The 71,644-nt window shown below is 36.8% G+C and overlaps 1 protein-coding gene across 1 annotated transcript; it reads left to right on the forward strand.

Moving 5' to 3' along the window:
• The first annotated feature begins 6,062 nt into the window (after positions 1–6,062).
• Positions 6,063–59,342, forward strand: HEATR5A (HEAT repeat containing 5A). The gene is made up of 35 exons (XM_009072712.1): positions 6,063–6,188; positions 7,220–7,431; positions 10,881–10,989; positions 11,500–11,649; positions 11,906–12,077; positions 14,025–14,185; positions 16,587–16,842; positions 17,961–18,116; positions 18,800–19,050; positions 22,127–22,238; positions 23,106–23,258; positions 24,483–24,582; positions 25,291–25,400; positions 27,922–28,085; positions 28,197–28,372; positions 29,826–29,931; positions 32,757–32,947; positions 33,425–33,584; positions 34,676–34,865; positions 35,477–35,646; positions 40,695–40,833; positions 41,753–41,932; positions 42,755–42,994; positions 43,704–43,885; positions 45,565–45,633; positions 46,047–46,226; positions 48,712–48,946; positions 49,426–49,674; positions 51,275–51,402; positions 52,265–52,412; positions 53,104–53,376; positions 55,689–55,913; positions 56,796–56,950; positions 58,271–58,484; positions 58,754–59,342. Exons 1-35 carry the CDS (start codon positions 6,063–6,065, stop codon positions 59,053–59,055), a joined length of 6,144 nt encoding a protein of 2,047 aa, XP_009070960.1. The 3' UTR covers positions 59,056–59,342.
• Positions 59,343–71,644: the final 12,302 nt, after the last annotated feature.

Raw genomic sequence — 71,644 nt, forward strand, 5'->3', positions numbered from 1 at the left:
AGCTGCCCTGTCTTTCCAGTAATAATAAATACCTCGAATATTGAATATTCCCACTTCAGTATATTTCCAGTGTCTAAACTTCAAGCTCATCTAACCTGGAATTTTATTTCTTTTTTTATTCCTTAAGAAATTACTGAGATTCTATTGTTGTATATTTGAATTAGATGCTTTCTATATCTGCTATAAATTCCAGCTAGATTACAGCTGAAGATAACTAAATTCTTTATTTCCTGGACATCTAGGTCTCCTATTTGAAGTTGCTTGGAGCTCAATTTTGCACTTTTTGCTTTCTCCAGACCTCGGTGCCTCTTTGTTTGCCTACTAGCATAAGCAACACACTGTAACTATTGGATTTTGGTCTATGTTTCATTCTGAAAGCTGAATTTGGCTGGTGCTTTAAGGTGTTTTTTCCACCCAGCTGGCAAAGTCCGTCATACTCAGTTTCTCTTGTCAGAAGTAAGTCCAAGGGAGCTGGGCAGGGTTTTGTTTGTGTTTGGGAGACACTCTAAAGAGGTATGTGCTTAACATAGGCTTGAGCATCGATGTCTCTCCATGTAGTCTGCTCGGATGCAAGGGTAATGATCATCCCATTAAACTTTCAAAACAGTGCTGCAGGAGTAACATTGATCTGAACTGTTTGTTAATGGCTAGAACAAAGCGTGCCAGGCTGGAAAGCGTTCTCTTAAATGTATTGGTTCACTTGTTAGAGATATGATAATAAATCTTGCTTTCTGAGGGAAAAAACATGAATTTGAAGTCAGTTAAAATACCACTGTGATGCAGCAAAGGACAGCTTGAAGCTAATGAATGTGCTTCAGCTCTGTATTTCAGCAGTGTGATGGTTATGGCATTGGTTGTGTAGTCAGCCCAATGGCAGCAGTTATGAAAACACTGGTTATAACTGGTTGTTTTTGATCTTACTCATTGCTCTTATTCATTACTCTTTTTTTACCGTTACTCATTACTGGCAATATATCACAGTAATAATTTCTCAGAGGAATAATGTGCATTTACTTCTGCTAGACTAGTCTTAGTACAAAATTGAATCCATAGGTTTATTTTCTTTATGTTTTATACGAGTTTAATGCAGAGATTAAATTCTGAATTGCAATAAGTTATAAATTATTGGGACAATAGAAGAATATAAATAATTATTATTAAGCTAAGTTAAACGGCACTTTATTTTCTTCACTAGATGGTAGATGTATAGGATTTAGACCCTCATCTAGACTGTACATTAGATCCTCACCTGAGTGTCATGCTCAGAGAGCTGAGGTTGATAAGATTTCTGTTTGAGCAGCACTTGTTCCTGGCAAAGAGAGACAAACTGCTGGAACAATGAGAGCTCAAATGTGAAAAATCTTAAAAGAAAATAAATTTGTAATTACATACTTGTTCTGTGTAGTAGTTTCCATTACTTGTGTTGGTTTTCCTTGAAGTAATGAGTCATAATTTAAAGGTGGGGATTTTTTTTGAGTGTGAGATCAGTTAGGAGTCTGCTTTATTGCAGCTTGTTTTTTGTAAATTTTTTTATGCATAGGCAAAATATGCTGTGGAGTGGAAGGAAGAGGAAAACCAAAATCCATTAAGTTACTGCTATTGCTCAGCTTTTCACTGGTTGTGTACTAATTTTTGTCATAGACTTCCATATGAAAAACATACAGCGGTCTGTGGTCTGCTTCTCTCATCTGTTAAAGCCTGAGGAGATTGCCTAGCTCAGAAAGAACTCAGTACACATAACAGATCTATTTGGTGTTTTTGCTCTATTATAACTTTGTCATGGGTCATCTGTTGGTTCCCATATTTGAAAGCCAGTTGCTAAAGGCAGCTACTCAGATCAGTCTTACGCTGGATGAGTCACTTTTCGTTTAAAGACTACATGTCCCTTCTTTCTCATCAGGGTTTGTCAAGAACTTAAGAAACTCAATTGCTGTTGCCTTTTAATGCTTGATTCACCCTATATTCCTTTCAATTTACGGGGCAGCATTTCATCCAGTGCCTTTCTGAGCTCTTTTCTGACCAGTCTTGAACAATTCTGCTTGCCAAATTGGCAATTGATAAATGAAAAAATTTTCATCATAGTAAGTAGGAAGAACTTCTGCCTTGTCCAATGAATCTTTGTGACAGTTTTGTAGCATAGTATAAATGAAAAAAACCTTACCTCATAGGGAAAAAAGAGGGATTTTTGATTGATCTGTCCTGTAGCACTGATGGGAATGTAAATTTTGTAATTACTTCGTTTATCTAAAGACAAAACCAAAAGGATGGCATATCATGCTAGTTAGCAAATGAAGATTTTATCAGCTATGTATGCCTTTTCATTTTGCTTGATGGCATAGTATGTGTCTCATTCAATTAAATTTCACATTTTTTCCAGATTTCTTTTTCAGATAGTAAAGCATCAAAATTGTAACACCAGGGGAAAGGCACTGTCAAATAACTCAGCGTTTCTAAACGTGGGTTTCACGTGAATATAGATGCATCTTTACATGCTTAGGTTGTACTTGCGTCGGTTCAATAGTGCGTGATGATGTTCAAGAAGCCGCAGTGGCTGACATAACAGTCTCCTCGTGCGTGGCTGTGCCATGCCTCTAATTAGGGCAGAGTTGCACCCGTGTCTGGATCGTTTGTGTTCAGCTCTGACGTTTTCTCCTGCACTTAGAAATTGCCTGGTAACATCTTGTGTACGTAACAAGGACATATTTATTATTAATCAGATGCAGCTTGTCCCCACCTTCCATGCTTGTGTTCAATTTTGCAGAGCCTTGTGAACACTGTGCCTTTTGCCTTGTTCTCCGCTCTGACTGCAGAGCTGATACGCCGCAGTAAAATCTTGATGCCCTACATTCTTGCCTTTCTTCTCACAAGTTTGTATGCATGTGCCCTTTTTTATAATTTCTTTTGAAGCTTCATAAGTATCCCTGGTGTGCAGGCTTACTGCTTATTAAAGGGAGTCTCTGTAAGTTTTGAGGATAAGTCTTTTGCATAGGGTAGAGAGTACACTGCTTTGTGTATAGCTTCATGGAACCAAGATTTGCTTGACCCGCACTGGAAAGATCAGGTCTGGGATTTTTTAATTTACTTTTTTCCTCTGTGTGGGCCGTTCTGTTTCTACACAACTAAATCTTGCACAATAAACAGTCAGCCTTTGTGCTTTTGTAATTTAGTACTGACAGACTTTCCTTTGAGAAATGCTAGCATTTCTAGCCATGTTAGCAGACATTGATTATCAAGATCAGCAACTATACCATAACATTTTATCTGTAATTTAGACTAATTAAAAAAAAGAAAATATTATTTTAGCAAATGTGTGCTTATATAGTTGAAGTGTCTCATTTAGTAACAACCTAGAATAATAACTTCAGATGGTGTTGCTTAGGGCTTTGTCCAGTCAAGTGTTAGAAAACCCTGAGGGTGCAGGTTCTGCAGCCTCTCAGCTTCTGTCCCAGTGGCTGATAATCCTTACAGGGAAAACCTTTTATCTGCTATCAAGTTGGAAGCTTCCTTGTTTTAATTATGACCCTTTTGTATTATTCCCTCCCATACCACTCCTTAGTAAAGCACCTGTCTTCATCTTCTTGATAACCTTCCTTTGTGAAGGCTGCTGTTAGGTCCCCTTGAGGCTTGTCTTCAGCAGGCTGAAAGAAGTTTGGATTGCTCCAAAATCTACATGTACTTTTGATTTGTGTTCAACATCAGTCTTTTGAAGACTGATTGAAAAGGGAATACTTTTAAAATAGCATGCAACATGTATTTCATGTCCTGACTAAGTTCACGTTGGATGAGTTTTAAAAGGAAGTGTTTTTGCCCCTGGATTCTAAATCAAAACTCTGGGAGATAGGAGAATGGATTGACAATCCTTATGTCTTGTATCCATAGTGTTGTACATGAATTTTTCAGAACAGTTGAATCATCTTCGCCAGCTTCACTGCTTATTGGTTTTGACATGAATGTTGTCATGTTGTTTATGGCTTAATGGTCGTTTATTGTAGCATTCCAGATTAATATAATAAATATTTTGCACCTGTGCTTTTTTAGTTATATTGAAGTAATTTAGGTCTTATGAAGGCACTAAAATAATCTTTTTAGAAAAATAATTATGGTATTAGGCTGTTTGAACTGATTTTTTCTGGTTAAGAATTAAAGTGAGTTAAGGAAACCGAAATTTGAAAGGCGGTTTCAGAAGTTAAATGAACCCAATTTTACAGTGTATGTGGTGGGTCTGCCCAATTTAAATATAACACATTAAAAGCTATTAATGTTTATGGAGCTCCAGCCTTTTTTGGTGAGCTATTGTCAGTATTGCAAGACTTTGGAATTCTTGTTTTCTGTAGAAGTGACACTTGTATCTCCTGTGCTTTTCTAAAGTTGGTCTTTGTATTTATTGTTTTCCTAGGAAATTGAGTTCTTCACATCCTTTGTCCAAAAACCTGGAGCAGCAGAGAGACAGTTTTTACAATGAGGAGAAATCATCTGCTAGGTGAGTGCCAGTGTCTGGCAACAAACTATGATCTTTTCAGCTGCAGAAAACAACTACGAGTTGTAATCCAGAGCTGGGCATGTAAATTGGATCAGTTCCTGTGGTGGTGGGTGATTTAGAGATGTTAGACGTTGGGACTGGCCTCGGGTGAGGAGCAAAAGAAACATTTCCATGCTGACCAGTGGTGAAACTACTGAAACATTCAGTCAAATATGTAATTCTTAATTTTTTTGTATGTTGCAAAACTTGCAAGGATAGAGTTAAATTCTGAGAGTGTTCTAGGATTGAGATCATTGGTAAATTGTGAACATCTGTGTACCTAGGCAGACAAAATATGTATAGATATAATGTGCTATGTGTATGTATCTCTGCTTGTCATTTTGTAGTGTGATGCCTTGTCAAGCTGCTGGGTATTTCAGGTAGATTTGAAGTGACAGTTCATTATAGTAAATTAAATGTGACTAATTTTCTTTGTGAGTGAATTTCAGATAAAAATGTAGAAAGTAGTAAAGGTAACCTTCTGCTTCACATTTGATTGCAAACCGAGTACTGAATTATTTACCAGTGCTTTGTATTGCCCATTTACTGTTTGACAGATCATTTTACACTATAATATTGTTACTGCGTAGGAAAAAATGTGTTCCGCAGTCTCAGTGACCTCTGAAAAGGATAACTTGTTTGTGAGCTTGAAATATGGTTGATAGTTTACCAGAATCTTCTTGACTTTTTTTGTTAAATCTACAGTATATTCTGTTTTGAAGTTTGAAGTTATATGGCATGTAAATATTGCAGGGAGAAAGTTATCATTAAAAGTATTTTTCCTCTTGGTTTGTTTATCAACAATGTGGAAGTTCCCAAAATAGTCCAAGAGGCCTAAGTAAAATAACTTCTTTTGAACTTCGAGTTTTTTAAACAGTCTTTTTTCAGGTTTGTTTTTTGTGGGTGTTTGTTTATAAAGAATTAGAGGTTTGTTCAGCAATGAAATTTTGGGGGGTTTATGCCTTAGCATTAGGAATACCTGAAGTGTTTGAATAATGTGTTAGCATTTATACTTGTGAATATAATTAAAAGGAGTTTGTTAGGTGTAGGTTACTGCAATTGCTGTGCTTAGTTCTAGATAGCAAAGTCATTATGTCTGGAGCTAGTTGGTCATTACTTTCCAGTCTATGTGTGATCTAGGACTAGAAAACCTCACTTCATGAAAAACTAGGTGAAGGAAAGCCAGTAGTTCAGTGAGAACCTGATATTCTGAAGTATATTTAACTTTAATTGGCATATTGCATCAATACCGTTATCTAATTTCCAAAATCATTAGGTGTTACTAAAGACATCTAAATAAAACTGCTGTTACTTTGTATATGTTTTCCATTGAAAATTTAATTTCAATAAGCTAACCATGAATATAATATGATTGTTGACTTTCTATTAACTTTTTTTTCCTGTTCCTGTTTAGGTGTTCAAACTTCTGATTCATCAGATATTAATGAGGAAGAAAACCTGACTGATTAACACGGTTTCGGTAGTTTGTTGGGGTTCTTTTTCATTCCACAGTGTTTGAGAGATTAAAAGAAAATCTAAAGGAATGGAGTTAGCTCACAGTTTACTACTTAATGAAGAAGCTTATAACCAGCTTGGTGAATTTCAAAAAGCAGAATTCATTTTTGAATGGTTGCAATTTTTGGAAAAACTTTTACTGGTGACTAGCAGAGTAAGTATAATGAGACGTGAGAAGAAAAGCATATTATAGAGCTATTTCTCTTGGTCTTTTTGTTATTTTGCTTAAAACCAAAGAGCAATATTCAATTTAATTGTCCCCATGACTTTTATGTACATGCAATGAAAGCATGTTCAGTGTTAGCAGCAGCTTTTGAACTGTTACAGGTTTTTGGTTGCAGCCTTCAAGTGACAGAGCCAATGAAAGGAATTTTAATTATTTTTTAACTCAGACTGTTACTGCAAGATTTTGCAACCCTTTGCTAGAGACTGTTAGTCGTGCTTCCACCCAGCATTGCACCACTGCACCACAGACAGTTCCCTAGCAAGCAAGAATGTAACATCTTCCTCTTTGTTTTTTGTTTTAATTTTATTTTCCTAATCAAGTGATAAAAGATCTGTTTCCAGCCAACTCTCCAATTCTTTGGATCACTGTTTAGTGTATATTAAATAGGGTGTGTAGATATCCGAGAGTAAATTAACAAAAACAATGCTATGTAAGAGTTATTTGTGTGAAGATACGTAAATGAGACATGGTGCCAGGCTCCTTTTTTTCTATTTGTTTTCATAAGACTATTGAAAAATTGACACAAGACTAGGTGGTTGTTTGAAGAGAAGTTCTTTCCTTTCTAATGCTCAAGTTCTTGAAACTTGGCTGAAGTTCTTTGCTACTAAATGACTATATATCTATGAATTGTTTTATTTTAGAGCAGGCATAAAAGAAAGCAAGAAAATGTAACTTTGTTTTAGCAAGATAAAAGCATACACATGCCACAGGGAAAGTACACTTGAAATACTACATGAAGAATCATGATCTGAAAAACATGTTGCTTTTTCTAAGAAGAACAAAATAGTCACATACTTGAAATTTTTTTAAGTATAGAAGTGCAATAAAATGTTCATTTGTGCTTAAGAATGTCATTATCAGAATGGTAGTAATGCAAAGGAAAGATAATTTACGTTAATTATCTTTAATTAACTTTTAAGTTTAACTGAATTTTAACTAGTTTCTAATTTTATTTCCAGGCTGATATTAGGGAAAACCAGAAGAAACTGGTTGAACAATTGACTTCTCTATTAAACAATTCACCAGGACCTCCTACCAGACGGCTTCTTGCCAAGAATTTAGCTGTACTTTATAGCACTGGAGACACTTTCTCTGTTTACCAAACAATTGACAAATGCAATGAACTCATTCGGAGTAAAGATGATTCACCAAGTTACCTGCCTACAAAACTGTAAGTATTTTTTTAACCCCAAACTTCAAATCCAGTAATAACAGACATATTTACCTGGTGAGATGCACTTGAGTTCACTACCAAAAGATATGTAATAAAACAAAGATTGTGGTAGTGCTAGATATTGCATGTGTGCATCAGAAACCAAAAGAGTAGAAGACACTTGGTAGTCTCCAGGCAGACAATTAAAAATCAGGCAGTGGATAACAGAGTTATTAGGGGACAGATGTTTGAAAAACAAGGAGAGGTAATAATGCTGAGAAGAGCAGTAATACAACTACAACTTCAGGTACAAAAAATAGTGAGTACATTTCTTAATCCAACTGGGAAACTGGATATAGTTAGAAACATCTTAAATGTTTCTAATGCCTAAAGCCTAACCAATGGAATAGAGAAATGTGAACTGTTACTTCAGAATGTGAAACCAAAATTAAAGGCAGAGGTAGTGAAACATCATTGTGCGTTAGATATTAATGAACCGTGATGTTTTACTGGTATGGTATGGAAAGCAAAGCAGAATCTGTCTTCCTCCTTTACTTCACATACTAAACCTGTTTCTGACAACCCAAATAAAGATTTCTGAAAATAGATTTTGCAAGGAGTCAGTTGTGTTTTCCAATACTGTGTTTTTTGTTTCCCTCTAATTCCAGTTGACCTCTCGTGCAGTCTTTTGAGTTAAGAGTAAGTTTCCTATAAAGGGTCTTAGTTCTGCAAAGTAAACTACTGCTATCCTACATCCTCAGCAGTGCTATGTATTAACATTATAGCTGAGTTGTCACATGGGACAGAGCTCTGCGGATTTTCCTTGCTTCAGCTGCAATATGCCATACTGGAGGAAATGGGATGATGTCAGCATAGCAAGGAGGGATGTTGGAGTCCATGGGCAGTAAAGCACAAATGGCAGATACCCAGAGTCGGAATGCAGAGAAGTAGCTGAGGGAGAAAAAGAGGTGTCAGTGTTCAGAATGCTCCTGGGTATTTAAACAGTAGTGAGGAGGGGCAGTAAGGGATGAAGTGGAAAAAAAGGTAAGAGTAGAACATGGTTTGCTTCAAAAAAGTTTTGGAAAAGGGATTTCTGATAGTACTGACACTGAGATAACAGGTTACAGAAAAATAATTGGAACTGCAGAACTGTTTATTGAGTAAGATCTTTCATCCTGGGCTTCAAGTATATGAAATCCTTAGTGTTCAGTGAACAAAACTGCTTCTTTTTTCCTTTTTTTTTTTTAATTAAAGTGTTGTCTTTGTTTGCCATCCGTCCTTATTTAGCATGCATGACCATGCTGTCTCGTAGCAACACTTCACCATCAGTGTTCACAGTATGTTGATTCACCTGGGAGCTCCTTTAAATACTGCTTCCAGTGAACTGTTCTCTTAGCTCATAAATTGTCATTTCCCTTCTTTCTTATAGGTGGAAGATGGAAATATTTTAGGCAAACATTTTAAACAGAACCTTAGTTAGGTGCTCATCTCCTGCTAAAGTTCAGTGTGATGTGAATGCTGTACCAGATCAGATAAACAGGTCATGCAGTGTGAATACAGCTTATTATTTCACTTCAAATTACAAAGTTTTAAAATTATTCACAAGGGCTGCTTTTAAACTATAAGCATTTGCCTGGTCTGCAAACTTTCATAGCTGATCTCAGTGCTATTTTACCACACTTTTAAGTATCTCAGCTCTGGATTTTTGTTGGTATTTCTCCAAGTATGATTATTAAGGCAAAATTTGAGAGAAAGCAGCTTAGAGATATCTTTTGTAGAGAGTTGTATATCAAATTGGTGGTGTGCTGCTAGGGAGGTAGAAACAGGCAGAGAGGCTTTTCCCTGCAAAACCTGTATAAATTTACAGGCTTCCTTGGAAACTTCTGGCTGTTGCTTACACTTAGTACAGTTTGGACTTAGTGAAGAAACATCTGTGGAAAAAGAAAATAGACAACTAGAGCCATGATAAAGTCCTAGAAGGCAGGCACAAGAGCTTCTTCAGTCCTTTCATGAAAACTTGAATGTTGACGTGCAGAAGTAATTGGCTTCTCATTTTTAGATGATTGGATGTTTCTTCTCAACAAGTATCAACAAATTGTTGATAGAAATCACTGTTCAACACTGTCTGACTCTTTCATATAACACTTAAGCACATGACAGTGCAGCTAAACTTTGTGTTTGGAGGTTATACCGTGGTGTAATAGGATGGTTCTGGTTTGGGTTTTTTTTAAATATATGTTTGTTAAATATACTTTCTTCAGATTATGATACAGAATAGATACTATTTGGTCCTGAAGCTAATTAGAGCATCTGTGACCATCAGATACTCAATTTGGTAGTGAGATGGGACAATTTTATGCCCAGGCACACTATGAACAAAATAAAAATCCTAACTGTTGGTATTTACTAAGTTGGATGAATGCAATGATGAAAAATGGTTTTTTAATGACAAGAGTATTTAGGTATGATAAGAGATAATGAATATTAGTTTTGTTTTTCTTATTGTGCTATGTCACTTAGGGAATGACTGTAAATATTAAATGCATTTTTCTAATTAAAATATATTCAGTAGGAGATTTTAAAATCATTTATATGAAACTTGAATTCAGTTGGGAAATAAGTAAATAAATAATAAATAAAATGTTGTTTTGTTGAAGGGGATGCTGAGCAGTGTGTGTATATTTAAGTAGGTCTGCCCAAGGAGCTGAAAGCTGATTAAAGAAACAATTTTCTTTTTTCCTTGCATTCATAAAATTAATTGGCTTAATTATAGATCTGTCAATACAAAACCAGAGTGTTTTCCTTAAGTAATTATTCAAAGGAAAATGCTCTTTTATTAGGAAATTCTTTCTTTATTTCTTTACTTCCTCAACGTTTGCGAAAGGAGAGGCCAATGAACACTCCAGTTGTCAGGTAATTCACCTGGATACTAAATTCAGAACCTTGTCTACAGTGAAAAGGGCATTGGTTTATAGATTTATTTCCTTCAAGGTGGTTCTTTATTATGCATTGTTAAACATATATGACAGAATTGTTATTACTAGGCCATTTGCAGTCTGCTAGTGACCACTGAGTTGTAAGTAAACATGTCCCTGGCTATTTCTGGCAGTGTCTGCTCTAGCACAGTGCCATAGGCTTCATGATGCTGAGCATGCCTAGTAAGAAGTTAATGTTAAAGTTTAAAGGTGGATATAAAAATTATATTCCTATCATAACATTTATTGAAAGATTGTATTACCTGGATTCTTGTATTATCCAAGTTATTTTCTCAACTCTTGTGTCAGCATTTCTCTTAGAGGCTATGTGCCATGCACAGACCATTTTTTTTTCCCTCCTTTTTATAATCCACTTACATTTTTGGGACATTCTATTTAGTTATTTTGTTATTTGCCCATTGATTACGTTAGTCGTAATTCATCTCTTACTGCATCCATTTTCACGCGTCTTTGGATTTGCTTTTGTTTTAGTGCTGCGGTGGTATGCTTGGGCTATTTATACAAAAAATTGGGAAGAATTTTGGGAAACAGTTTTACTGACACCGTTGGGAATGTGCTTAAAGCAATGAAGAATGCAGAGGTATTGGAACAGCATGTTTAAAAAATGATTGGAAAAATACCAGGATGTTTACTGTTGGTAGCTGGATCAATGAATTGGAGAAAGTGCATGAGAGAAAAAATGTGGAAAGTCAAATAAAAATCACTGTCTAAATTAAAAAGAAGTACTAGAGTTAATGGCTTATGGCTATGGTTGGATTATTGCTTTTCTCCATCTGATTTCATGAAAGAACTTGACAAATAAGAAAATTTAATTGCATTAATCAATGTTGACATTTTTGCTATAGCTCATACTTCATGTTTTGAGTTTTATATTGCTACTTAGTACTTTTCAATACAACGTAGAATTACTGTTTTCATTAGCTTATGGAGTTATAGGGCAAGTTATCTGCTTTAACTCACTTGAGCATAAATAGATCTTCAAAAGTTGAAAAGGCCCAACCATTGTTTACATATTTCAGTAGTTGGTGTTTTGTATTTCCAAGGAGCTCAGGGTTACAAAACTTCAACATTTCTCTTTTTCATTTTTCAGTCTCAAGGTCGTTATGAGATCATGCTTAGTTTGCAAAATATATTAAATGGTTTAGGAGCTGCTGCTATCCCATGTCATAGAGATATTTACAAAGCTGCCCGCTCGTGTCTGACAGATCGATCCATGGCTGTCCGCTGTGCTGCTGCAAAGGTAAAGTGCTCTAACAGCTCTCTTTATTAATAGCTCCCTAAATAAAATTCTGGTTTAATGGATGATGAACACAAGAGTAAATAGTTTGCTTGTCTTTATTCTTTGATATTACCTTGGCAGCAAAAATGCAAGTCATTTTAGTATGAAGCAACATGCGTATTTGGTTAGGGAGAACTCTGTGTATTACGTAGCAAACTACAGTTTTTACTGAGTGCTTTTCTGTGTCAAAACACTTTGATTTCCCTTTTTTCTGTAGTGTCTTCTTGAACTTCAGAAGGAAGCAGTGTTTATGTGGACTACAGAACTGGATAGTGTTGTGACCTTATGTTTTAAATCCTTTGAAGGTTCCAATTACGATGTACGATTAGCGGTTTCAAAACTTTTAGGCACAGTATTGGCTAGAGCTCTGACATCTAAGCAGACAACAGGTAAAGTATGTACTTTGTTTGCTGATTCCTCATCTGTAAAAATTTGTCAGCTGGTAAGAAACTCTTAAGTTCTGTTGAAGCCTGACAATGTAAGTTTCATCTGGCTGTTCATATCTCTGGTTTGATCCTTTTTGTAACTTTTTTCTTGTGAAGTTCTGTGCTTTTTGGTTGTGTTAACCTAGATATATATATATATATAAAATAATGAAGAAAAGGATTTGGTAAAACTATTTTTCTCTATCAGAAGATTGTTATCATATGGAGATAAATTAGTAACGTCAGGAGTTGAAAGGCAAGATTAATGTAAGCAGTGGAGAAAGAACTAAGATTTGAGATAGTGTCTATGTCAAACTAAAAAGTTAAGGATACCTTCAAGCTATTTTTCCACACTAATCAATACCACATCTGGATTGTCTAGCAGTACAAATATGATTGGTAGCAGAAATTAGCATGCAGTTATGGTCACACAACAGCCACACAACAGTTTTTGCTGACAGATGGTACTTGAGCTAACTGAAGCATCCTGACACAAATGTATCATCTCCAGTATTTGGTGTTATTCAGACTGAGTGGTTTTAGTCCAATCTTAGAAGCCCGACACTAAATATCTAACTGTATAATCTTAGCAAAATATAACAGCATGAAGGGTGTGATTCAGACTGTTCTGCTTTAATGGCATCAGAAGTGCAGTAAGAGGCAGATGACAAAATGACATACCTTTAAGCCCAATTTAATGTCTTTGAAAATACTTGAGGCAGTGTATTTGCATTGGAGACTCTGAAATCTTGATTTTCAAAGTGTTTTACTTAGAATCTTTTGGAGATAATTACTGTCTTACCGAAAACAATTGGCACTTACCTTTCCCAGTAAAGTTAAAAAAAGAATATTCTGACCTCTTAAGAGACTCGGTAGTTTCCTTTAATCTTTGAAAGCAACATAGTTGTATTTATAAAGTGCTAAGATAAGGTTATATAAGAAGCTTATAAATTATTTGGTTGACTATTTTAAGGTTGTTTTTCCTTACTTTAGTAATTTTTAGTTAAAAATTCAGAGCTAAGTGAGGTGGAAGCTGGGTGGGGGCTAGAAGGGGCTGGGTGGAGGGAGCAGTACATGTAGACATTTATAGTCCTGGAGTTTGTGCATTGTATCTTATAACCTGCTGATATTGGGTTGGTTTGAGGGTTTTTTCTTTTCCGAACATGATTATCTCAAATCCTCTCATTCCTTTTCCCATTTCAGTCCTTTAAAAAAAAGAAAAATGCAGTGAAAATCTTAGGTCACTTAGTTTGTAGAGAATGCAGTCATCATACTAAGTTTGCAAACACATGTCCCAGCATGTATTTTAAATTAACTTTCTATCAAGAAATAAAGCAATGGAATAGAAATTGGGGATAAATAATTTTCCTAGGAAGATCATAAGAATATTCTATTCTCATTCTTTTAGAGAGATAACTTAATGCTAAGGTAAGTTGCCCTTGTTTCTAGGAGAACCTGTAGCTGTGCCCTTACCTGGTTAAGCATAGCAGAAAGGTAATCTGCCCTGTCTGAAGTTTGAAGTAGAGGTTGTCTTTGGTGGTAAACTGGAATATGTTAAGAGTCAGGGCTTTCATGAAGCTTCAGGTGGTAGGACAAGGCTGTAACAGACCTTTCTTCAGAGAGAGCATAGGTGGGAAGTACTGAGAGTGGGTAAGTGTACATATTAAGTGATAGCTTGAACTATTTAAAGATAGATGAAGCAGAAGAGATTGAGAAACACTGGTCTGCTGGAGCACCAGATCCTAAAATCTCTTAGTTCCTGCTGTGAAGTTATGCTCAAACAGTACTTGGATTTGATTGTGCTACTGAATTTGTGCAAATTAGTTTTGTAAAATGATGAGTTGAAACTCTTCTTCTAAAATGTAGCAAGATTTTAAAGCTGTTCCTCTAAAGATTTGCCTCTATTCTTAGCATCCACCAGACATAACTTCCGCAGAATCTCTTTGGAAGAAGTGCTGGAGCTATTGGGAACTGGATTTCTGCGTGGAAGTTGTGGTTTTCTACGAGCCAGTGGTGATATGTTGAAAGGAACGAGTTCAGTCAGCAGGGATGTTAGAGTTGGAGTCACCCAGGTTTGGATTACATTAGTTAAGATTTTCTAAGACTGTTAAAAATTTGTATAACTGTTTTGCTCTGCATATATCTCTTCTTTCGTTGTTCTTTTTATTTGTGATGAAATGTATGTATTTTAAAATAAGGATTTACATCTTGAGTGATGCTAGAAAGAAAAGAAAAAAGATTTCTGATGTTGCTTATTGTTTACCTGATAGTTTGAAATTTAAAAAATATGTGTTAAAAGCTTCACATGATATGAATTTCAAATGGGTAGTATAAATAAGTACTTTGCTCAAATTTTTGATTTAAAACTTAATACCTTGTGTCTGAAAATTAAAGAGAGAAGTTAAAAGAAATCTTTGAACTTGAAATAGTTTCCTTCAATGTAGGGACATGCTAAGTCCAGTTGTGAAAGAATGGTTGTGCTTTGAGTAAGTGCATGAATAATAAGAAAAATAGAATTTAGTGGAAAAAACCCATCTCTTTCGCTGTGTTCCAGAATGCTCAAAGGATAGAATCTTGTTAATTGAACAGGACTGAAGTCAGACCATATAGTGCATGCTGGTAAAAACAATAGAAATTTTTCAGATAATATCAGGTTGGCTTCCTCCTGTAAATACTGTCTTAAATGCAAACATGTTAAGATGTAGATACTCAAGCATGAAACCTGTGAATCAAGGCTAAAGGCCGTGATGAACATTTACATATCAAACAGCTGTGATTATTTCAGTATGGTAAAGCCTCTGAACTATATAATTTGCTTTGCCAGTAAGGCAGTTTATCTGTACATTTCAAGTAGTGCAAAAAAAATCTGTAAATTAGCTTGAATTACTCCTGCAAGCTGCTAGAGTTTGCACTGAAACAGCTCGAAGGTGCTCACAAATTGTCTTCTGTACTCAGGCCATGCTGAGTGGAAGCATTAACTTTTGGCAGAGAAGACAGAAAAGCTGGGGAACAATAATACCTTGACAGCTATTTGCCTAGAAAATGCATGCCAGACTCTAAGGGTGTTCCATGTACATGGTGGTTTTATTATTTTTCCAGGAATAGATATTTCAGTTCAATGTTTTGACTTTTTGTGCTGGTTTTTTGGAGGTTGTCTCCCTTCCATGCATTTCTGTGTTAATGCAAGTGTAACTGTGCTAGATGGTACATTCCAACTGTACCAGAACAATTAAAATAGTCCAATGTTCCTATAAGAAAAACTTGAGAAATGTATTAATTAGTACATGAGTTGCAGCTTATTATGAATTTAAAAATAAGAAAGTCATGGAAGATGAATTCTTACAAATAGAAGAAGATTTTATACTTGTTTAAGGCACAGCCAGGTTCAAGATGTAGTTAAAAACTTAGCCATGGCAGTATTACTTTTGGCAAGTCTCTTTATCCTGTTAAATTCCTGAGTTTTCAGATCTGTAAAACCAGGGTAATGTACTGGGGCATTATGAAGCCTAAGTAGTATTTGTCGAGAGCCATTAGCTGTCAAAGGCATCTAATAGTACAAATTCTCCATCTACAGTAGTTCAATTTCTTTTACATGAATAATTTTGTTATAATTATTAGAAACAAGACAAAGCATATATGAGGCAAATACAGGAATTGGTTGATATGAGTAGTAGTTGTGAACTTTCCTATGAGGAATTTTGCATGTTGATTTGCATATTCTCATTTTTTGTATTCCCTTTTCTTGATCTGTTTGTTAAAATGATCCAACACATGCACATGGAAGGCAATTGTAGGGGAGCTTATTATGTGGCAAAATAAATGGTCTTGTGGTGATTAGATTTGTAAAGTGACTCTGCATTCTCTCTCTTTGTTGTGACATAGTCTTTAGTCTATTTATGGTACCTCCATTGCAAAGCAAACAGTTAAAATTCATTGAGTTGAAGAACAGTGCTTGGGGATTGCAAATATTCCCTGATTCAAAGCCTTTAATAACAAAATTCTCTTCGGGTTATGGGTTATAGTTTTGTAACATAGTAGTTCTTAAAATGCATTCATACATTAAATTTGGGTTCCATGTGCAGAATGTTAAATAGCTGGAAGCTGTTGTTCAGTGAGACCAAACACAATGCTTTACATAACAAGTGCCTGTGCAGGGTAGACTGCCATTTCTCACACTCTGGAAGGAAATGACATGGGCAAGCAGCTTGAATTAACTTACAGTCAAAGCAGGCTGTAGTATTACCAGTATAGTTTTGATAGTCATTTTAATGATATAAATATATTTTTTAATTGCCTATCTAAAAGTGAGAGCGTATGTGATTATGGATGCATAAATGTGTAAGTCATCTCAGTTTAGTGTTGTTGTGGTTGTATCAATGTGCACATTTTGAAAAAAATTGTGTGTGGGATAGTTAGCAGTAGTTTGCCAGATGATTTTGCTCTAAAATATGCTTATTTTCAAATCTCTTTCAGGCGTATGTGGTAGTTGTCTCTACATTAGGAGCACAATGGCTTGAAAGGAACTTCTCTGCCTTCCTTTCCCACATTCTAGATCTTGTGTCTCAGTCTCACCCTAAGGCTATTCAGAGTCCTGTGGATGCCATCGGCTGTCGCCGCTGTGTTTCATTCATCCTTCGAGCTACAGTAGGAGGCCTGCTTGGGGAAAAGGCTCAAATTGCAGCTGCCAAGGAGATTTGTCAGGCCATCTGGAAACTGAAGAAAGTTGTGGGTATGGGTCTAACAAGATTATCCATTTGGGCCACTGTTTTACCTTTTTTAAGTGATTGTCCAACTACCTAATCCAGAGACTGCAAAAATAGAATATATAGTGCTGATTTATTACCATGATAATGTAGAGGTCTTTGGATGGACTGCTTTGTTTTTAGCTTGGGTTGGTTTTTTGTTTGTGTTCATCTGTGTTTCTGCATGTGTGTACTCACACAAGTATGAACGTATTGTTAAACACTTCTTCCCTGGCAAATACAATTTTAACCAATTACAAATAAAATAAAATAGTAAATATATGCAGTAATAAGATACAGACAGTATGGTAAACTGAGTTAAATTAGCAGTTAATGTATGTCTAGCCAGATCCTGCCTTCTTCTTCAGAGCAGTTGACACTACTGAAGGTTCAGAAAAGAAGCATTTGTTCCTAAGTGAAAAATGAGCATCTCTCCTGGAGAAAACAGATGTCTTGCATGATAAAGTCTTGTACACGGCCTCCAGGAAAAGCCTCTGATCTCCCACTGTTGTCCTTGTAGGGTACAAAAAGAATACTGGGCATAACCAGTTGTCCCCTGGTGTACAGCTGCATATTGTATCTGAGTTAAATGTCTAAATGTTCTATGTGTAAACTGGCATAATCATGTGTGTCTCAAAAGATGAACTTCAAAAAAAAACCAGTTTTTTTCCCTCTTTATTCCTTGTTCCCACCTTCTCACTTGCATGCACTTGCAGGATTTCATTCTTTCCTTCCCTTTCTTTCTTCCTACTATGTAGTAAAATCTGGAAAATTATATCAAAATATGACCTCTTCCAGCCACTTTTGGTGGGGTAGAGAATAGCATGGTTTTTAGTAGCCACTGTTCTCCATCATGTAAAGACAAGCAGCTTGGTAGTTTCCATTTTATCTACCCTCCTGCCTTCAAAAATGTTATTACAGTCTCCATTTCAGTAATAGCGATGCACTGTCTCAGTGAAAAAACAGCTTGTTCAGTAATAAAAATGGTAGTGAGAAAAGCTCATTTAGTATTATAAACCACTTCTCTTAGCAAAAGCCTTTTTCCGATCTGTTTATTTCATTTTGGTAATGATCTCATGGGGATTTGCTTGTATTGTGTTATCAGATGCTGCAATGAGTGACAGTAACTTAGAAACGAGGATTAATACAACAGATGTAACAGCAAGTCAGCATGTGCTTGTGTGTGCACTTCAGGAGCTTGGAAGTCTCATCCATGGCTTAGGAACTACAGCAGCACCATTACTACAAGACTCCAGTACAGGTACAAGCCTCGAATTCTTTTGTGAAATACTGTGTTTGTACAAAATGCATTTATGTTCCTTTGTTCACTGTGATCTTCTCTGATTTCTTATGGCTATTCTTCTGGTGCTCAGTCGTCTTATCAGGAGAAATTTAGTCCTTTTAGTCTTTTCTGTTTTCTTCCAATAAACTTTCAAAGAAACAGAAAACGGGGAGGAGAGTTCTGTATCTTCTCCAACCTGCGCAAGTATGTTAATTAAAAAAATAAATCATCTGTATCAAATTTGACTCCATTAACGATTATATTTGAGGTCCAATACTTCCTACTGTTTATAATAAATCAGTTTGATTGAGCTGGGTATCTTCATCTACCTTTATTGTTTTCGTTTAGTTGCATTTTTTTCTGGGATTTCTGCTTCCTTGAGAATGCTTACAGCTATTTTCTGTATGTGTTGGGACATAATTGTGTAATATGTTAGGTTTTCTCCGTAATGTTATTTTTCATTCAGGGTAAAATTTTTTGAACAGTATTTTAAATTATTTAAATTTGTTAAGAAGTACTTTGCAATAAAAACCCATAGTACTTTTCCAAGAGGAATATAGAAATTGAACAGTGTTATATTCACCCGTGCTCTGTATACATCTCGCTTGTTTGACAATCTGCTTGCCTATTTCCTAAGTGTGTTTATACATTTTATTTTTCAGGAGTTCTGGAAGCAGTAATTTCTGTCATTCTTCATCCCAGCATTTCAGTTAGGCTAACTGCAGCTTGGTGTTTACGCTGTATTGCAGTAGCATTGCCCTCCTATGTGTCCCCTCTGTTGGATCGTTGCATTGAACGTCTTAGTGCATTGAAATCCTCCCCAGAAGCACTAACTGGCTATAGTTTTGCTGTTGCTGCTTTGCTGGGTGCAGTAAAACACTGTCCTTTGGGAATTCCACATGGAAAAGGGAAGGTATGGTCTGAATACTTTACATATAGGCAGTTCTTAGGTGTTTTTAAAGTAGTATTTGCATGTGCTCATTACGAGATGATGACATAACCCAGTATACTGATGGGATAGTTCACTTCCTCAAGAAAGGGACTTTTAAGCATACCATAACTCAAATAAGCAAATGTTTTTTTTACATGTGTCACCATAGTGAATTTCATGGGAAATGCCACTAATGACTTAACTAACTCTTCAGAGTGCTACATTTTACTAATAGAGAAGTTTGTTGTTTTGGGACAGAGCTCTGTTCTGTAGAGCTGCAAGGACTTGAATCGAACAGTCTAAGAAAAGGTTTACCTGGAGAAAGCATTTCTTGAGTAGTTAAATTTTTCAAATTTTCTAACTAACTTCTCTATAGCAAGATTAAGCCTTTTGCAATTCTGGCTCAGTTTGACATTGGCTTAAATTAGAAAGTTGACATTTTAGCAGTGTTAATGGTGAGAAAAGGCTATTTTGGAGTACGTGAAGCTGAAATGTATCAGACTTTGCCAAACGAAAAGATCTTTCTTTTATTAAAAAATACTAGAAATATACATGCAGATCTGTTGCATGGTGTAGTGTTAAAACAGGTTTCCTGAAAGGAAACTCATTCAACTGCAAATTAAGCCAAATTAATGTTTCCTAGACCCATCAATGACTCTCCAGTGTACAGTTTAGTCGGTGCTTACAGCAATATCACCAATTATGTGTTATCCTGAAAATCTTGATAGTCATATCCAACAAAATGTTTAATCAAGTGCAACACACACATGGTTTTATTGTGTTTTACAGAATTGAACAGAAACCAGGTTATTGCATTAACATAGTCTAAGATGCTTGTACCAATCTCCTCACTAGCACAGATAGGCTGTACTGTATGTAGTTTGAGGAATATATAGATGTAGAAGGAGAAACCAGGAGAAGATGCTGTTTCTGTCTTTATGGGAGCTTTATCCATGGAGTTACTCAGATTTGGGAAACAATGGTGGATTACAAATGTCAGCAGTACATCCTGATTCTCTGCATAAGATAGAAGCTTACATTCTTAGTGCCAAAAATACCAGTTTTGGAGCCAGTGGACATGAAGAAGAAATGGCACCCTTTGGCACAACGATTGTGTTTTTTTTCTTGCAGTTACATCACTCTAAAATGAAAGGAATGCTTTAGTACATTAGGAAAAATGTGCCTTGCAGTGATTCCAACCCATCCTTTCCACATTGTTGAGTAGTAATAGTTCCACACCACTCCTTAACAGACATTGCTAGCTACAGTTCTCAGCATTCTGAGTCCTGACTGCTGATTGATACAATTTATAAAGGTTAAAAAAAATAAGCACTCCTGTTTTTCTTAGCTTGTAAGAACTTTTTGTTGTGACTACTGACCATGGGGAGAGAACAAAATGAATGTTGTTTGCTAGCTGATCTATATAAGAAGTGCCATTCAAATGCTATACACCTAAGCAGAGCTAACGTTTCTATTTAACAGAGAAGCATAATTCTTCACAAAGATTCCTTTTACAGGAATATAATAGGATGAAATGGGCCAGAAGGAGGTATGGGAGGGCAAAAAAAAATGTGTGGGAGAAACACTGTATTCTGTACTAAGCTGGCAGCGGAGAGAACAGAGGAGTTGACAAAAGCCCTTTTCCATTCTCTGCTAGGAACACTGCCAGATTCCAGACTAACTCCTCTTCTGAGGAGCTGAAAGAGACCAGTGTTAAATAGAGCAGTTTTGAAAAGAAAATATCAAACATAGACAGCAGTGATCTGGAAAGAATCTGTTTTATATTAATTCATTTTTCTGAAGAGAAGAAAATAATTAGCAAGTTTTCATAAATTTAACATTCAGTAGTAGTATTTATACTTCAGTTCAAAGAAATCTTTCAAAAAGAAGGCATTCCTCCTAGTACACAGAGAGAAAAGTTGTCAGAATTCATTAAATTACATTCTTCCTAGGATGTTTTTTTTACAGGTAATTAAAGTATGCTAAGCCATTAGTGATTTTTAGTAGTATAGTTTAGCAAGGGCACTATTTTATTTTAGAGTCAATATTTTAACTCTATCAGAATCTATATAAATAAATTTCTTCATATGCAACCACCTGGTAGCATTATGGAATTGGGAAAACAAATATTTTCAGACTGAAAAACTACTTCAGGTGAAGTTTTGGAAGTGGAAAAGTGTCAGACATTTATGAAACAAACTTTCATGTGCAAAGTTCATGATGTTTTCTAAGTGTGCAAAAACATTGCAGAAAGATGTTTCCTGTACTGAGGCTTTTAATGATATTCTTTATTATGACACATCTTGTGTGTAATACTCACTTATGTGTGGTTTGTTTTGGTGACCAGACATAATGCAAGATGGAAGAAATGCTTTTTAGCATATGTGAAACATAAAGCAACCTTCTTGCAGGAGGCTCACAGGACTTGTAGCCATGCTGTGGTAATTGTCCATGGACACAGGGTGTGTTCCTCAACATAAGTTCTGGGTGGCTTGCACTTTGGTAATCAGCATAGTCACCTTGCATGGAGCACGTAGTGGGCATGTCCAGTTATTGTGGAGAAGCTAAGATAGGCTAAATTGTAACTTGTTTGGTCATACCTTTGTTGATTTAAAAAATGTGGTCAGAGAGAATGATAGACCTTACTCTTAAACAAGGATAAAAAGATCACTATTGCTCTCATTGCTTTTGAGCTGTAATTCATAGCTGTCATGTTATCCTTTTTCTACATAGTGACACGAATAATCAGAACACTTCTATCCTTCCAGTGGGAATTAGCAGTTATCATTTTACATTTTACTGCTGATAAAAGAAAGGGTACAAAGCAGCAAAGTACCTTACCTAGTACTCCACTGAACTGTTGAAGGCATCCCAGACTAGTACTGAAGTCAGGAATTGCAATTTTGTGAGCTTGAGGTTATTGCCATAATGTGAGAGGAAGATATCATTCTGTCTGGGGACACTGGAATAGGATTTAAGTATCACAGTAAATAGCATTGAAAAAAAATTTGGTAGTTACCAAGATGCTGATGCTCTGTTTTTCTCTTTAACTTTGAAGGTAATCATGACAGTAGCAGAGGATTTGTTGTGTTCTGCTTCTCAGAACAGTCGCCTGTCCCTGCAGCGAACACAGGCTGGATGGCTGCTCATAGGTGCCCTCATGACATTAGGTAGTAGCTTTCTACAGTTTTTCTTAAACTACAGTAAGCTGTTCAGTGGTCTTTGATTTTAGTTCTTTTGAGGTTTTATTTAATTTGCCGCTGCAAAATGATTTTAAAAAAACCCCAAATGTTAATTGAAGTATTTGGAAAAGCTTTCTGAGGTAGAACTGTAGTTTCTTTCAAATTTGCTATTAGTTCATTGAGAACAGTGTCTGAAAACTAGTGACTGAGTGGGATCTTTATTGATTAAATGTAGAAGATAAATTTCAAATCAGTCTAACCAAATATCTTGTGGTCATGAAGATTTTTTAGCCATCTGTCCCAGCATAAAATGAGCCAATCATTTGTATTTCCCTCTTGTCAGGCATTTGAAATTTTACAGAACTTTCTGATACTTATTACCAGTCAGATTATTGACTATGATCAGTAAATTGCTAATGAAGGATGTATTTATTGGTTTTGTTCCTGTTTTAGGAACCTTTCATGTTTCAGCTGTAACTTCTGCCCAACAACTCCTATTATTTTCTTATATTATTATATTTACTTAACCTAAAGCAAATGTTTGCTTTTCTGAACATCACAGCTGCTTATTGCATCTCTTTTATGCTGGTGACCCATAGGGTCTGTACGTACTGAAACAGATTGTAGTTGGCTTGGTGGCATACTAGTAATTGTGTCAGTGGGTATGTAGTGGTATATGAAAATGGAGTATCACAGCAGTAAACATTTGAGAAATTATGTATGAGCAGGCTGGGAAAGTAGCATAAGGTTTTGTTTACTACTGTAAAGATTTTCATGAACATAAAAAAAAGAACAAAAGAGAAAATTTAATTTTATTAATCTTTACATTGGTACGGCAACTGTCAACATTTACAGGTCCTGCAGTTGTCCAACACCATCTGCCACGAATGCTGTTATTGTGGAAGTGCATCTTTCCCTTGTCTCCTAAAGACTTAGAAACAGAGAAGACACGAGGAGATTCATTTACCTGGCAAGTAACACTGGAGGGTCGTGCTGGTGCTCTCTGTGGTAAGCAGGATTTACTGTGTCTTTCCCTGCATATTTATAGTTGAGCTCTTACTTTTCAAAGTTTACACGTGTGTATGTATATATTCAGGTGTTTTATTTTTGTTAAGAAGTAAAACCAAATAGAAAAACCAAGAGAGTTTTTCCTCTTGTTCTTCTGGTCAGTTAATTTTGAAGCAGTAATTGATAATCAGGAAGGTTCTTCTTTTGTTTAACATACATATCGCAGTAATGAATGAAGACCCAAAGCAGGGTATGTTCTGTTGTTTATACAGTCTATTATTATGTGGAAAATAGTAGTTCTGCTTCCCAACAGATAATGTACTAGGAGCAAAGTAGAATTGCTGAGTCAGTCGAACACGTTTGTGAGACCGGGAAGACTTGGGTAAAAAATATGGTATGGTAGTTGCAATTCTCAGCCAGTAAAGAGTACTGTGTATTGGCTGCTGTATGGTGGGTGGCAGTTTTTCATCATGAAATACTGTAAATTTGGGTTTCCAGAAAATTACTCCAGTGATCTTCAAATGCTTAGTGTGTTTCAGTCATGTATTCCAGAGTATTAAAGGGTCCCTTGCATTACAGAAATATGAACTCTAGTATAGTGATCAAACCTCTCTCTCACTACCAAAATCTATCACAAAGTGCAGAATTCAGTACTAATTTCATTTCATAAGTAAACTGAACAATTAACCTTTAAATATCTTTTCTTTAGAAAATAGGTATTCAATGCTGTATATTCTCTAGGCGCTTTTGAAAATTTTGGGTTTCTGTAAAGAGTGTAAAGTACTTGTATACATACAAGTTGGTTCTTAAAGTACAGTAATAAAGCTAAATTTTAACAGAAAACCAGCCAAGTAAGCAGTAGGTCATTTGATAGCCATTCTTCTATAATTTTTTTATCATTATTATGGAATTACCATGAAGGTCAGTTATATACCATAACTCAACTCGTAACAAATAGCAAAAATCAACTGGATTTATATATGCAATTAAAAGTTATGATGTCCAAGCTGAGACACCAAAACAGTGCATCTGTAAATAGGACTTTTTTGAATTTGAGATTCTTCAGTTTCTTCAATTACTGGCCAAAATATTTTTTACTTTCTTTGCATGTGTTCTTCTACTTTTTAATTATTAGTGGAATGATAATATGATTACTTTGCTAATGTGGTTTTTTTCTTCATTATATTTCACACTAAATAAATTAACATCCAATTCCTTTTCTAGCTATCAAATGCTTTGTTTCCCACTGTGCTGGTCTTCTTACGGATGAAGTAGTTCAGAGACTTCTTCCCCCTCTCCCAAGTGCTGTTGATTTATTGACACAGTAAGTGTGTGTATAAAAGTGTTAAATGAGATTCTGGTTTTGAAAAGCTATAGAGTAATCTTCTGATTGATTTAGTGACTTTCTAAAGAGCTTTCTTTTCAAGCAATGAGAATCAGAGTATGTGTGTTTGCAGATTCCAGCGTCATGTGAATCTTGAGGAAGAAGTTTTTGAAGTTAGTCATTTTTTTAAGTTAGTTTTTTTTTAAGTTAGTGTTTTTATTCTGCTTTTTTAGTCAAACAAACTCATTTGTGTTTATACACTGTCATTTTTAAAAAAACCCCAAACTAATCTCTTAGACATGGGTGTATTTTATATTGAGATTCAGATCTAAGCTGAAAGGGTTTTATAATTTTTATACTTTTGTCTCCAGAATATGTAGTGATTTAATGCATTTGGGCTATAAACTCTTAGAGAAATATATCAAAAAGAGTTTATTGTCATAAATATAGGTAAACTCAAAGGAAATAGAAACCCTTGTTTATTTCTCTAATATTAAATAAAAATAATGCCTGGGAATGCACAGAAGTTCTTTCAGAACATGTGAAGTGAATTGGTTTCCATTTACTATTGGTAATGGAAATCAAAACTCTCATTATAATATGTATAGATTTTAAAAGTACAGAAGTACATTTTGTGGTACAAATGAAACTGGAGTGTTACATAATGCTTAAAGTCTAACATCTCTGATGTGCTTTTTATATTTTAAGGCTTTCTTCACTATATAAATCATATGGAAATTCTTTAAAAACCCCATCAATGGTTTACAGACATAAACTTTATGAGTTACTAGCAGTATTGCCTCCGAAGACCTATGAAGGTATGTATTTCCACACAAAGAGAAATCTATTAAAAAGATTATGGGATCATGTTAAAAGTTTTTGTCCAATATATATTTAGCTACCGTTAGATCCGTTCCACCTTCTCTAGTAAACAAATTTTATTCGCTCTATTTAAATTGGATGAAATTGTAGCAAAATCACTGTGGTTTTGGAAAGCTGATCTTTTCTGTGTTCATGATCTTTTTTCTCCTCTCCTAGTAGAAATACTTCTGTTACAAATACAGACTTTTATCCTGTTTTTGGTCCAAACTTGAAGGTAAACAACCTTCTAGTTGAAGAATTTAATTTTTTTTATGCTGTTTTACTTTCCATTGAATTCTTAATCCCAAAGGTCGAATCTTAGCTTAAACCAATCGCATATATTCATTGAAAGAATTTAATTGGTATGAGTAGGCATATATTACAGATAAACTAATCTGATCCTGTGCAGACTGTGAATGAAAAGTTTTTCTACAAAAAAGTATTTAAAGAGCAATTTCAGCAAAATTCAGAGACAGAATTACTTTTCTGTAGGAGAGCATAACTATCTGTATTTAAAATCTAGCCCTCTAATCCAGTAACTATGCACTGTAGTTAGACAGGTCTAACAGTTCAACTAAAACATGAAATACCTGTGTTGTCTGTCAGTTGTTTGCCATACAGTACTGCAGTAAGGAGCCATGGTGTTTTTGATAGCTGTGAAGAGAAGTACAGAGTATTTCTTCAGGACAGGGACAGTATGGGCAGCCAGGCTCTGAATTAGCTGCCCCCTCTGTATAGTGGATGGAATCCTCACTCAAATAATCTGCTCCATCTAGTGGTAACAGCTGAGTGCATCGGGACAGATCCCTGACCTATGCCTTAAAGCTGTTGTCACATTAGAAGTCTGTGTATAACACTTGAAGCATAGTGTGTAATTACTCATTTGTGAGTTGAGTTTAAAAGATTGAAAATTAGGGTCCTTTTAATTCTACAGCTTTTTGTGCTTGTTGTGTTCCACTGTCTAGAAAATAAAATTGAATACAAGCATTTGCTTCTTTTTCTTAATGGGATGAGATGAATAGCTAGAATGCTGGAACAGCATTCTGTCTTGAAATTTTGAACTGCTTTACTTTGGAATAATGTTATTTGACATGTTGAGGATAGCAAAGTGTCTGGGACTAAAATAAATATTCATTTGGTTTAAAAATGCTGAGTATCTCCACATTTTATTTTGAAAGCTATTTTCATAGGAAGGAAATATTTTTATTGTTATGGATAATAATTAAAGAATAGTTTCTAGTTGTTAACGAACCTGTTTTTTTATAAAGTCTCAATTGCTGTCTCTTTCACACATCTGTGCATCTTGCAGTATATTTGATAGTGCTACCCTTTTGTATTTAGATTTGAGTGAAGCGTTTTGGAAAATTTGCATACTTGATGATTGGTCAGGGAAGCAAGCAAAGCAAGAAATGCCTCCAGGGGAGACAGGCTGGTGGGGCCAGGAGTTTTGGGGGTCGGGGAGAGGAAGTTGGCTTTCTTAGATTCAGTTTTCAGGAGAGGTAAAATAGCTGGTCATGGCTGCCAGTCCCAACTATACAAATGTTTCTGCTTGTGCTCATGAGGTGCTCTTAACTGTGTTGTCCCACCTTTTGGAACCTCCGTGCATTGAAAAATCATAAGCAACTTCAGTGCAAGCAGATAATTGTATGATCATCTAACAACCAAACTGAAGGCAAAGAATTGGGTATGTGGAGTTAAACACCCCCATAGTGCTGTTACTTCCCAATTCAAGAGGACTTGACTTGGCAATCTTACACAATATTGAAACCAGACCTTTCTCATCCCATGTGGTTCAGCAATGGAAATGTTCTCTCGCTACAAGGACTATTTCAATAACTTAAAATAGTCTGACTCAAAATGCCCAGTGTTCTTCTTTATGCATAATGTACAAGCTTGTCAGAAATATTATGTACAAAAATATGTGAAAGTTTTTACTACCAGTATAATTTATCGTAATGTAACCTACAGTAAATTCGTTCTGCCTTTTTTTTTTTGAGTGCAAACTCCTGTAATAAGGGGGTACATTTGTCAGCTTTCAGTTATTTATCAAACTTATGGATGTTTTAAATTACCTGTGCTTGGCAAGTCCAAGAATTCCTGTGTGGTTATATAATACATTCCACAGCATTAGTTTTCAGGAAATGGAAGAAAATATGGCCTTGCTTGTAACTGCCTTATCCCTTCTACGTTAATTGCAAATGTAACTGATTTGCTGGATTATCTGTTGTATGGCATTATGCCTTCTGTAAAGGTAAACTCTCTGTTTTTCAGCTTCTTGACTACTGTATGTGCTTAACTTGCTTATGTGAGGTAGTGCTCTGTCATTTCCCATGTAACAAAGAGTGTGCTACAAGTAACCATTGGAAGACTTAAGAGAATTGTTAGATGGATTTTGCTGTTTCAGTATGTCTTGCCCCCAAAGTTGCTTGTGGCAAGTAATTAACTAAAAGTTTTGAATATTTTTCTTTTCATTTAAAGGAAGCTTCTCTGCTGTTCTAAAAGAGTTAGTGGCTGACTTGACTGTCCCAGATAGCCAAATCGATGCTTCTACTTTCTTGCTTCCACCCCTTTGTCATCAGAATGATCTGCTTTTACTCGGTCCCTTACTGCAGGAGACTGACCACCGATTTATCGAAGAGCAGGTATTTTTTGTTCTATTATAGAGGTAGTATTATATTTTCATACAGTTCTAGTTATTTGGGTCAGTGCTCGCTCAGTCAAAAATACAGCTATCACTTTTTTCCTTCTTGCAGCTCCTTTTAGGTAACAGCATAGCTGGTGGCAGCCTGGAGTATGACCCTTACTCGATTTATGAGAAAGTTGCAAAAGGGGATTCAGTACCTAAACCACTACCTCCTGCATTGTCTGTTATCAGTGCAGCAACTCGACTTTTTGGAGTTATGTTTTCCCATATAGCAGAATCTCACAGGTAAAGTAGTAACTGTAACTGCTGGGGAATTTGAAGGATGTTCTAAGATGGTCATGGTGTTTGACATTGAATGCAGAGGAAAACAGTTCTGAAAAAATAATGAATTGCATAATTGGATTCTGTAAACCATCTGGATAACATAATTCAGATTACCAAATTATTGGACTTTCTCTTCAAAGTTACTGATATCCAAAAGGCACATCCAGCAAGAAGTTACTGTCATTATAATAAATTCTGTTGACCAAGAAAAACAATGCTTTCTTTTGATAGTCATATCAAAATGGAAGTTATTTTAAGAGATGTTGCACAATTCTTGTAGTGCTTAATACATGATTACTACATGCCTTAGAACCAAAGAGGGACAGAAGGGGTAGGAAGCCACAGGATAAAGAACCCTTATCCTACCTCGTTCTTTATAGAAAGTGGATGAGAAGAAACAGGAGTGTGTTCTTAACATAGGTCTGACAAGGTACAAGAATGCTTGAAAGGGATCACAGTCTTCTCTTGGGTTTGTATATATATATCTTCCTACTGTACATATTTTGGACTGTTTCACATTTGTAAGCACACCCATTGCTGAGGCATAAAATTCCTTAAGGTTTTTACATGCTGTTGCTGCTTCTGGGTGCTGCTGGTAATATATTTGAATGCAGCTTTAGAGCAGACCATCTATTTTTAATTAAAACAGCTTTGTATTTTCAAAGTCAACTGTGGTTAGACCTTGGATCATGATCATTGTAGGTGGTGATGGTTTTATAGTTTCCTGTGTGAGATGAGTGCTTAGTCTTGATGAGTCCTGAGTCTTGATGTCTTCCCTACTTTAAATGCTCAGGATTTAGTGTGAGCTTGAGGCAGCTGTTTGTATATGAGAATACCTGCCAATAAAATTGCCACATGATTTATTTGTTCTTGTGACTTGCCTTTACTTCCTTATTCTGTCTTCACTGACTGCTTTTACTGTGGATTTTTTTTCTGTTTTCTTTTTTTGCCCCAACTGTCACCAGCTTGCTGGTTGGTTTTCTTCACCTGTTTCTCAAGATCTGAACTGCTTACTGCAGATAACTGCATTTTCATGTTCTTTTTATTTTACCTCCTCCTTTCTCAACTGTAAGTCAAAATGCATCATTCCCATACACAGTTCCTTTGAATAATGTTTGTTTAATGTTACTTAGATATAAGCGATTATCTATTAATACATATGTTATAAGGAAACAAAGGCAAAAAGTTCATGTTCATAGATTAATTATCTATTCTAATGTGGAACACACGAATTATTTTTTTTTAGTAGACAGGGATACCAGTTGAAGGGAAATGCTCAAGAATTAGAGTAATATATTTATTTCACCTGTTTTATAATACATAGACTTTTTTATGGTCTTTAACATAAAATAAAAAAGCTTGAATTATTTCCTTAATTTTCAATTCTGTGGTTTCTTTTCTCTTTTTGTTTAAGGCTCCAAGTGTTAGAACAGTTGTTGAATTCCATAAAGCAAACAAAAGGATCACGGCAGCAAATAGTACAACTACATGTTGTGTCAGCCTTTTCTACTTCCTTAAAGGTAAATCTCCTCTCTCTCTATCTCCCCCCCTCTCTCTCCCTCTCTCTCTCTCTGTCTCTCATGTTTCCTCTCCTTTGTTTCTCACTCTTTCTCTGTTACTAAAGCATGGCAGCTCTTGGTTAAAATGTGTCCACTGCTGTGGTTTAAACCCCACCATGCAGCCACTCACTCACTCCCTCACCAGCAGGATGGGGGAGAAAATCAGAAGGGTAAAAGCTAGAAAACTCATAGGTTGAGATAAAGACAGTTTATTAGGGAAAGCAAAAGCTGCACACACAAGCAAAGCAAAACAAGGAATTAATTCACTGATTCTCTACTTCCACAGGCCATCTCCAGGAAAGCAGGGCCCCATCATGCCTAACAGTTACTTGGAAAGGCAAACACCATCACTCCAAATATCCCCTTGCCTCCTTCTTCTCCCAGCTTTATATGCTGAGCATGACACCAGGTTAGAGAAGCAGCTGCCTGAGCATTCTCACACTGTTCAAGAAGTTGCACACAGACCACCCAAGATTTTGACCACAGGCCATCTCCAGGAAAGCAGGGCCCCATCATGCCTAACAGTTACTTGGAAAGGCAAACACCATCACTCCAAATATCCCCTTGCCTCCTTCTTCTCCCAGCTTTATATGCTGAGCATGACACCAGGTTAGAGAAGCAGCTGCCTGAGCATTCTCACACTGTTCAAGAAGTTGCACACAGACCACCCAAGATTTTGACTGCTGAGACCAGATCCCCTTTGCAGTGGAGAGCTCCAGTGAGCCAGTGGGTGCCCCTTTGAGTCCTTGCTCATACACACACACACACACACACACACACACACACAGACTCATTCTCAGGTGTGCTTCCTCCTCCTTCCAGTTTGACTCTGGGTTTCATGTAGCAGCATCTCAGGCTTCAGATTTATAAAAGTAAGTGTTTTAATAGAGTGTTACAGCAGCAGGTCAGCTTGGACTGGGTGCCTCTGGAGAGGGACCCAGAACAAAAAGCCCTAGGCAACTATACCCTCATGCTGTACATGCCCAGCCTTCACATGCCCTTCACATGCCTTGCATGTGCCTCTCAGTCCAATGGTGATTTTTGTTTGGAGGGTCTTCTAGTGACTTATTGGGTTCTTTCCCTGTGTCCATGCAGGTAAGCTGTTCACTGTTCTTATCTAGAGGAGTTGCAGCCTCTGCTGACAGCTGTAGTCTCCTGATCTGGTTTGCACTTCTGGTGTGCTTGCTCACTGGCAGAGCATGAGAAGCTAAAAAAGCCCTAGGGTTAGAATAAACATTACCTAGCAACAATCAAAACATCAGGGTCTTACCAATATTCTTCTTGTACTAAAGACAAAACACAACACCATACCAGCTACTAGGAAAATGACTAAGAAAATTAGCTATATTCCAGCCAAAACTATCTCCAGACATAAGTTCAGAGCTATCAGCCTAAGACTTCATCAAATCGAGCTACTCATGCTGAGCAAGTAAAGCTAGGCAAACAGTGTACTAAATCACAGTGTTTTAACTCCTTGTAACTCATTCTACTTAAAGCTTATTTATGATAAACAACTACCTCTCAACAGCTATATGGTATGGAATATCCCTTTGGTTAGTTGGGGTCAGCTGTCCCAGCTGTGTCCCCTCCCAACTCCTTGTGCACCCCCAGCCTGCTCACTGGTGGGTGCATTGTGAGAAGCAGGAAAGGCCTTGGCTCTACGTAAGCAGTGTTCAGCAATAACAAAACCATCTCAGGGTTATCAGCACTATGTTCAGTACAAATCCAAAGGACAGTTCTATACCAGCTACTGTGAAGTAAATTAACCCTACCAAAACTAGCACAAAGCTTCAGACTTGGATTTAGGAAAACAGGATGAATGTTCTTCAGTAGCTATCATCAGCTATGGGAAGGCAAAAAGAAAATAAGTACCTTTTCCTTCAGACTGCTTAAGTTAGGTGAGATGACTGCTACTCATAATAATCACCTCTATAGAGAAGTTATTGTTTTGATTAACTGTCCAAGTGAAGATCAGTCCTGTTTTCTATGATGATATATTGTTTTGTGATGTCATAACTTCTCGAGTGCTAAGGAGTCACTGTTTATAATTTTTCCCCTTTTTTAATGTTAATTTTAGGGAAACCCATGCTAGTACACTGTAGTATACTAGCATCCCTGCTATTATTCGGAAGAGAGAGCGAAAACAGATCTCTATCATTTCTGTCTTTATCACTATCTCTTTCATATTTCTTATTGTATAAATAAAAAAGTAACAACTGGTAAAATAAAGTGATCTCATAACTGTCTGCCATTTGTTGCTTTTCTCTCGTGCTTTATTTTTATTTTCCTATGTTCATTTGTAATTTTCATTCTTCCCTTCTTAAGCTTTCTTCATAAGGCAAATTGTTTTCAGAATAGGCAAAACCTTTCATTGTACAATATTTGTATTGGGGCATATTTAATATGCAGTCCAGGTAACTGCTGTAGCTTTTGCTCATACTCTCATTTTGAACAGGAATTTTTCTTTGTGTCATTCTGTTTTCACTTGTTTTCTTCTTGATAATACTTCCTGAATTTTATGCTAGTGTGTTAGTTTGTTTGGTTCTACTGCAATCAATCCAGTATTTCTTAAAATCATAATGTTGATATTATAATGTGTTGTGATGTACACTTGTCTGAGGTTTGACATCTGACTCAAAATAGCAAATAAAAAGAGATAAATTACTCAGAGGGGAAGAAAATCAGGATCCTTCTGCAAGTCTTGTATTTTTTGCATGACTGACAGAAAAACACATTCTGATTACTAAACTGTCCAGCTGTTTAATATATTTAATATCTATTTTTAGCACTTGGCTAACTGCAAGGGAAGTTTAGGTTCAGAAGAAGTCAGAAGGTCTGCCCTGACGTTGGTAATGGGTGCCTTGGAAAGCAATAATCCACTCCTGAGATGTGCAGCTGCAGAGTGTTTAGCCAGGCTGGCACAGGTGGTTTCTGACAGTGCCTTCACTGCTGGATTAGCGCAAGTCAGTTTTGACAAGTAAGTTGACAAAAATCATGTTAAGTTACTGGTTGAGTTTATAAAAATGTTTGAGAAATCTACCTGGCCCCTATTATGATAATTTTTAAAAGCTGGTTTCCTTTTGGAATTTGATGTTACTTCAGAAATTAACAGGAAAAAGCACTGCCTGAGTTCTGCATGTATTTCTTACTTTTGGTGATCTTGGAGAAGATTGTCTAAGTGAGTGTGTAGACATGCAAATAAATTAAATTGGCTGCTGTTTCTAGTAACATCATCATTTAAGTGTATTTAAAATATTTTCGGTGCTTTCTTCAGGTAAGAGATGATCTTAGCTGACAAGGCTAAGATAAACTTAGAATTTTGGCAATATAACAGTGTCTAATAAAATATTTTTCTGATTATATACCAGATATTTCATTTGTAGATGTGCTTATAACATTGTAAGAGTAATAAGAATCTTGGTGTTTAAACTAACAGCTTTCTTTCAATTAATAGGCTAAAATCTGCCCGAGATGTGGTATCAAGAACAGGTCATTCTTTGGCTCTGGGATGTCTGTATAGATACCTAGGAGGAATAGGTTCAACTCAGCACCTGAATGCATGTGTTGGAATCCTTTATACTTTATCTCAGGACAGTACTTCTCCTGATGTACAGGTACTTGTCATTTGCATAAATCTTACATTACTAATTAACTCAATTATGTTCTGGAGTATGAGAGGGTTTTTTTGTTGCAAAAATAATACTTCACAACCTCTGGTGCATACCTTCCACGTAATGGCTGGAGCAGCAAAGGCAGTATAAATGATAGCCCCTGCTCAAAATCCACCTTCAAGAACTTCCATAGCAAGAACTACGATGAGATATGGGTTCTTGTTTTAATGATCAATAAGGCTGACAAGGCTAAGATATACTGGCTTCAGTATATCTTTGGCCTCAAAAATAGTATCTGATGTTTTAGGAATTGATTCACTTCACATCCACCTATATCTTGACCTTGACTAGATAGTACCTAGGGTTTTTTTTGTTGGTGTCAGTTTTTGTCTCTACAATATTTACCTCTCAGCATTTTTTTGTTGAAGTGACATGTAGTAAATAACAGGGATTTGTAGCCTGAATGCTGTAGAACTTGATGAATATACCTCCTTGAATAAGACAGGTTTTGAAGACTAATTAAAATTATTTCTCTGTGGCTAAAGTTGTTACCTGTCAGAATAACTTTAACAGACACTGAGTGTGTTTAATGTAATTGTCTAAATCTCAGTTACAGAATTTTTTACACTTTTTCTAAAATATCTTTACACAGAGAAGAACTGTGTGTTGACATGAAACAGATGTGGCCATAGGTGCAAAGTAACTGCAACTAAAACAATAGGTTGCTTCAGAAAGTATTATTTTTTTCACAATTCTCTTCCTGCACATGGAATTAAAAGAAGTTTTACAAGGAGTAGAATATATTTGAGGAATAATCACCATTCAATTAATTTACTATTTGATTCAATTTTTTTAATTAACAAGGACAAATTTAAAATGGTTCTTTCATTGCAGAACAGACAGTTCCTTGTAAAATATTCAAAATGGTTTATTCAACATCAGATACTTAAGGTTTCTTTTTATAACCTCTCCATTTGTTCCTTTGGGACCTAAAAGTGCAACTTTTATTACACTTCATGACTGAATTTCACTTGAACTGTCTTTTGTTTAATCTGTCACATAGACATAACATGATTGCTTCTCTTATTTTACAGGCATGGGCACTGCACTCCCTGTCACTGGTAGTGGATTTGGCTGGGCCCTTGTATCATGTGCATGTGGAACCTACCTTGTCTCTTGTTCTCATGTTGTTGTTGACTGTGCCTCCTGCTTATGCTGAAGTTCACCAAAGCCTTGGTCGATGTTTAAATACACTTATTACCACACTGGGCCCTGAGTTGCAAGGTATGCAACATACAATTGCATCAGCTTTGTTTGGTTTAGTAACAAAATTGTTAAACATTGTTTGAATATGTGATTGGAATTGGAACCAGTAAGCGCATGCTAAGTTGGTTTTTTCCTCATTGTAAGAGTATTTTACAACCTGTGACTTTATGCAATCAAGATGACATGACTGCTAGTTTTCCAAAAATAGAGTCTCTCTTGACATCATTTCCTTTGTTTGAACTGGTTCTCTGAGCCTTGCCTTGGGCTGAAATTTCTTACATGAATTTTACATTTTATGATTCTCACAGTTGTAAAATTGTTATAATCCTGGCATGAAAGCAGAGACTATTCATATTTCAGGAGTTAGGAGCAAGTCTGTGTCTTAGTTAGGATGCAGACATTTAAAATGTGCATCTAAATCAGCTTTAGGATACCTGGACACTGAAATTTGCAGAGAACACTGTGATCATTACTCATTGATATCACAGAATAGCAAGATACAGAAGTCATCCTTCAAGAGGATGAACATTAGAAGTGGCTTGGGAAAAAGACACGTTATCATTTTTATAAAAAAAGGTTTGATGTTTTAAAAACAAGAAAACCTACTCTTTTTTTTATTCCATATATAGGCAGCAGTACATCAGTTTCAGCCTTGAGAACTTCCTGCCTCTTGGGCTGTGCAGTGATGCAGGATAATCCTGACTGCCTTGTTCAAGCTCAAGCCATTTCTTGCCTTCAGCAGCTTCACATGTTTGCTCCTCGACACGTCAACTTGTCTAACCTTGTAAGCTGCCTATGTGTGAGTATATGTTTACTAGTCTACATTCTTGTATTTTAAAACATTTTGTTCAGAAACACTTAAAATGCAGATGTTTCTTTAACCAGAGAAACTCATCATTCTGTAGGGGTGTTTCATGTCCTCCTACAGGCAAGTATTCTCTATTTTTTTCAGTTTTTTCCCCACGGTTTCTGCTTTCCCTTTACAAGATCAGCACATTCTGTAGAAATCTTGTCCTTCTAATCTGTTTGCAAGTGCATTCTCCTGCTCTTATTAAAGCCAGTTTTCTGGAAGGATGTACTGTTCATTACAACTTTTTGATGGATTTTTACCAGCTATTTTATGTTGGCCAGTTTTTTCCCTCTGCTGCTTTTAATGTCTGGAGTGAAGGACTGATTAAAAAAATATTGTGTGAACTAATTACTCAGAATTGTTTTGTTTCATTTTGTTCTTTCATGGTGCTGAAAAATTGTAGATTTCTCTGTCTTTGTTCTGTAGCACTCATGCTTCAGTTTACTGACATCTTTGCAGTCAGTATAAAAATTTCTGATCCATACATAAGTAATAGTCAAAAGAGGTCTCTGGAAAAAATGAACAAAACTTTTTCAGACCCTTTTGATGAAGAGGTGGTGGAGTTTATTTGCTAGGTGGTGCTTTTTGCTTGTTTTTGTCTTCACCCAGTATCTTTCTGTCTTTGGATAGCTGCTGTTTTGAAGCACTTAGTTCTATTGAAAAAAGCAAAAATAATTTTCTGGTAGTTATTAGCCTTGGTGGGTTTTTGGGGACTAGCTAGGGGCGTTTTGGTTGTGGTTTTTTGTGGGGGTTTTATGTGTTTGGGTGCGTTTTTTTTGTTTTATTTTAATCAGACTGTTTAGTCTCCCAGTGAATCAGAGAATCAAGAAAAAAACAGACAATAAAGTATGGTGGAGTTTTATTTAATCTTTCTCTTTTAACATAGTTCTTATTCTTGTCTTTACCTAGGTAGCACTTGCATATCAATGCTCTATATTAGTTTTGTATGAAGTTTAGATCCCTTCCATTTTCTTTATGCCGTTTGAGTAGAAATATGATTGTGGGAGCTAGGAGAAATTGCAGGTGAAAGTCTTTCAGCCCCCTATTGTGCTAGGCATGGATATGCTAGTTGCAGAAAAATGGGAACTACTCTGAACTATTCTTTCTTTTAACATACACTTGCAATTATTTTCTCTTCTCTGGGTAAAACACAGTTTTCCTTACGTTGATAAAATTGCTACAAATTGTGTAAGTCCGAGGAAGTGTTAGCATTTGGGGTGATTTTTAAGTGTATGTACAGTCTGCTTCTATCTCTCTAATAGCAAGCACATGCTAATAAAAAGAGGATGTTGTGATCAAGTTGTCTTATCTTTATGATATTACTGAATTTTATTGCTTTTACAAATTGTCTCAAAGTACTCCATACAGTACTTTATGAACTTCATAACATTAAATTACTTACTTAAGAAGAAGCGTGGTTCATGGCTCGAGCATATGTCTTCATGTGTCTGTATGCATGTGTGTGTTCCCCTCTGCCAGAAACAACTGTGGGTTTCATGGGAGAGGGCTCCCCTGAAGTCAGTGGCCTTACATGGATGAACTTCTCTCATCTCATGAACTTGTTATAGAACTAGGGCCAGTGTTGCTGACACTGACAATCCAGTAAATGTCAGTAGGTCTCTGAAGAGTGTCAGAAACAAGGTTTGCAGGTCTGTGAGAAGAGAATTGCATAAACAGAATTCTGCATTGTAGAACCTGCCATCTGTGTAGTTTCCACTGACTAAATCACCATCTCACCAGCGAAGCAGAATATTACTGGACCTGAAATCTGCTCTTGACTCTGCTATTTGCTTGCAAGGTGACCCTCAGCTACTCATTCTCCATGATTTTAGATGTCTGCAAGTGGAGAACAAGGACTGTCCTCTTTTGCAATGCATTTTGAAGTAGCATATAGAAGCTTAGCTCTAGATAGTGTGGATATTCACCATCCATTTTTTATTTAGGGCAGAAAAACAGGAGGGGCAAAGAATCTGTGGTCAGATAAGTGATCTTTTTTCCTCTGTCCATTGAAACATGAATTCTCCCTCATAAAGTCTTGAAAACAACTCTGCAAAGAATTTTTTTTACATTATTTTTAGTGCCATTTGAACGAACTTCCCTCTCCACCCTGTTTCTCCAAGGATTCTGGAAAATGTCTCTGTCTTCAAACTTGCCTTTTTAAAATTCTTGTTCTCTTTTCTCTGACTTTTCACTCTCCTCTCTCTCTCTCTCTCTCTCTCCCTCTCCTATCTCCCCCATTCTCTGACTTCCACTCTCCCTTCCTTCCCCATCCTCTCCCTCCTCTCACTTCTGTCTTGCCACTCTGCTCTCTCCCCTGAATCTCTGCTCTATCTGCTTTTGTAATTTCCTTTTTTCACCATTAGGCATTTTAACACAATTTCTGTGAGCAGCTGCAAGCTGCCTCCTCCACCTGTCTGCCCAGATTCTAGAGCATGAGATGGTTCAGGTCTCCAATGTATTTAGACAGTTCAGGTTGTGACTTTGCCAAGACTAATAAAACGTGACTCGGACAGTAGATACACTGCTTCACTGGCTTGTTTTGTGTGGTTTTTATATTGTCTACATGTGCCTGTCATTATATAGCTTCCCTTCTTCAGCTGAAAGTGTTCCCTGTTTGTCAGTTGGATCTCTCATGGGGCTTTGCCTCTAACAATAATGCTTATCCTGCTGTTTAAATTCTTGGCTCCAGTGGAATAGGAGTCATATGCTTTTGATCATGTCTAAAATTAGGTCTAAAGCTAACTTAGGTGAGCACAGACTTCTAAAGAGTTTATCTGTAGTACTGCGATGTAGTATGCCTTAACATAGTGAATGCCAGTTTTCAGGTCTAAGATACTATTTTCAAATATGATAAGTATACAGTGTCAATAACTATGTTGTGCTGTTGTTTTGGTACTGTTTAAGTACTAATTTTAGGGCCACCTGGATTGCAATTTAAGTGTTTTCAACATTAAATATAAGACAAATGAAGTAAGCAAATTAGGGTTTTGGTATGTTTGAGATAAGATTCTGAATTCTAATATATGCTGAATTTACATGTGACAGTCTCCATGTGTGATTGATATCACTGTGATATCTATATTTTGGTTTTGTCATGACTGGTTTGTCGTTTGTTTTTGTGCAGGAAATCTTGTTGGATAATTCTGTGTTGGTAGGTCCCTGTGCCTTGTTAATTGTAAACTTTTGCAGTTTGCAGTGGTGTTTTTATTTCATCTTTTATCTTTTCCTTTTAACCATTTTAATGCAATTTCTTTTAGCATGTCAAGTGACATTTTATTGTCATCCTAACCAGATCCTTCCTAACTTTCTGCAGATGGCAGGCATACATTTGATTTATGTGCTTAGTGAGGAGTAATTTTGTTTTAAAAGTGTTAAACACCAAAGGGAAGTGTTTGTTCATTTAAGTTTTTATGTGATGCTTGCGTTTTGTGTCTGTCATTTAGTCCTGTCCCCTGCTTAGGATGTGGAAGAATGAGAGAGATGAAAAATATGCATCTTGTGTTACTTGGTCGCCTGAACTGGGTCCTCTGTTTTTTCCTATTAAAATCGAGCACGGAATTTATGCATGTCCAACTTGAAGTAGAATGTGTAGCTTGCTTGCATAAATGTTGCATTAAATGGCTCATTTGTTTTTAGAGTTTCAATTACAGTATCTCGCAGACACACTTATTGACCCAGGTTTCTTTTCTTCGAGAAGAATCATGCAGAGAGTGTATCTTTACGAATATTAAATATGTAATTCCAAGTACTGTAGATTCATGTGCATGCATAGAAATTCCAAAGGCAAAGCTTAGTTTTGTTGTTCTAACAAAGCTGAAATTCTGTATTGCTTACTCTTTTTGTCCTTGCGTTGTTCTTGTAAAGTGTATGTTAACTAATATATATTGGTCATTTTGGCTAACATATATTGATTGGCCTGTTGCTGACAAATGAGGGACCATAACCTTACAGCAAGGTTTTCCTGCAACAGACACTCAGCTCTATCTATTTTAAGGGTCATAACAGCTAAGGGTACACAATTGCTTAGCTGTAGAGAATAACTTTTTTTTATGATAACCTAAGTTTAAATTAAAAGAAGCTGCATAAATATTGGTGTCGTCATCTTGTCTGGCCACACAGCTAGTTCATCATATCTTTGGGATTCCCTTCAGAGTGGTCTATAAACTGAAAGCAAGCAAATAAAAATCAGAAAGCTACACTCTAACAAGAAACCCTTAAAGCTATGTCTTGGGGTTTATAAGTGTTTTTCCTTGTTCTGGTAATAATGAATCTGTGATCAAGTATTTTCCAGTATGAAAACCATGCACTGGCTTGGTGGTATTAAAATAAACTTTTTTGCTAGAAACTGCTCAGGAGAGCTGACTTGTCTCAGTGTGATACATTCATCAATAAATAACTCTCACCCTTTCTCTCACTTTCTCTAAAACAATACAATCTGAGTATATAATATTTTTGCAATGAAACTGCAGCAGTATTCTCTTTGCCCTTTCTTACAAACTTTTTTTCATGCATGGAGTTCAGATTTGCTAAAGCCTAATTGACTCTCTCACTCTTGGTTACATTGGCATTTTTCTAGTTACATCTGAGGATGATTTGAGTAGTTTTCTCTTGTACTGAGTTTTCCAACCCATTATATATACTCTTGTAGTCAAAGAATAGAGTTAATTGTTCCCTGAGACCATGATTCACCTGTAATTGAAGTTAATGGGGTCTTTATACCAGTATTGGTTGGGAGTTGGATTCAGCCCCAAATCAGTAGTATAAGGTGCCTTTAGAAAGAAAATGCTGAAAATACTGATATGTGAAAATTGATTACAGGAGTTGCAAAACCTTTCATTTGGGAGTTAAAAAAAAAAGCCAAGCAAAAAGAGCATCAATTACATGTTTGCTGATTTAACAGATTTACCATAACCAGTTGTTCAGAAAATACCAACCTTACTGAGGCATTGCTATAGAGGTTTGTTAGCCATCTTACTGTATCTTCTTGCATGTTTCAGATGAATCTCTGTAGCTCATACTTACTATTGAGACGTGCAGTGGTAGCTTGCTTACGTCAGCTTGTGCAAAGAGAAGCTGCTGAAGTGTCTGAATATGCTGTTGCGTTAGTGAAAGAGAGCAGAGAAGATTTTACTCCAGGTAAGGTATTGAAGTTTTGAGATCAAAGAACCTGACACACTGACAGTGAATTTTAAACACACTCTGGTATAGGTATGAAGACTTTGCTATGCTCTTGAAATCTTAAACTCAGAAAGGTTTTCTACCTCCGTTCTCTAGACAGTACCAAATTATGATAGAACAAAGGAAATGAGAAAATGCAAGGAGAATTTCAGAGAAACCTAAGCTTATCTAGCCAGTAGCTGTTGTGGTAACTTTTTGCTAAAAGACCCGAGAATAATCAATAGTTCATTCTTCTGTACCTTTCTGTGAGGGGATGGTGGTAATAAAAGATTTAGTTTCAGATTTCAATGCAAGCTCATTTGAAAATTTTCAGAAATGATAGAATATAGTAATTTTGTAAAACTGCTGGTATTTAACATTGGTAATATTAGGCAAATAAAAATTGGTCATATTAATTTGCCAAATTATTTCCATGTGCCTGGTTTTGTGCTTTGTTGGAGAATAATTTTATGTTGCCTTTGAAGTTAAAACATTGTTTTAGAATTACCTTATGAATTAAGGTAAGGGAAATATCAGTCAAAATGAAAATGTAGTCAGTGTGAAATATCAGATGGCCAAAGGTAACATTTTTCAGGAGCTCAGATGCTATGGTGATGGTAACGCTGTGAAATTCAGAGTAGGATTCCTTTTTTTTTTTTTTTGCTTGGGGAACTTTCTTCCTGTTTTTACTGTGTTCTATGAAAGCTCGAAATTTGTTTTGTATGCATCATTTGCATATAATATTAAAGCGATTAATATAATTGTTTCAAAAGTATTTCAGGCCGAGTAGGTACTTGCTCTCAGGATACCCTGTGTGCAGCTTTTAGTGGGGTTTCTCTTGTCATTACTGCAGTTTTGTGATGTACAGCATTCAGCTCACAGACTTTGTTCTTGGCAGATGTGAACATCAGAGAAATAGGCCTAGAGGGGGCATTGCTGGGCTTGCTGGACAAAGAATTGGATCAAAGGCTGTGTGAAGATATCAAAGAGACTTTGACTCATATGCTTACTTCGATGGCAGTTGAAAAGCTCTCTTTTTGGCTGAAGCTTTGTAAAGATGTTCTTGCTGCTTCTGCTGGTAAGTCCTAATACACTGTAGTTGAGAACACAATGAGAATATGGCATGCAGCAGTACAGTACGTCACCAAGGGAAAGTACTCATGTTTCTTGAATGTTTGGCATTTACAAAGTGTATCATCCTCCTTCATATTGAAAGATTGGACCCTTTAACTTAGTTCTTTTAGAAGGAATATGGCTTTCTCCCTTCTGATTGCTTTTTCCCTATGGAACGTGTTTTGTAAACATCATAGCATGTGTTGTGTGTTCATGTTCTTCTTGAGTCATAGTCCTAATGCTAACATATTTCCACGTCAGAAATGGAAATGCAGAATGCATTTGAGCTTGGGAGTTCTGTGCAATTACCTACATGAAAAACATTCAGACCCTCTCTTCTATTAGTAATAGGAGTGATGGAGACCTGCTACATCATAATGAAACTCTGAGCAGACAAAATTAATTACTATGCTGAATTTTGGTGGGGCAGGGAAGGAAATTCTTTTACTTGCAGTGCAGGAGAAAAAATTCTCTGATTTAGATTTTTTTATTTTGAAAGGTACTAGCTTCTGATGTGTCACACTTACCTTGAAAGTGGTTTATTTCTTTTGCTTCTTTCACTGCAGTTTTTAGTTTACTTTCATGGTATTCATCTTGCCTTCTGCAAGTAATATGAACCAAATATAGACAGTTTTTTGATATCTCAATTCTAGCATTTACTTTTAAGACACCAAGGTTGAAGAGGAGTCACAGTGAGTTTGAGGCTAGAGATGGACTTTTCTGTAGTTTTCAGTACAGTAAGAAAGAATATTACATTTGGTTTTTCCTCTCTGTGCCCTAAATGCAGATTTCAATACAGTAGCCTCAGTAGAGACCACTCAAGAGGAGGAAACTGCCAAAGTGGATGATGCATCTGTATTGACATCTGACAGCGATGACAGATTCCATCCTTTCCGTAATCCACGATGGTCTACCAGAGTATTTGCTGCAGAGTGTGTTTGTAAAATTATAAGCCAGTGTGAAAATGCAGGCAGTGCACATTTTGATATAACTTTGGCTCAGGAAAGAAAACAACGTGATTCAAGAGGTACGTGTTAAGCACTGAAAGAATTTCATAGAACGCAAAGTATGCTTAAAATAAATATTAGATCTTTGCATCTCAATGAAATTCTTCATAAATTTCTTGTTTGTAATCATGGAAATCTTTAATTACTCTGATTGGAAACCTCTAATTGTTAAGCTCTAGAGTTTTTATTTGCTAAAATATTGGCATCTTACTGCAGCATTGACACTCATTTTCCTGGTTGTAGTACCACGGTGTACGTGTAGGAAGCCTTTGTTTCTGTAAGCATTGGCAGGCAGAAGTGATAGCTGGCACCACCCACAGCATTGCAGTTTGCTATCAGGAGTGTGACTGAAAAACGAGGAGCTTTTTTCCTTCCATAATTTGCATAATTACCAGTAGAAACACCGTGCCAATTTTCAGTACCTCTCTATCTGGGGGTGTTTTCCTCAACACTTTTTTAGAAAATTTGCCTCATACATAAAGATATTTATGCTTTATTCTAAGTACTTTTTTTTTTCTACATTTAACTGGAAAGCAGCCTACATCAGCTAACAGAAGATGTCGAAGTAAGATTGTTTTATGTGTAAGCTGCCTAAAGTGAATCCTTGATGTGTGTTAAATTTAAATGTAAAATACACATTTTGAAAACGTTTGAAGCAGTTGTATAAACCACATTATGTCTAAATCTAAATATAAAACAACTATTTTCTTTGTTAATTTCTGTTTTCAGATGACTTTTTGGTGTTGCACTTAGCCGACTTGGTCCGCATGGCTTTTATGGCTGCCACAGATCACAGTGATCAACTTCGTCTTTCTGGGCTCCAAACATTGCAAATTGTTGTGCGGAAGTTTGCATCTGTTCCAGAACCAGAGTTTCCAGGTCATGTCATTCTGGAGCAGTATCAAGCAAATGTAAGCAGCACTGCTAATAACTCAGAAAAGTTCAGAGTTACAGTCAGTCACGGAAAGGATTGTTAATTTCTTTCCACCTAACTTCCTTAGAAATCATCTTTTCAGTTGGCATATAATTTTTTAGCTCCAAAGTTATATCTAGTTTCAGCATTTTCCCCTCTTGAATGCAGCAAAACCAAAATAGGTCATTGGGTTTTTTTCTGGAAAGCATTGGTTTCAAAGTGTGGAAGTACTGCAAGAAATATTAGGAGTAACTATAATTTTAAACTCTGCTTAGAAGTAAGTAGCCTTTGCACACCAGCGATCAGACTAGGAGAGCTTAGCCAATAAATAAATTAGAGGAGGTAAAAGCATGGATTGTACTCACAAGATCCATTTCAGTCAAGTCTTGGTTGAAACTTAGAGAAAAGATGTCCTAATCATTTTGCATTCCAGATTGCACTTGGGTTAGATCTGACAGCTGCGTGTAGCCTCCTCTGGCTCCCATTCTTCAGTTTCTAGCAGGGATGGAATAAGTCAGATCACTTTATGTCATAGAAATGGAGAGATCCTGCAGACATCTTAACTTACATTGATCATGCTTTTGCTATTAGAATTCTATTTTACTGGCACTTCTTTGTGGGATAGGAGAAGTGCCTTGGTGTAGTCTGGAACTACCGAGAGAAAAAAGTACACCACCTGTCCTTGATGTCCACAACCATCAAACTGGTCACAACTAGAGCTAGTAATTTTGCTTTTAACCTTCAGTACCCTTGAAGTGTTTCTGCTAATACTATGCATAGATCTCATCAGCTGTTTCATAGAAGTATAAGAGATGTGAAACAGTTAAATATCAGGTCTTTATCTTGTTTGGTTTTTTTCCCATAACAATATAATAACAGTCCAGAAAAAGATGGATATAGATTTTCTAGACTTACATTATGATTCTTGAACTCTTGTTCAGAGTTCCTTAAATGAATCTGAGATTTAGGGGGTCTTGAGAAATAGTCATTAATTGCCATTAAAACAACTGCTTTTCACTTATTTTCACAAACTTGTATTTGTGTTACTTGTACTACACTTTCATCCCAAAGAGCATGAGACTTCAGTCCGAGTTTTCAAATATATGCTAAAGCAAAGGAAAGTTTTATTAGCCTTTAGTGAAATGGCTTCCAGCAGTGAGAGTAGGTAAAATCTCTGCAACCTGCTAACCATATGTTTGCGTGTTCTTTATTAGGCAAATGGGCTTTGTGCTCTCCCCCTTTTTCACTTTCCAAAATTGACCAAATTCAGCTGTTTGTTTCTTTAAATCTGTATTCTTTCTGAGTAAGGATATGTCACTCATTAGGTGTCTTGCAAGTCTTTCATGGTTTGGAACATTGTTTTTCTTTTGAGGGTTACTCATCAAGTCAAGCGTTCAGGAAGGAAGAGGTTTCTGTTTCAGTTTTAGACTGTGCACAAAATAGAATCAACTTTGGAGACCCCTCTCAAAGTGAACCATATCTTCAGTGTAAGCGAAACAGTAGAAGTATGATTGCAGCTGGTGCCCTGCTCTTTAACCTCACTGAAACAGTCTGTGAAAAGAATGAAAAAAGAGAACTACGCTTTATTAAGAAAAACCATAACAAAGTCTGATTATGAAAAGTAATTATTAGGTTAACTGTTTGCTATGTATTAAATGTTGTATAACCTCTCTTTAGGTTGGAGCAGCACTTAGGCCTGCCTTTGCTCCTGAAACACCTCCTGATGTCACAGCAAAAGCATGTCAGGCAAGTGTTGAAAGTCAGAAGTCTTAGGTAATAGACCCTCTGAAATATTTTTTTATTTGATGCACAACATAAGATAAAGGAAATAAATTATCTAGCCTCAAATCCTTAGTGCAGGCAAAATATATTACCTCTATATTGTAACAACTGAAAGATTTTTTGCATTTTAAAGTCTTTTGAGAATCTTTATAACAGTTGATACTTTGGCTGTTATTTGTGACACTCCACTAATGTTACTTGCTTTCATTACTTATGTGTACTAAACTGTTATGTCATGTAATGTTTATTATATCTGAGAGTAACCGTATCTCTCTCAGTAGAAATTAAATCTGGTTTTCATAATTTTACAGAAGGGAAAAAGAGTATCCAGTGATGTTTAGTTCTTGTTCCTCATTGTTTCTGTTTTATAACACTAGGTGTGCAGTGCCTGGATTGCAAGTGGTGTAGTAAGTGATCTTAATGACCTTCGAAGAGTTCACCAGTTACTTGTGTCCTCTTTGATCAAAGTGCAAGCTGGAAAAGATGTGCAAAATCAACAATATAATGAAAGCATCTCGACTATGGAGATACTGGCTGTGCTTAAGGCTTGGGCAGAGGTTAGTATAACAGCTCTGCAATGTTAGTATTGATATCTAGTAGGTGATTTAGAACCTTTCAGCCAGAATTTTCAGGAACTTCTTACATGCTTTGTTAAATAGTAGGTGCTGGTCCTTTGCTTTGCTTTGCTGTCTCTAAACAGTACATGAACTGTGTGAACTCAACAAAGCAATGCTAATTAAACCTTTTCTATTATACTATACATTAAGCATAATGTCTCATACTTTAAAATATTAATTTCTTAGGATAGTCTAATAGTTCAATATTCATTTTAAATTACATGTTATAAATGGCTACAGCAATGATCCACTGAATATACCATTTTAAATCAGTGTCATTTTTCTTATTGTCTATTGGCATTTCACTTCTTAGAAACAGTTCTTGTAAGTTAACATTGTCAGTTCAGTATTGCATTGCCTAATTTAATACGTGTGAATACAAGGTTAGATACTTAAAAATGTGAACAGTGTGTGTGAGATCTCCTAAAGGTCTGTATTAGAAAGTAGTGATAATGGCATTGGATGCTGATGGTTGATAACCAGCTAAATCTGAACATATTATGTAGGTATATGATTTTGTCATGGTTTAACCCCAGCCAACCACCAGCACCACATAGCTGCTTGATCACTCCCCCAGTGGCAGGATGGGAGAGAGAATCAGAAGGGTAAGAGCTAGAAAAAATCATGAGTTGAGATAAAGCCAGTTTAACAGAGAAAGGAAAGCACACAAGCAAAGGAAAACAAGGAATTAATACACTGCTTCCCACAGACAGGAGGTGTTCATCCATCTCCAGGAGAGCAGGGTTATTTGGGAAGACAAACGGCATCATTCCAAACATCCCCCCTTCCTCCTTCTTTCTTCCATTTTATATACTGAGCACGATGTCATATGGTATGGAATATCCCTTTAGTCAGTTTGGGTCACCTGTCCCAGCTGTGTCTCCTCCCAATCTCCCATGCACACCCAACTTCCTTGCCAGTGTGGCAGTATGGAAAACAGAAAAGGCCTTAGCTCTGTGTAAGCTCTGCTCAGCAATAACAAAAACATCTCCATATTATCAACCCTGTGTTCAGCACAAATGCAAAACACAGCCCTGTACTAACCACTATGAAGAAAGTTAACTCTATGCTAGCCAAGACCAGTACATCAGTGTATAACCAGGGAGCTATTCTGGAGGAGAAAGGAGGCAGGAGATAGCTTTTATGTGAACATTTGTAGAAAAACATACCAAGGGAGAAAAGCTAGCAAGTGGGAATAAAAATCTTTAAAACATGCTATTTAAGTAGATTAGTCTATTTAAGCTACTCAGGAAAAGATAAAGGATTGTGATAATTTAATATTATTACATCAAGGAAAGGTTTTTAATTGCATATTACAACCTATCACTGGTCAGAAGTCTAGACAAAATTCAGACTAGATGTGAGGCTCAACTGCCAGAAGTGGAGATTTGTAGATTGTTCCAGCCTATGATTAAGATCACTAGAACTCTTCAAAGAAAACTCTTATGTATGCTTCTACTGGATCTTGGAGGACAAAGTAAACTGGAGATAAGCTTCTGTGACCTGTAATGTACAAATACTTCACATAAGCCCTAGGCAGTTCCTTCTCACTTAGGATCTTACCTATTTCTTTTTAACAGAAATGGAAGGAATTCTCCCATCCTGTTGCTGCAGGGAGGTGTGAGAGAAGGGCTTGATGGGTGCTTAGATGGTGGCCTGGGACAGCCCACTACAACTAGCAAACTTGAAAAAGATACAGAAATCATAATTGCAGGAGACGAATACTCACAAAAGCTAACTTGAGATGCACTGAGTCTGCATGTCTCCTTTATAGTTAACGAGAAGAGCTTCCCTCCAGGAGTGTCTTGGAGAGACTAAAGAAGGCTGTTAGTCTGAAACATTCTCAATTCTATCTTTTCCATAACTAGAGAGGCATCTAGGGAAATTAACCCTCTTACACTGAAGTTAACCTATGATGGTAACACCCAAAGTCTGCAAATTATGCAGGACTGTACTCTTCATTCTTTGCTACTAACACAGAGTAATACATAATTTTGAGACGTTGGTTGCAAGTTCAAAATACCATTTCAGTTAGAAGATTTAGGAATGGTTTGACTGCTGTTTCGGGATCATGATTATAGCTATATTATTTGATAAGTTATTCAGTCTTGTAACTGTAACTCTAACAGGGTTTGATGGTTAGATGCTGAAGCTGGACCAGTAATATATTAACTTTTAAAAACAGGGAAATTAATTGCAGCTGTGTTTAGGAATTTTAGTAGTTTTCCCTGTTTTGAGACTCCTGCATCAAGATTAGCTGGGGAATGTATTCAGAAGGTTTAGAAAATAAGTGCTTGTTCACCCTTGGCTACTGGACTTGAAGCAGGAATAGATTGTAGGAAACCTCAACAGGCAGTCATGCTAGTGATCACAGGAATTTTCCAAGTGTTAATATTTCTAATTCTCTGTCCAACTATATCAACAGGTTTACATAGTTGCAGTTGAAAAGCAGAAAAATCAAAGTGATGCACACAATCACTGTTTTAAAACTGCAAACTCTGCAGAAGAGAGCTACAGAGACACAACATTTTCAGCCAGTGGACTTCTGGACCTGGTACAGGCAGATCTTGGAACCCTGAGCAAGCTCTGGCTTGCTGCACTGCAGGATTTTGCTCTCTTAACTTTGCCTTCAGAATATGCATCACAACTACCTGCTGAAGGTAAAAAATCAAATCAGTTGTATTTTCATAAGCCACTTGTAAACATACATCATTAATGTTTGACTGTGTTAATGTCTGACTTCTGTTAAGATCACAGTAAGATTATATTGTATAGTATATTGCATATAAGCATTTTTACCTATCTAAAGATCAAGACTGCTTTTAAGAGCAGAGATTTCACTGATGTCAAAAGTAGTTTGTTTGGTATTCTCGTTTGTTGTGTAATTTTATGGTTGAAAAAGAAATAATTTAGATTTATTTGGATAGAATCCAGTAAATTACTGAAGTGCTTTCATTAGCCTGAATTTTAATACTGAACATTAACAAAAGGTCATAAGTAAGATACGATAAACATACATTAAATTAAAAAACGAATTCCCTTTTCAGAATGAGTAAAAAGAAGAAGCCCCTTTTAAGAATGAGAAAATATGGTAGTTGAAAATAAATTGCATCCTGAAAACTAACTTCTTTTCTTGCAGGTGGTACATTTTATACAGCAGAAACAATTGAAAATGCCAGACCACATTACTACAACTCCTGGGCACTGATACTTTATGCTACAGCATTATGGCTTACTAGCACAGGTTTCATTGTTGTTGATCCAGATGAAGGAGTTACAAATCTCTCTAGACCTGTCACCCCAACTACCATGTGTCAAGATTCTTCTACCAGGCCCTTGGTGAAATCTCCTGAGGATGTGAATACTGACAGATTTCATCTTATCTTGGGTTAGTGTGTGCGTAATCTGTCTGGATGCTGTAGTTCTTACTAGATAAAACTGTTAGTAAGTAAATATTTAATTATTCACATTTGACTGCACCGTTGAGTCTTTTCATCTCTTGGAAAAAATACACAGAGAATTTTAAGTCCTAGTGAGAAAATGGTATTTTCCCAAATGTGGTACAGAAACCACTCAGTGTGAGCTGAACAAGTCCTAAACAAGTGCTTATTGCTCTGCTCATAAGCACACAAGTTCAAGGGTGAATTTTACCATGGTGATACCACTACAGTTACAGAGCATATGGTTTAGCATCACTGAAATACAGTTTTACATTACAGAATGGTTTGTAGGTTGGAAGAGACTCGTGGAAGTCATCTTGTCCACCTCCTGCTCAAGCAGGGTCACCTAAAGCCAGTTGCTCAGAACCGTGTCCAGACAACTTTTGAATATCTCTGTGGATGGTGAATCAACTTCTGGGCAACCTGTGCCAGTGCTCAGTCACCCACACAGTAAAAATGTGTTTCCTTAAGTTCACATAAAGCTCTGTTTGAGCCTCCACTACTGCAGAAACTAGTCAGGCAGTTGAATTCAGTACCAGTTCTCTAAATTTACACATTTCTGGTTATATTGGTCTCCTCATATCCTGCTTTTGTAATCCCTTTTTGGAATGGGTTTGTATGACCCGGTTGCATATGTCTTCTTTTGAATCCCAGTCTTTCTGCAGACAGCCAGCTTCCTTCTGAGCTCCATTGCTCCCTCAGCTGAAACTGGGACCTCTGATACAAAAGCTGCTCATTTCCTCTGCTTCCTCTACAACTGAGTTAGTGCTTCAAATTTCACATACTTCACCATGGACACCTGGCTTGTTTGTTCTGTTTCTGAACATATTCCACTGTTCATTTTCATATCCTAGAGAGAAACTGAAAGGACTTTAAAATGGGCATTTTCTTTTGCACATCTGTTCTTTAGTGTGCATCGATCAGTTTCCCGAGTCGACACAAGTTTTGGAGTTACAGCTGAACAACTGGGATTAGAATATGGATTGAAGTTTATTTGAAGCTTATCTACAATGCCTTGAGGAGTCCTGAAAGCTGAAAAAAAGTAGTTTATACCTGCTCTAGGATTTGCAAGCTTAGGCTTGATGTAATTTACTTACTGCTAGTGATCTAGTTGTGGTAGTTGTGATCCATAGTGTTTTTGTAAAATGGAAGGATTAAGCTTCAGCCTTTGAGTTTGAGCTGTTATTACTTTTGCCATTATTTCTTTCTATTACATAAATCATAAATATTCTGCTATATACTCACTTTGAATTGTCTTATCTATTCATTGGACCTAGAGTTTAGTGTTTTACTCAGAAAGTGCTGGGGGTTTATTTATTTATGTTAATAGCAAGTTATAGTTTTGTCTTATGCTGTCTAGAAACTGAAGTTTTTTAATTGTTTTTATGGAAATAGAATTCTTGCCCCAAGATACTAGCAATAAGAGATGATTTCATATAAAGTGCTATTTCTATGGCTGCTCAACCTACTGTGAAGTTCCTTAGGAATGCACAGAATTACTTCCTAAGATTTCAAGTACATATGGGTTTTTTCTTCTGATGCTTACAGGAATTAGTGTGGAGTTTCTCTGCTCTCCTGGATCAGATGCAGCAATGGAGAACATAATTGCCTGTTTACATGCTCTGCAGGCACTCTTTGATGTTCCGTGGCCAAGGTCTAAAATAGGTGGTGATCAGGTAATGTCTTAATGCTCACAAGCCCCACAGAATTAAGGCATAATTTTAGTTTGAACAGCATTTTGCACTCTATTGCTTATCCAGGAATCTTCAGCATATGCTTTACCAAAATCCAAAGCTGTAGAGGGAGGAGAGAAAAAGGGCACAACATGGAACTTTTATGAAGACAGTGAGGGGCAGATAACTTGAGGACATTTCATCGGGAAGGAGTACTTAGATGACTAGGGTGAAAGACTGAATTCTGGAAAAGAGAGTTCTCTTACTCTATCTGTCAAGGCAAATGAATTCTGATGTAAATATCTGTAAAAGAAAACTGGACAAAAGCACTGGTATTAAAATAAAAGAAAAAAGAAAAGCAAAACCAAAAAGCAATGCACCAGTGATCCTAAAAAGAAGTGGTAATCTCAAATTTCTTTTTTTATTTTGCTTTAAGTTAATGTTTATACCATCCTGTGTGCCATGCAGTTGTCTCACACAGTGAAAGTGGTAACTCCTGTGGACATGCCCAAGTTGGTGCTCTCTCCAAGGAAATACACATACTGTAAGAGGGATACAATGTAGTATGCCCACCTTCAAGAGTTAAGAAGTCATAGGATAAAGGTTACTTGGGGGTTTTTTTACTACTTTTAAGTGCCCTATCTTAAATTACTAATGATACTATTTTGTTGGGAGAATTGATCAGGAGTGCTTCTATTGAAAGCTAGGAGCTGGATCCTGAAGAAAATGCCATCTCCTATGATTGTATCATTACACTGTGTTCCTTAGTGAGATTAATCAAATACTGTTGGTTTAACAAGTATTAACATGCTCCTAAAATTCCAGCATTAAAATGAAGATATATTAAATGTTTTTCTTACTGTAGGAGTTGGGTGTAGAGCTGCTGAACGTTTTGCATCGACTGATACTGACCAGAGAATCACCTGATATTCAGCTTGCTGCCCTTGAAGTGGTTCGCTTGATTCTTTTTGCAGCTCAGGAACATGTGAAGGAAAAGCGGAGAAGTGCAGAAGGTACAGTAATGCATGAGATGTTTCAATACCTATTATCAGGGTTAAAGCAGTTCTTTCTTGGAAGGCTGAATTCCAAGATGCATCTCGATTAAAGTGTTTCACAGTTGGTTACTAATACTGGTTTACTTAAGTCAGTCCAGGTGCCTGACACAAGAAATTGGGGTAGTATGATAGATAGCAGGTAGTTTTGGTGTTGAACAGAGAGCAGGAAGCAAGGAGGAAAACTGGAGAAACTGCAGTTGGGATAGTCTGTGTGGTGTCAGGCAGGGAGGAGTCTTAGTGAAAAGCTGGGATTAGCTGTAATAGAGCAATGGAGAGACTCAGCACACACAGTGGTTACAAGCCAGATTCCAATAGTTTCCCTGATTTTAACTTCCTAACATTAATTTTCTATAAGCAAAAACCTGGGAGAAGAATCAAAATGCTTCTCTCAGGTGACATCATATTGGCTTAGTGCCTCAGGATATTGTATGTCAAAGTCTATTGTGCATCCTTCTGCCTTTTGACAATCATTGTGTAGTTTGCTTATTCTGATGGATGGATGTTTGCTACTAGAACTTTGAATACATACCCATGCACACACATATGTATCAAGATTATAATTTAGTGATGAAATTATCTTAAGAAGTAAACTTCTTAGAAAGAAAGCATGGCCTGCAGACTTCTGCCATATTTTTTCTTTTTGTTGTAGTTGATGATGGTGCTGCAGAAAAGGAAACGTTACCAGAATTTGGAGAAGGCAAAGACACAGGAGGACTGGTGCCTGGGAAATCATTAGTCTTTGCAACACTGGAGTTGTGTGTTTGTATTCTTGTCAGACAGCTTCCCCAGCTCAACCCTAAATTAACTTGTAGCCCTGCAGTTCAACCTGGAAAACATATGTTACTGTCAGAAGATGGAAGTAGACTGGTAGCAGCAGCATTAGTTATTCTCTCTGATGTTCCTGCAATCTGCTCTCCTGAAGGTATGCTGTTTCATCACAAGAAAAGACTAATGAAAGAATATTGGGCCCTTGTCTCCCTTTGTTATTGCCTAATTCTCTTAGCTGCATAAATCTGGCAGCAAGTTTTGCTGATTTGCTTGTGACAATTTCCTGTTCTAATTATTTTTTGACTGTCAGATTATAAAATAAGTTGCAAAACTAAAGCAATTAGATGAGTAGCTTTTCTTTTCCTCCCACGTGTAGCAGTGCAATTAATAGATCTATTTTGGATAGGGAAGTATATGGCAGCTACATGATCATATTCTACTTGAATTGTCTATTCTGGAATTTATACTGCAGACATAAGTTAAATTTGAAAAGGAAATGTGTCATGTTACCCTTCACTAAAACATTTGAACATGAAGAAACCACTATAAGGGGTTACAGTTGAATTCTCAAATTAGTTGACTTTTACCCGTGATTCATTTTGGATTCACTCCAAAGTTTGAGATGGTTTCCCACCACCAACCCTCAATATCATATTCATGCATATGATCTTTCAGTACTGTTACAGCCACACTTACAAACCATTTCTGCCCTACTCCTGTTCCCACCTTAGTTATCTGGGTTACACATTATGCTAATTTTTTGGCATTTACCAGCCCTGAAAATGTCTTCTTTCTTCTTAAATTTGTTCTCTCTTAAAAGATTCTTCTTCAAGGGATAAAGTACTCCAAATGGAATAGTAGGCAGTTCTTTGCTGTCATTGTAAGGTGATGATACGATCTCTCTTTTCAATCTGCAGCCCATTATTTATCAGTCAAAGCAAAAGGAAATAAACATAGCATCACTTAAATCTGAGGACAGCTATCTTGTGTGAAAAATAATTTCTGATTTTTCTTTCCTTGCTGTAGTTCTTTTTTTTCTTTAGCTGTTCATGTTATTCCACAAACTCACGGCTTGGAGAATCAGACCATAGGGGATGTTTACTCTAGAGAACTTAAGCATTAGTTCAGGTGGCTAAAAAGAGGAGCTTCAGCTTTCTTATACAGTCAGTTGAATAAGGAAGCAGCTCCAAAGTCAGTTCATATAATCAAAGAGAAGAGAATTCCTTTCTGGAATTGCATAATTTTTTCCCCTTTAATAGGTAACTGAAGTTATAGTCCTGTGACTACCATGTCTCATGCTTCAGGCACCTGCCATGATATGTATGCAGAATAAAATTTGCAAGTAAATGTTGCTCATGAACTGCATTTCCTACCGAATTCCAACAGTCAATTTTCAAAGACTTGGCTGTTTAAAAGTAGCAGGTAGATGTCCTCAGCTTCAGAAAAAACTTACGTGTATGTCAGAGACCCTCATTATTCAGCAGGTCTGTTATGAACATCGGTATGTTAAAGTCTTAAAAACAAAAGCATTTTGCTGATTGGGAAAGGAGATAAGCATATTAAGCTATATGCTTAACTCTCTGCTTTGCTGAGTCAGAACTTAAGGTAGGAGCAACACATAAGTATGCAGGTTTCTAGATTGTCTCCAATATGTGCAGAATTCTGTATTATTATTAGATTCGAAGATGTAAACATACGTGAAACTGCTATGCCAGGTTATTCTTGTGATTTTTAAAGTATTTTTATAATGGTCTCTCATTCCGACAGGTCAACACTCAGATTCTCAAGGAGAGATGAAGATCTCTTCAGTAGCCTGTGGGACAATATGTTTCCTCTCCTTATGTCTCCTCTTTTCCACAATATTTGTTAGAGGTTTTTATTATAATTCTAGGCTTTTTTTTTACACATATTGAGTCTGAGGTCCTCTTATTACTATTACAAAATTCTTGACTTTAGTGATTTCCTGGAGCAGTGACATCCTTAGCTAACCACACATCATGTGGGAGAAGTATTTCCAGTTTTGAAATTACCCCTCTTAATTTCCTTCAGTGTATTATCTTCACTGCAAAATATACTTAGATGCTCATATGTTGTTTTCCACTATTCAGTACTTCATATACTTCATAGCTTATCATCTTCTCAGTGGTTCTGATCTTTCTGTTCTGGTATTTCTCTTAACATGACATAATTCCACACTTCATGTAGTAAACTCCTCAAGGAAAAGATATACAATGCTAACATAAATGGGGAAAAGGGTTAACTTCACTTAAGCAGTCTGACTTTATGTTGCTATAGCATGATATTTCACATCTTTTTTCAAATTACCAGTGCCTCCATTCATATAGGTGATTAAAAATTATAAATTATAAATAAGAAAATCCAAGAAAACTGCCTCAATTCCTTTTAATGTAAAAAATACCTGCAGTTTTTTTAACTTCTGCGAAATTAATTTGCATTGTTTTGCAGGAAGTGTTTCAGTTCTTCCTACTATTTTGTACCTAATTATTGGAGTACTTAAAGAGACTGCTGTGAAATTGCAAGATGGCAAATTACCTCAAACAGTTGCTGCATCTCTCCAAGCTCTTAAGGGACTCTTGTCTTCTCCAATGGCTCGAGCAGAGAAGAGTCAAACTGCTTGGACTGACCTTTTACGTAGTGCATTGGTCGCAGTGCTTGACTGTTGGGATCAAGGTAAGCACAAATACTGGGTTTATGTGATTAAAAACAAAACAATAAATGTTTGTGTGAAAGGTTATTTAGTTTTATTTAAATTCATACACATCTTAAAAGAAGAAGTCACAGGAGAATTAGTTGGCTACCAAGTACTGTTGAAATGATAATGCAATCTTGTCCTTACAGTTCATATGAGAAGTGATCATCTATAAAGGTATAAATGTGGGTTTGCAGGCTTAGTCCTGTATTGTGCAGTGCCACAAGGTAGTTACATGGTACGATGACATAAACAGGAGTTAGAGCTTCAGTGTACTTTTGAGCAAAAGAGACAGATGTACTTCATGCAGGTTCTCCACAAAGAGTTCCTGTAGTGGAGCAAAGGGTATTAAAACAGCAGTGCAGGAAAAGATACTTGTGTCTTAAAGTTAGTTACTGTGTGCTGCTGCTTCATGTCCTGAGTTTGTAGTATTTTTCTCATTCCTTATGTTTCTAAGTTCTAATGTGTTGTTGGAGCATTTGTTTATAGTGCTGGGTTTGTAAGTTAGAGCAAAAGAATATATATTCTTAATTCAAATTCTATAATATTCTCAAAATAGATTGTACTCTAATATGTCACACCAGCTCTTCAAAGATATAGATTGTACTTTATACAAAGGAACAGTGGAATAGGAGCGTGCTGTTATTTTTCAATGTGCATATAACCACTGCTGAATTCCCACTTTGGCCTTGGCTTTTACTACAGTAAAAGTCATATCACTGCATCAGAGTTTGTCATGCGTTTGAAAAAAGGTTCCTGAAGAAGCACAGGCATTGGTACTTCTATTCCACCTCTTTCTATCACTTAAACTCATAGAATTACTTTCTAATGCAAATCTAACAATCTTCTTACTTTATTGATAGTAGATGGGCTTCTCCAGGAACTGGATGAAGTTAGCCTGCTCACTGCTATTACAGTATTTGTTATGTCTACCAGCCCAGAAGTTACTACTGTAGAGTGCCTTCAGAAGCGTTGTATTGAGAAGTTTAAAATAACACTTGACTCTAAAGATCCTCTTGTAAGTACTGGTGAAGTTACAAGAATACCAGTATTGAATTAATATTAGCTTATTTTAGTTGTGTGTCAATTGCAGTTAATTCTCTCCTGACTATCTTGTGTTTTAAAATACAGTTTGAACCAAGTGAACATGTCCAGCAGTGCATTCAATCATTTGTTGTTCTGTACATAATTCTGTATTACTTTGATTTTTATTTATTTTATTGCATCAGACTCAGAACTTTATACATTGATAAGTAGCACGTGTTTAATTTCATTTGTTCATTCAGCACACAGATACTATCATTTGTACAAGAAATCCCTCATCTGTGAGTCTTTGGGAGCTGGGGCAAGCACCACTACAGAACTGTTACTGTCCCATAAGCATCCTCCTGGCCCTGTTGGATGCAGCATACTGAAGTAGATTAATGCTTTGTTCTGACCTAGTATTAATATTTTTCTGTAGTGGCTTTAGATTGTAGTGCCATAGTGTACTATCTTTCACCTAAAAAACCCAATGTATCAGGGGGAAAAAAGTATTTATTATCACTGCAAATACAAATGGCTTTTCTAGGTGTTGGAACTTGCTCACCCTCAAAGTTCAGCTCTGAAAATAACATGCATTAGATTTCATCTGTGTGAGAATTCACTGTAAAGTGCTTTTCTTGCATCTTCTCTGTATATATTTGTGTAGAAATAGAAAGTTCAAGTTACCTTTACTTGAGAAATAGCTGTAAGAAAGTACTTTTTTATGTATCAATATGTTTCTGATATTGTGAACTTTGGTTTCCACTGTCAAGAAACTGGGGATGCCAAATAGGACTGCAAGGAAATGTTAGTATACATTTGCAAATTTCATCCAAGTCTTTAGGCATTTGAGTCCTTCAGAAACTTGACAGTTTCAGTCCTGTTGACTGCCTGTGACATGCAATCTCCTGCTCCATTTGAGGCATTTTAAAATTGTGCCTACAGTTTGACAGGGTATTGCTTCCATTTTTAGCACCTCTTTTCAATCCACTGTATTTTTGAAAAGAGTGTATTTTCAAAACAGTACTAATCTTCATACAAAAGTAGTATTTTTTCCTTAAGAATGTCAGATGTAGGACTCAGTGGAAAGAAATAGGAAGCACAATCTAGTTTCTATTACTAATTTGGTTACAAGTTACAATGCTCCTATAGAGTATTATACATTACCAGCCTGCAACCTGATGGATTTTGAAGCTGTAAGGCACATTTTTCCCCCTCCCTAAAATGTTATCTGACAAGCTGTTACATTTAAAACACTCTGAGATGTATTTTTAAGTATAATGCTTTTTAACTGCAAACTTCATTTTCCCTTTAGGTACAGTGTAAGTGCTACCAGCTGCTGCACTCCATCTTTCAGCATCCAAACAAAACTGTGTCATATCCTTATATTCATTCTTTAGCACCATCCATTGTGGGAAAACTGCAGGAAACAGAAAAGGCAAAGCCTGAAAATGCAGCTGAACTTCAAGTCATTCAAGAGGGAATAAAGGTGGTCACAGCTCTCACAGCCACTGCTGAGGAAGAGCACCGTAAGTTACTTCCATTACTAATATCCAGGGCCTTAACATGCTCGGAGTTGTCCTAAGTAGCAAACTAAACCAAAACAACCACTAGGAATCCAACCCTGAACTCTCATTGCTAACAGAATTGCTCACAGGAATGTTGGTTCTTTTTACCATACAGTTCAACTAACATTTGCAGCTTTATAGTTTGAGTTAAATGTTAGAGAAATACTTCTAGGTAGAATTGAAACTGTTTGTGAAATGTGTATGCTTAAGTTGTGTTTTGATGTTTGTAGGTGCTCATTTGGTGGCCTGCTTTCTTCCCATCCTTATTTCCTTCCTTTTGGATGAAAATGCCCTGGTTTCTGCTACAGACTCGGCAAAAAATCTACATGAGTTTGCTTTGCAGAATCTGATGCAGATTGGTCCACAGTACTCATCAGTTTTTAAAAAACTAATGGCCTCCTCTCCAACTATGAAGGCCAGGCTTGAGTCAGCTATAAAAGGCAATCAAGAAAGTATCAAAGTGAAGACTGCTAAACATGCAAAGAATCCTGGGAAAAGTTCAAGCATTCAGCTAAAGACCAATTTTCTTTAAAATCTTATGTTGTCATTTTATGCACTTTGATAGCAGGAGTGAAAAACATCCCTTTTAATTTCTAATCAGAGTAGGAGCACTGTGAGTTGATCTCATGGATTTCAGTTTGTGCTGAAGTATTACAGAAGGTTCAAAGAGACAGCAAATCTCTAGATAACTTTCTGTTAGTGTAAGACTTAATAAACACCATGAATGAATAAGAGGTCATCAAATCTGTACTTCTTAATAATAAATCTGTACTTCTTAGTAATAAGTTTGGGACTGAAATGCCAGAAATGCACATGCCTGTCTTAAAAAACTACAGTGAACTTTACCATAGGTATATTTAGGAGCAGCCCACACTTAGCCATTAAGTAAAATTAGTTTTGTTTTAAATCAGTATTTGTCAAACATATGTTACCCTAATTGGTTTTTGGATTTAACTGGGACATAAATTTACTTGCAGGTTGTAATCTATGCTAATTACTAATTTAACACATTGCATCATTAATGCAACAGATTAAATATCCTCATAAGCCTTACAGTAGTTTATTGTTGATCTCAGAAAAGTCAACTCACTAAAGGTAATATGGATAGCTTTAATCCTAATAACATCTTGAGCTGGATGACCTGTAGCAAATCATGTGAAGTTCAGCTCTGCTTCTTCACAGAGGACTCTCTAGTGCTTTATGGAGTGGGACTGTCATGCATATGGAAGGATGGGCAGGTTTGGTCCCTTGCTGCTTGACATGGTCTCACTCTTCAGGATGTGTACTTGTGTTGTGTGCTAGGCGAGCCAGGCAATTGGAGCTTACATATCCTGTCCAGGATAGGACAGCAGTTCTAACATACTGTGCCTCAATTCAGACCTTTGCTCTCTCTGGATGTTTGTTTCCTGATCTTTGAATGATCAGTTATATCTACATGTAACTCACCTAAATTTACATCTCCACAACAAGAGATGGACATGCTCAGAGTCAGCTGGTCTTGTGTCTATAAATAAAGTGCAAGAACTCATAGTAAAGACTATGTAATTAACATTTTTATGAAGGAACATATTTTAATATAGAAAAATAACTATCAGAATTGCAATGGCTATAAAGTATTTTCTATGCACAGTGTATCGGCTTCTTTCTTAATACCAGTATTATCCAAACCAAACAGGCACTGTCAAACTGAGGATACTATTTCCTCCTTGAATCTAATTGCTTTAAAAGAAAGAAGAAGAAAATATTTATGGAACTGAGAAACACACTGTGACTCAGGAAGAGTGTGATGTACTGTATTTTATTAGAAGTTTTGTACATAAATGTAATTGTAAATTGTACAGAATTAACCATTTGACCAAAGTTCTAACAACTCATTTTTCTAATTTACATAAATAAAGCTAATTTTCTTCACTTAATATTTGTCTTAGTCATTTTATCCAATAACAAAGGAATTTTAAGGAGTTGTGTATCAGAAAGAAAATGATTGTCTGGTGCCTCAAGGAAACTAATAATAACTGTCTGGGCTGGATGCATCGGGGTCTGTGACTGGACACTGCAGGTTGTCTTTGTTCTGTGTTGCACAGTGGGTAAATAAGTAGGACCAAGGAGATAGACTTTCTGTGTGTAAATACCTGTTCTGTGCCAAATGCTGAAATGTGGGAAGTGTGGGAAGATGGATGAGGTGCCTCTCATCTTTCCCTGGAGAACCAGGAGCTCTTCATTGAAGTCAAATCTGTAGTTGTCGGCTGTGTTGAAAAGTAGTTACAGTAAGTTTGGCACTTACCTTTATCTCATTAATAATTTTTCCCTTCAACGTTTGCTGGTGGGTGTTTTGCTTAGTTCCCCAAGGCTGCTTCTGGAAAACCATAGAGTCCTACAAAATGTGAAACTTTTACATGAAACTCATGTCATACTTACTATCAAAGTGACCAAAATATTGCTGTGGAAGTTTGTTGCTCTAGCAGGTGTATGTGGCTAGTTTTTTAATTTTCCATAATATATAGCAATATGTCAGTGTTTTTTAGTGTTGATAAGACAATCTGTTGAAGCCCTACTTTGCTCAAAAACTTTTAAGCATGACCAAGTTGAATTGCACCAAGCAAAGCTGTTAAAAGCCAGTTCATGGGAGCATGTGGCAAGGAGTTCATTTTTACATATAGCGCTCAAGCTGTCTAATGACAGTGGGCTGTAGCTTCCAGGACATCAAATTAAAAAGCATATTTGGCCAGCCATGGCATGCTTTAACTGCCTCTAACATATTTTAAAGTAAGGAATACTGAAAGTTGGTTATGCAGAATGAAATAAACCAGCTATATTTGATACATTACACTGTCTGCACAATGAAACTCTAAAGATGTTGAGTGCTATGCCACCAACCTGTCCAAAATGTTGTGTGTTTCTTGCTTTGGCTTTGATGTACAGTTCCAGATCTTTGAAACTTTTTTTTTTCTAAAATACTCTCTGGACTCTCTGGAGAATGAATGGTTTATTACATATAACAATGAAAGGGGAAGTGACATTTAAATATAGCAAAAGCAGGGCTGACAATCCTGCCTGAGAAACAGGTTGGTGCGAAAGCAGCTTTCTAAAACCTGCAGTAATTTGTGGTATATTAACCCAAGTTCACTCGCTCTGCAATCAAATACCAGTTTTGCTCTATGGTCCTACCCCCACTTCCACAGTCTCACTATCTGAAGTGCAGAATCTGATTCCAGCAGGAAGAGTGTGGCAGCAAATCCCTCTGTGGTTGCATTCCAGCTGCTTTATGGTGGTGCTTACAGGAGAAAACAAGTTGGGTGGATGAGCAGCAGCCACAGCAGAGTCTGTGCTCCACGTGCAAATTAGTGCATGTGCCAATTTGCCTAGTTATTGAACAGAAAAATATATTGTTTATGTATGTAAAGAAGTTTGCAAAAGAGCAAAGTTGTTTCTAAAAGTTGCTAGTAAGAAGCTAAATTTAGCAATGACTAAGATCAATAAAATCCCATTCTAAGCTACAGCCTTATGAATTTCAATTTTCTAGCCTAAAAATGGAATTTTTTAACTGGTGTTAATATCTTAAAATTGATGTGAATTATCTCACTGCCAATGAAATGCAATGTAGACATACTGGGGGTCCATGTTGCTACTAGTGGGTATTTTTTTCTTACTATAACCTTCTCTGGAGACGATTTTATTTGTGGTATTTTTGTAAGCATATTTTTCTGCCTATTGTGTAAGTTCTCTATATCCTTTTCTGCAAGAAAAGAAGAAAGTTTTGTATGAGATGCATTTTCAGTGGATGTATGAAGTACAGACCTCAGGGATTCTGGAAACAACTTTGATTTATATCTAAAAATAGAAATATTATGCAATTTGAAAATGCAACCTATCATTATGAAAGCAAATACTCTTAACCTCATCTTCTCTCATGTAAAATTCAGGGCAAACACCAATAAAATGTCACAGATGTGTGTATGTTTTATGAGAAACACAGATACAAGGATAACTGGTTTAAGCTGCTGCCATCAAATTTGCCTGAAATTCAGTTAGAGGAATAAAAGAAATTTGCCTATAGGAAAAAATACAGCAAGGATGAGATGAGGAGAGGAAATGGAAGGGGCAACGCATGTGAATGGTTTTCCTCCATATTCCTCCTAGTTCCCTTTCAAGACCAACAAATCTGGGAATAATTTACTTTTGTAAAGTGAGAAATCTCAAGCTGATTGGAGAGAGTTTCTCAAGAATGAGTGGCTTGAGTTGGAGCCATCCATAGTTCTAGGCTCTAAACCATACAGTAAATATAGATACTTGTGGACCCTTGGGGCTTAAAGGCTTGCAGTCTTCTATCCTGATTTCCCCACTAGCCTTAGAGATGTGGCAAAAGGCCATACCTGTCCCATGTAGGTACAGGGAGGAGAGATAATCAGTGGGCATGATATGAACCACCGAAATATTTTTCTGTGCAACGCCTCTGCATATGACAGACAACCCTTGTGTAGCTGTGAGAGAATTTTTTCCATGATCCAAAATTTGTCAAATTCCAGTGGCTTTGGCACTTTAATGAGAGGAGACATAGCAGCTTGTGAAATACCTGCTACTGTCTGTGGAAACTGGCTGTTCCAGACTGTGGTACATCTTGACTGGATCAACTTTATACCTGGTGGTCAGGACTTGTAACTAGGTTCTTTACTGCCTTGTCCTGGACTTAAACTAAAGAGATGGCTTTCAGTGCCATAATTTTCTCCTTAAGGAGGTAATGAATATATTAACTCAGGGATTCTCTCCCAACCCTCTAGGTTTGCGAAGCTGTACCTAGACTGCACAGAATGCCCCCAAAACAACTGTATTTTTTACTTTTATTTTTTGGTATCTCTGCATTTCTAGTAAGTGTATGAACTGAGACAGATACGCAAGTATTTAAAATCCAGTTCCTCTTCATGCTAATATCCCTGAACTTTGTGCAACTTGCTGCTAGAGATATTTTCTGGTTGTCTTCCTTATGTTCAGGTAGCCAACACCCAGCCATGACTTGATGAGTGACTTCTGCTGGGTAGAAGTGCTAGAGGGCAATATGCTCCAGACAGGGAACCAAGAGAGATGGCTGCAAAGATGGAGCAAGACACAGGAAAAAGCAGCAGGGAAGGAGCAAATACAAAGGCTGCTGGGGAAGCAACAACATTCTTGAGAGATTATTTTCAAATCAAACAAATGCTGAAGGATTAGGACAGGACAAAGAAGAAGGAACAGGGAAGCAGAACATGAGGCACACACAGGTAGTAAAGAAGGAAGACAAAATAATAATTAGATCAGTCACCTGGTTGATTCATTGCTTCAAAACAGCCTGTGTGAGATATCAGAGCTTAACAGTTGACTGGAATCCTATAAAATATTTTACAGCTGAAACTGCTCTTATTTGTAAAGTTTCCATAATTTTCTGTTACATGAACTTTGTTCTGGTTTGTACTGCCTATTATTTAGGAAAAGAAGAGACTGCCAACCATCCACATAAATCAAAGCATAACACTTTGTACTAGCAGTACAGGATGAGACAAGTCAACAACATCACTATAAAAAGTAAAGCAAAGTAATTTGCACACAATACCGGGAATCTCTACCTGTTGACAAAATATGCAAAGCAGCCACAACAGGATCACATTCTATACAGTTCCTAAGTAAACCATGAACAGAGTCACCACAATGACATCAGAGAGCACTGTTTGTTCCACACACTCGCAAAAAAAAAAAAAGAAAGTTATTAAATAGTATGCAAAGTAGGAAGACAAGTTTGCAATTATGTAACTCAACTGCAAGAGCAGCCACATGCCCTAGTTTCCACTGCCTTTTCAGTACTGGTTACAACACCCTTGTGTACACACTTTGCATGTTTTCACCAACAGATTTTGAAATTTCTTATAAAGAGTGAATTGAATTGCAAAAGTTTCACCACTGTTCTTGGATTAGGATTTTGACTTAAACAGGTGGGTAGTCTTTGGAAATGAAGACCATTCCTTGGAGGATGTTCAGAGGCCAGAGAGAACCCAGAGAGCTGGGGAATGTTTGTCACTGTTCAGTGGCAGATGAATTTTTCTAGGTCGGGTAGATGGGACCAGAGTGCTCTTACTGGTTCCTGGTTACTGTGATCCCAGGGAACTGCCAGCTGCCTGTAATTGCTGGCACTAGCTCAGTTCCTTCATGGCAGGGAAGAAAGGGTAAATTCCTTCAGCTTTTAATTATAGCTCGTTCTTACTCCCCAGTTCTGATGAAATGGAAGCTGCTGATAACATAGTCTATGTCACTCTTTGATCTGCTTTGTTGCCTTTGTCTGAATTTTGTGCTTACTGTAAACTCCGAGGTGGAGATGTCTCTTGTCACACATGTACAGTGAGGCCTGAATCTCTGTTGGGGACTTTCAATATTTAAAATGCCAGTGACACTGATCCTCCACTGTGAAATACTTGGGAATCACTAGCATAATATTCAGCAGCCCCAGGCTATTCCTTCTCTCTTCAGGGTCAGAGTAGGGACTGGGACATAGACTAATTATTTTAGTCAAGGAGCTGTAATTACAAACATATTTGTATGTGAAGTGTTACTGCAAAAATGACATAGACAAATATTTCTACCAACAATAACTGCTGACATAGTGCAGCATGCCACTTACTACAAGAACACACTGTAAGCAGGTAACATTTCTCTATCAAAATAACTGTCCAGTGCTCCCCATAAATTAGCTTTCAAGAGGCAATCTCAATGGTGATTCTCATTGAAACAGAAGCAGAAAGTCTACAGATGCACTATCAGGACTTTATACTCTTTAGACATGGAACTTGCTGCTCCTTAAATGAACAGATGAGGTCTGCCACTAGATCTGGATCTCACCTTAAAATGTCAAGCCAGGTAAGAGTCTTGCACAAAACTTTAAATTTCTGTAGACTAAATTTAGCTAAACTCCTATAATCAGTGCTAGTATTTGAGCCAAATTGCAGGCTGGCCCGGACTGGTGAGGCCTTATTGACACCAGTAGAAAGGCATTTCTTTACAAAGATAATTTGGCCATGTGATTTTAAGGCTGGCATTGTATGAAAAAAATTGGTAGAGTACATTCTTGCTTTGATGCAGGCTCAGACACACAATACTTAGTCATTTTAATACGTTACCTGTGTCCACTGAGATCAGTGTTTACACAGAAATTTTACAGACAGCAGAGCCCCAAAGAGCTAATGTTTTACAGTATAAAAATATAACCTTATAACACAGGAAAATCACATACAATATGCTTGCATAAGAAAATAATGCTTGTGTCTTACCATATGTAACTAAGACTCAATGCAAACAGGGCACCAATATTAAAGCTTAGCTGCAGCAACTTGGTTGGAATTAGATTGAAACTACTTTACAGTTGTTTTCATTTTTTGAGGTATTGATACCCAGCACACAAGAACTGAAATACAAAATTCTGTGCAGTAATGGGAATCATCTGTAACCTGCTCACGGATATTCCATCTTAGTAGCATAAGTCAGCGGGTGTCCAAAAGGTAAAATGTAGAGTACAAAAAGAAAAATGGGTATGAGTCATTTATCCTGTGCTACTCACTCCTCACATGGGTCTCTGAACTCCTAAGGAGTTAAAACACAGGTGGTGAAACTTTTCAAAAATAGGTCAATAAGTATACCTTACAAAGTATGCAGACTTAGAGTCTTCCTTATGTTTGTGTTAGATAGGTAACTTAAAGCTCTTAGGCAAATGAGTTGATAATGATACCAATTTTCTCCCATGGCCACTTATTCTCTTACAAACATGCAGCTCTGCCACAATGCTATCTACTATCATCTGAAAGATCTTAATTTACCTGGGTCACCGTTTGAAATGGAGTGAGCAACGGTAATTGTTTTGGTCCTTCATCGCGGTATATCCACATTTTTTCTTCCGCCAGAAGTGCTGTTTAATCCAATACAGCCTAGTTTAAGTACTTGTGAGATGTATGAGTTTCTAATTCAAAACCTGCTTCTTTGGATACTTTCTAAACAGGAATGTATCAATTTGTTTTGAATGTCCTGGGAAGGGTTGTATTTCTCATTCTTTTCCTCACATTCAACATAACACAATGAATTTCAGGGCTTTGAGCTTTGGGAGTTACTTCTGCTCTTTTAAAAAGTATTTCTGTTAAGGAAGTTTAAAAAAAATTTAAAACGACAAAAAGAAGACCAAAATTAAGAAAATAGGAGGAATCCCCCTGGCATCATTTACTGCATTCACTAGCAATGGGCAAAGAATTAAGATCAACCCTGTTGAAATTAAAAGCCCTTTGTCTCTCTTTGCAAAATCATTTCCCCAAGTTCTAATTAATACAGTTTGTAGCCTGGGAAAAAGTCCAAAGGTTACAGTAGAGGACAAATGCCAATACATGCACAGTGTGATCTTCGTTTATTAATAAGAACTAATTAAGAGAAAATTAGGTACACAGTTTACTGCCTGTAATATAGTCCCTAAGGAATGTGCATTCGTTCCTTGCAGGAATATAGACTTGAGGATCTGCAGAAACCTGTCTTCCTATCCCTACTAGAATGCTAAATAAAATAATTCCACATTTCTGACAAGGATTTAACTTGTTTGAATGGCACCTTTCCTACAAAACCAACAATCCCAGCTTAACTGAGTTTGCAATGTGTTATCTTTCTGATCAAACAAACCACTGGTGAATTATGCTACTTTCCCATTTTCCCTAAGAGTCACCAGTGGAGCAAGGAAGTTTTCCTGTTTCAGCAGTAGATACAATTCTCTGTTGTCTGTCCCATGTGCCCTAGAACAGTGCTAGTATTGAACTTTGCCTTGCTCCATCAATAATCTGATGAGTTTTCCTGGTTTGAATGATGGATGTAGCTCTTTTCAGTTAGCAAGTAATCCAGAAATTCATGTTTTAGGAGCTGGAGACTGTTTCTTCTCTTTGTGTGTCAAATCATTCAACGGTAGTAAATAGGGCATAATTTCATGACAAGAATAGTAAAAGGCATTAGTAATCTTATAAACCTGTAAAAATTATGGTCTTTCCAATAAAACTCTAAATAGCTGGAATTTTTTAATCCCAGAATATAGAAGAATTATTTTGTAATTAAGACACTTTCTTCTTAATGTAAGTCTTCTCATCAGCAGAGATCATTAAAATTAATTTATAATGCTTCATTGAAGTTTTGTGAGCCACATCAGATGATTGGTAGGATTACAGGTGTTTTACTCCCATAACAAGGGAGTAAAACTAGTAGGAACAAATAACAAATCTTGATTAACCTTTTGATTCAGAAAGTTATAACCTAGTCTGTGTCTGTGATCTGAGCCACTGATATTTCCTTGCACTTGTCTTGAGATTTATTGCTGTTGCCTATGTTACTACTGGACAGGGTGGAGCTAACAGCCTGAAATAAGTAACTGCTGTCTAAGTTCTGTCTCACTGGCAACCTGAGGTGGAAGGGACATGAGCGAGGGCAGGTTACTTTCTATTTTGTGTCCAAATAAGTGATATAGCTGAAGGTAAACCAAAGTAAAAACGAGTTAACTGATACAAAGTTTACTCGCTTCTCACTCCATCCTGGAACAGCAAAAAAAGTAAACTTAAAAAACCCTCAACAATCCACGAACAAAAAATAAATCACACAGGTGAGTTTACTTAGGAAAAAGCACTGTAATGTATATGATTTTGAACAGTAATTTCAGAAAGAAGAAAAGATAACTTTGGAGTATTTTCAGTTTTCTGAAAACCATGCTCTTTGGTACATTTTCATGTTAATTGCCTCAGCTCTGAGGATGCAAACCTTCCAGGAAGCTGCTGAGCTCTCCTGAGGAGGAGTCCAGCGAGATGAGCAGTGATTCAGCCCTGTACCTCTGTAAACAGCAGCCACCAGCATGTCACTCTCATATTTATCACCTCGACGTCAGCCCTGCGCTCACCACATCCCCATGGAATTGCAACAGTTGGACTCCCAGGGAGGCAAAGCTCTCACTCGGCGCCTGCTGCAGCAGGTTGTGTCACAGCACACACGTAAACACGACCTGGGCAGCAGGCACAGGACTGGCTGGGGATTGCCAGGGCTGCGAAAATGGGCATGTACTTTTGGAAAGACGCTGACACTGCGTTTGTGCTCCACAGGCTTGTGCAACACTCAAGTGGCTAAGAAGGGACCGTGGTAGGATAGGGGGATTTAAATTTTGGAAAAGCCTTTATCAACTGCACTTTGTTTGTAAAAAAAATAAATGTTTCCCGCAAAAAAAACTTTTAAACAGCATACTTCACAAGTAAAGAAGTGAAAATAGCCAAATTCTATAAAACTAAATCTTACCCGGTACAACAACAAAATTTCTGCAATATCCAACCTCCTTGCTTTGAAATATGTAGTTGGCATTTATTAACTTTTTCTTTAGAATTCTAAGATTCATTAAAAAAATGAAACATGTATGGAATTATTCATCTTTTGTTTCTGGAGCAGTAGGAACTTTTAGTGTTTTCTACTCCATTGTGTGGGTGGCAGAGAAAAAAGTGTTAAAGCAAAGGAATAAATAATCCATAAATATCCTGTTTTATTTGGCTGTGCACAGCCCTGGTCTTCAGCATAAACTACTCAAATTTATGGAGGTGTTCAGGGTCTGTTTATATCACCCTCTGATCTATTTACTCGAGAGGTGATATTTCTGGCAACCGACTTGGCACATGGACAGAAGTAGTCAAACAACTAACAAAAACATCAGTTATCCTAGGTTCTAGTTGCTGCATCAAGTAAAAATATATGGAGGAATCTGAGACTTCTTGTTTTGTTTGAGTTGTAGATGTATTTCAGTTTATTGGCCAGTTTTGTATTTTCTGTAACAAAAGTCCAATCATTCCAATCTGAAGCTTTCAATCCCACTGTCACATGAACTGTGCCCATGACAGATTTTTCTTCTGCTATCAGCAAAAAACATATAGAAAACACCAGCCTGAATATAATATAAAAGCAATAATAAAAGTTATTTTCTCTGAGCTGTAAGTGAAAAAACATTCGGATTTTTTTCCCATCCTGAAAAGGTTTTGCAGAATTCTAGCCAAACATGACTTCTTTTCAAAGAGAATCAAATCCTTTTGAGAAAACGTGCAATCTCTTCTTCTTAAGTCTCAAGAGGGATGTCCTTTATGTGTCTCAGAAGCTCTCTGCACCTGCAACCCTCCAATCCCTGACCCTTGCTACCTACTCTCCATGGCATATTTCACTGTTGTTCATGTGTCCCTGACATTACTCTAGTAATTGTACTGATGCTTTCTCTTATAAAGCCAAGTTTTAATTTTCAGGTAAACACACAGCAAGAGAGGCTGATCATTGCTCAATATCATGCTCTGCAAAGGTCAATCTGTGTTGACCCTATGTGGCCTAATTTCCAAAGGCATCCTTAGTCACATGTGTGGTCTGCTCAAGTGTAGTCATAAAGAGGAATTCTGTTTTATAGTATTATTTAAGACTTAATATAGTAACATGCCGCAGCAACTCGCAGTTTCATAAATGCTAAGACATTTCTGACTCCAGCATTACTATCTTGCTGTTTTGTAAAGGCGGAAACAGAGACATGCAGTGAGTAAGGGATTGATTAGGCCAAGGTCATACATGAAGTATGTGTCAGCTAGTGTTAGAATTTAGGTCATTTTGTAACTGAGTGAAAAATATTTACATTGCGCAAGTACAGGGAACTGGAGTTGGTTTGGCAAGTTTCACACGATGCTCAGTGCAATTTTCTTCAAAGCAGCTATGACAGTCAAGCTCCATTACTCGTCACGTCAGTATATGCCATCACTCGCCTTCCCTGTCTGGCTGCACCAATCCACATAAAATCCTTCTCTCTCAGGATGCTTAGGCCTGGCACTAACAAAACAATAGGCACAGGCTGGAAATTTGGGGGTCTGAGAAATAAGCATGTTCAGCACTGAAAGCTGTTTCCAGTATTTAAGTGTTGTACTCCTACCCAGTAGTACTTTAAATCCGTGATTTTGTTCATAAATTGTTTTGTATTTTTATACCCTCATCTTCTCCATGGATAACAATGTATCTGCCCAGACACCTGAACCAGAAACTGCCACCCTACTTGAAAAGAGTGAAACATCTGTTTGATTTCAAAGTTTTTGGTCTTAACAATCAAAATCTGGGATTTATTTTGGTCTTCAGAACAAATTCATAATATATCTTAAACTGAAACTTTTCTTCATGATAAAAAGCAAAGGAAACTGTTCTAGCATCATGCAACAGGAGCGAGGTCACTTAGCAGATGTGGTTCTCATAAGTCTGGCTCAATTCAGCTGCTTCTGCACCACTGAAAGTGAAAGAAGACCAAGGTTCTAAATTTAAAGACTGCAGACTCAGTCTTTGTACTGCCTCTTGTCCTTAACTTTGAGCTTGTAGGTCTTGCTGACATCTGAAGGACAAGCACAGGCACAGGGTATGCATGTGAATCTCAACGGGGTTGGAACAAGTGGCAGTTAAGAGAGACATAATACAGTAAGGCAGAAAGGCTAAGCTGCCTTAGAAATGGGGAAGAGACAAAAGAACTACTGTTCTTGCACTCTGAAAAAACCCTGCAGCAACAAAGATAACGCTTTCCAGAAGTGTTATTACAACGTCTAACGATCAAAACTTCAACATTCAGCAAGTTCTAACCAAGCACGGCTGCTATTGCCTCTTCTGCTCTGCGTGTGGTTTCAGCCTCCTAATTGCAGGAAATGTGAGGTAGCAGGAGTGACATTCAAGCGCACAATAATCTTATTTACTGTATTTATATTAATAGGCTTAAATTCCTTTGAGAAACGTCATCCTGCAGAGAAGGAAATTTATGATCCTTCGCTTTTAGTACTTCAACTTATAGCAGTTTGCTTCTTTCGTATTTTGCTCATATGCAAGGTAACTAACCGCACAGCATTTTGCAGCACGGCCGGGGCCTGTTCTGCAGCAATCGGTGTCCGGAGCTGCAGCATTTCCAGCTCACCGAGAAGGACAACTCACACACAACCTCCGCTCCGTAACGGAGGTGCGGGAGGCGGATCGAAGCGCTCGGTACAAGCCCCGCCCGGCCCGTGCGGGGCAAGAATACTGGAGTGGAGTAAATAACCAGAGTATGGCACGGGATAAAA

This window comes from Acanthisitta chloris, unplaced genomic scaffold (assembly GCF_000695815.1).
Source record: "Acanthisitta chloris isolate BGI_N310 unplaced genomic scaffold, ASM69581v1 scaffold20824, whole genome shotgun sequence".
NCBI classification, from domain to species: domain Eukaryota; kingdom Metazoa; phylum Chordata; class Aves; order Passeriformes; family Acanthisittidae; genus Acanthisitta; species Acanthisitta chloris.

Coding starts and splice junctions, on each gene's coding strand:
- HEATR5A (XM_009072712.1), top strand. CDS start 6,063: ATGGAGTTAGCTCACAGTTTACTACTTAATGAAGAAGCTTATAACCAG. Junction 41,933..42,754: donor TGTTCTTGCTGCTTCTGCTG/GTAAGTCCTAAT, acceptor CCCTAAATGCAG/ATTTCAATACAGTAGCCTCA. Junction 49,675..51,274: donor CAGATTTCATCTTATCTTGG/GTTAGTGTGTGC, acceptor TGATGCTTACAG/GAATTAGTGTGGAGTTTCTC.